The 71,083-nt window shown below is 45.5% G+C and overlaps 2 protein-coding genes across 2 annotated transcripts; one reads left to right on the plus strand and one right to left on the minus strand.

The window, feature by feature from the left end:
- The first annotated feature begins 5,801 nt into the window (after positions 1–5,801).
- COPB2 (COPI coat complex subunit beta 2) lies at positions 5,802–40,548 on the plus strand. The gene is made up of 22 exons (XM_062214030.1): positions 5,802–5,919; positions 15,081–15,218; positions 19,464–19,550; positions 19,751–19,877; positions 20,509–20,657; positions 23,032–23,178; positions 25,022–25,121; positions 26,075–26,217; positions 26,464–26,663; positions 27,660–27,770; positions 29,721–29,809; positions 29,896–30,002; positions 30,932–31,075; positions 33,117–33,247; positions 33,825–34,032; positions 37,366–37,476; positions 38,233–38,447; positions 39,304–39,396; positions 39,482–39,662; positions 39,787–39,855; positions 40,002–40,073; positions 40,246–40,548. The coding sequence occupies exons 1-22, from the start codon at positions 5,917–5,919 to the stop codon at positions 40,339–40,341; spliced, it is 2,721 nt and encodes a 906-aa protein (XP_062070014.1). The 5' UTR covers positions 5,802–5,916; the 3' UTR covers positions 40,342–40,548.
- Positions 40,549–40,655: 107 nt separating this feature from the next.
- On the minus strand, positions 40,656–53,051 carry MRPS22 (mitochondrial ribosomal protein S22). The gene is made up of 8 exons (XM_062214044.1): positions 52,867–53,051; positions 50,575–50,738; positions 49,709–49,873; positions 47,169–47,312; positions 46,782–46,865; positions 45,394–45,539; positions 41,854–41,962; positions 40,656–41,065 (listed from the first exon to the last, which is right to left on the minus strand). The coding sequence occupies exons 1-8, from the start codon at positions 53,036–53,038 to the stop codon at positions 40,970–40,972; spliced, it is 1,080 nt and encodes a 359-aa protein (XP_062070028.1). The 5' UTR covers positions 53,039–53,051; the 3' UTR covers positions 40,656–40,969.
- Between the last annotated feature and the right edge of the window lie 18,032 nt (positions 53,052–71,083).

Here is a 71,083-nt window from a genome sequence, read left to right on the forward strand (position 1 = left end):
ACAATTCCTTCCAATCCTATCTGGGAAATCATTGCCTTTGTTCCATTCAAAGCTCACTTTAAACCCCAACTCCCCTAAAAATAGTTATTGAAGAACCACAAAGTCAATGTAATTTCTTAAAGGGCGAGGTTACACCAAAGTCAGAAACATTACAACCACCTGGATTTTCTTTCTTCGTTTTTTTGTTTGTTTGTTTGTTTTGTTTTGTTTGTTTTTACTCTTTGGTAAACAGAAGGGGTATTCTCTCCATCTCAAATCCCACATCAAATTCACATAGAGTAAATTGATGGTAATACACTTTGAATTCGTAGGCAGTAATCATATGAAGCGCACAACACACTGGTTGATCAGTGCTTTTGCAACCAGTCAGACCTTTGCCTCTAAATGTCAGGCAACCACAGACTCCATTCTTGGAAGACAGCTCGGTGATTGTCCTGCTCCATCAGTCGGCTGATAGCTGGAATGTGACTGTGTGGTCAAAACTTTCACTTTCACTCATTTTCTCCGAAAGGCTGCTGATATTCTCAACATTTCCTTTAAGAGCGAAAGTAACTAACCTGCAATGAGGTCTCAGTAATGGAGCATGAAGACGACCCTACTTAACATTTTTCCATGATTGTCCAGAGTCTTCAGTGTAAGATTCCTTAAACTGGCAACCACGGAACTGCAGAATCTGAAGCCAGCCTCATTTGTCTTTCTCCTACCATCTCTTAATCCTCCCCTTCTCACTCTCTGCTCAGGCATGCTAAATTATTCTTGGTTCCCTAGGAAGTGCTATTGCTTTACGTCTTCTGTCTTGATGTTTTCCTGGCTACTTCCTGTTCATCCTGCACAGATCCAACATAGTTGCATAAATCCATTCGGAGTGCTATTAACCAGTTAAGGTCAACCATCCCCTAAGTGTCAGAGTAGTCAACCCACTTTCAGCGATGTACTTTTCACATCAGATTTGCCTTTTCTTTGCTAGCCTCTATTTATCATAGTTGATACTCACAACTTTGACTTCTTAATCCCTTAAATCTGATCACTTCTTAATCCCTTAAAAACTTGCTTCCTCCAGGATTACTCAACAGAAGTGCCTAGTGGAAGGGTTCCAGCTTCCTCATAATCGCTTACTTCATTGGCAATGGTTTTCACAAACACTCGTACTAAGCCTCCTTAAGTTTCTAAAGCCAGCAAGCGGCTAGTCGTCCTGTTACATTTTGCCTTCCTTTGCTCTCTGTGCCATGGTTTTCTTGGGTCTCTTGAAGTGACTGCTTCTTCAGTGGCTCCACCTCTTCCCAGGGCCTCTTTTTCTAAGTCTTTACTGGCTTCACATCTTTCTCTAACTAAAGACAGTCCTTTGGCTTCATTAGTTTCAAAATAGCTGTATTGAGATGGTTCCCATTCCCTCAGTTCAACAGACTCAAGTCATTGTTGATTCTAGTTTCTCAGGAAAAAAGGAAGCAATTACAGAACAGTAAAAAAGGGCATTTGTGTCATTAGATAAGACTTGGGATGCTGGTTCAAGTCCTGGCTGCTCCCTGGTCCAGCTTCTTGTTGATGTGCCTGGGAAAGCAGTGGGGGTTGGCCCAAGTGCTTAGGGCCCTGCACCTGCATGGGAGACCTGAAAGAAGCTCCAGGCTCCTGGCTTTGGATCAGCTCAGCTCTGGCCAATGTGGCCCTTAGGGGAGTGAACCAGCTGATGGAAGACCTCTCCCTCTGTCTGTCCCTCCCTTTTCTGTCATTCTGCCTTTCAAATAAATAAATATTTTTGAAAAAAGACTTAGGTTCATATCTCGAGTCTATGGCTCATTCTTGAGTAGTGTGTCATGTAGCTTATTACTGAACTTTTTTAGGTCTCAGTTCCTTGCCTGTAAGTGAAAAAAATAATGGCTACCTTGTGGTGCTACTATGCTAATTACAGTACACCAATTGCATATTCCAATAATGAGCATAACATGCACACTCACCAAAGTTATTGTTATTTCCACACTCACCCCAAACTTGTACAGTCTTGGTCCAAGTTCGTTTCTTCCAGTGTTATCAGAAACAATAGCAGGCACATCTTTAGGATAAGGACCCAGGTTTCTTTTCTGGCTCACTGGTTCCCAGTAGATTATAGAATCAAAACCTCATTCTTTCCTATTTAATAACCTCTGGGTTCTAGCCCCCACCGCCCACTTCCACCTTCTCCATTACTGCTCTTTTAAATGAATACCATTCTCCAAGCAAACTGGACATTCTTTGGTCCTCTAATGTATCATCTACTCTGACTTAAAGTCGTCTCAATTATGCTTCCTTTATGAAACTTATCTCCCTGGCTGTAGTTCATTCCCCGAGTGTTTTGTCCATACCTCTCTCACAGGGCACTCTTATCCTGACTGCTATTCAATTATTTGAGTATAAGTGTAATCCTTCCTGCTTGCAGGTTGTAACACCTTTGAAGGGAAAGCGAGGTTTACTTCCTACCACTCAGTGATGATGCACGATAAAAACAAAACTAGGGGCTGGGGCTTGCCACACCAGCCTGCCTTATGGGAATAGTAGGTTGAGTCCTAGTTGCTCTGCTTCTGATCCAGCTTCCTAAGGTGCCTGGGAAGGCAGTAGAAGATGGTTCCAGTACTTGGGTCCCTGCCACCCATGGGGGAGGCCAGGATGGAGTTCCTGGCTGGTCAAATCCTAGCTATTGCAGCCATTTGGGGAGGGAACCAGCAGATGGATGATTCTCTCTCTCTCCCTCGGCCTCTGCCTCTCTCTCTCTCTCTGCCTGCCATTCAAATAAATAAATAAATCTTGATAAAAACGAACACTAGACTTCCTCAGGGAATGATCTGCGTTTCCTCAACGTCTCATGAATAGGTTGGCAGAGGAAGGATGTGTACGGGATATAGCAGAGGTGCTGCGGCTCAGTTCCCAGCAGCAGCAGGAAGCCGGGATCGAAGCAGCCACCTTACAAACTGACAGGGTAAGACTTTGAGATCTGCTGATCAATTGCAATCAATCTCTTGGGAAACACTCTACCAATTTGCTGCTTTTCTTTCATATTTCTTTTCTTCCCTGGAGCTATTTTCCTAACCTTCTAGTCTCCTCTAAACCAAAGAGAAACACACAATTTTTATTTTAAGCCCACAGTTGAACACCACAGGGACACACACACACACACAATTTAATGTTAGTTTATGCATTGGCTTATATTTGAGAATTTTATTTAAAGTAAAATTTTTTTCATGATGTGGTGGAGCATCAGGTTAAGCCACTGCCCGTGATGTCAGCATCCTGTATGGGTACCAGTTTGAGTTCTGGCTGCTCCACTTCTGATCCAGCTCCACGCTAATGCACCTGGGAAAGCAGCAGAGGATGGCCCAGGTGCTTGGACCCCTGCACCCATGGGGGAGACTTGGATGGAGTTCTAGGCTCCTAGTTTCCACCTGGCCCAGCCCAAACCATTGTGGTTATTTGGAGAGTGAACTGGCAGACGGAAGATCCCTGCCTTCTCTCCTCCCCCTTTGTGTGTGTATGTGTGTGTGTGTGCATGTATCTCTAACTCTGCTTTTAAAATAATAATTCTTTAAAAAATAAATAAAATATAAAATCAAATTTCTTTCAACCAAAATCCAAGACCAATTTTTTATGGATATTAAGGCAGCACCCAGCGTAGTACTTTGAACACAGTAAAAATTCAGTATGCAATAATTGAAAGAACAAATTCATGGTCCACAATTTGCAAAACTTATTGTTGGGTTAATTGCAGTGGAAAATGAGAGAAGATATAGTGAAAGTAAGCAAGACACGGTGACACTTGGGGACTCGGCCTCTCACTGGCCCCTGCTGGGTAAATCTTTGGGTGTCCAGTGGTAGACAAGGATTTAAGCATCCTCAATTGAGCCCTTGAGATGAGAGATGATATATCATTTCATATTTTAGAAGCTCTGTGGTACTAAGCCTAACCCAAAGACACTTTCTCGAATGCAAGAGGTTCTGGGAATCAGAAATACTACATGCTCCATTATTCAAGAAGTTGTAAAATTTTCAGTGAACTCTTATGATCTTCAATCTCTCCACAGAGTTAGCAAAACATGCAATTATTAGTCTTAATTTACATATCAAAGATCACACCGCTGGCATTAAAAACCCACTCCAGACTCTCTTCTTTCCACTATGGTATGTCCGATGGCAGGCACCCCTTTTTCCATTATTGTCCATCAGTGTCACAGGCATTGCGGCACAGTGGGTTAAGTCCCAGAAAGTCCACTTTCCAGCCAGCTTCCTGCTAATGTGCCTGGGAGGCAGCAGATGATGGCCAAGTGACTGGGTTCCTGTCACTCTCATGGAAGGTCCAGATGGAGTTCTTGGTTCCTGGCTTTGCCCTGGCTCAGGGCAGGCTGTTGCAGGCATTTGGGGGAGTGAACAGGTGGCTGGAAGATCTCCCTTTCTTTGTCTCTGTCACTGTCTTTAAAATAAAAATTTTTTAAATGTCAGGAAAACAGGAGGTATAGCAGATTTATAAATTGTCCAGCTTGATTTAAAAAAAAAAAATGAGGAAGGAGCCAATGTTGTGGTACAGTGGGCAAAGCCACTGCCTATGATGCTGGCTTCCCATATGGGCACAGGGTCCAGTCCCCACAGCTCTCTGCTAGTGGCCTAGGAAAGCAGTAGAAGATGGTCTCAGTGCTTGGGCCCCTGCACCCATGTGGGAGACCCAGAGGAAGCTCCTGGCCCCTAGCTTTGGCCTGGCCTAGCCATTTGGAGAGTGGACCAGTAGATGGAAGATATCGCTCTGTCTCTCCCTCTCTGTGACTCTGCCTTTCAAATAAATACATAAATCTTTCTTTTAAAAAATGAGGAAAACCAAGGTAAAAAAAAATTAGTGCCACAGCTCCTACTAAAAGCCAAATAACTTAACGCAGTCCCCATGTGTCCCTCCGAATGGCGCCGTGCACACTAACACCCTCGCCTTTCCAAAAATACGAGGTGTTTAGAGACCCTGCGGCTCTCTCAGCTCAGAGGTTCAGGTTTGCATGCGGCCTGGGGACAAGTGTTTGGAGGGGATGTGAAGCGTGGCAGGCCCACGTGCTGGCACTTGATCTCGCGACGCCTATGGCACAAGCCCTTAATGAAGAGATGCTCTGATGTAGCACAGGAGGCTGAGGACTTCCGGGACATCCTGGACGGCGTTCGAATCCTGCCCCTACGACTTAACGGTGCGGCCTCCGCCGGGCCACTGAACTTTGAGCCCTGGTCCCCATCAGTGAAATGGAGATGCATGAGGGGGCGGTGTCTGGCACACACCCTAGGTCGGTAAGTGTCTGCTCAGCGGGGAAACCGCACGGCCGAGGCGCAGTGCAAGGCAGTCCCGCGTGGCTGCTGTTTCTCCGGACATCGCCTCGGCCTCCATCAGGGCCGTGTCCCGGGCTCGCAGGGCCTCCCTCGGCCTCGTTCTCAAAACACTCCGGTCTTAAAGCTTCGTTTCGCCTTCTCTCCCGACTCCGCCCCAGAGAGAGAGCTTAGGCCGGACAGCGCGTCTCAGCTCAGCGACACAAGTCCACCCCGGCGGGAACTTCGGCACAACGTCCCGTTTTTCCTCTATTCTTTTTTTTTTTTTTTTCCGCCGTTTCCACGTCCCAGCTAGCTCAGCCGCCCCGGGACACCTCCGGGCAGAGTCTAGGCCACACCTCCCTCAAGAGGAGGCACCGGGTTGGCTCTAGGCAGTGTGGCAGGCCCACGTTGCCTAGGAAACCGGGGCGGGACTTGGGAAATGACAGCAACTCCCCGCGCGGGATTTGCGCAGGCGCTTGGGCTGACCGCTGACTCTCGCGAGAATCGCCTCCCGGAAGTTCCACGTCAGTAAGACGGCTGGTCAGCGGGGTGGTGGGTTTCTCAGGTCCTGCGTTGCCGGCAGCAAGTGAGGACGCCCGGCCTCGGACCGACAGAGCCATGGTAGGTCCAGACCCCGCAGGGGGGAGCGGCGTACCATCGGCTGCGGCCAGTGCCTTAGGCTCCTGGACTGAGGGCCGCGGTAAGCAGCGGTCTAGGCCGCCGCTGTGGCCGCCGCCCTCGGCCTTGCGGGGACCGGGTCGAGTTTGGAGTCCAGAGAGGGGAGGGAGTGTGGGGCTTAGGAGACTGGAGTGGTTCCGGGAGGCAGTGCCTGCGAGAAAGGGGTTCCTGGCTCCTGTGGGACTTCACGTCTCTTGGCCGAGCCCCTGCAGTCGGTAGCGGGGTTCGTGGTGTAGGGAAACCATAAGGCGGCTTTAGTAAAACGGCTTACTTCTGCCTTAAAAGTGGTCACAGCTGATCTTGCAGTCCTGTTGGGCTTCTTCCTGTAGCGGTATGTGCTGATGGAAAACTAAAGCAGAGGAGCCAAGAAGAGAAAAAGTAAAAGTGTATATGGAGGAAGGAAATGGAATTTCAAATGCTTTGGGATCCCGGGTGTCGGATTTCTAGGGGGAACGTTCCTAAAACCGGCCTGTTTGCATTTGCCGGTGCAGTGCCTGGTAAGAATGGCGGTCATGGTAGCATCCTCCAGCAGGCCCCGGAGTACTTTCACACAGGAATGTTAATAAGGGAAAATACAGTAGTGCAAAGAGAGCCTTTCCGAAACAAAGCGACAAAATCAGCATCTTTATGCACCTTTTCACTTCTCTATTACGAAGCACAGGATCAAAGATTTGGGAGCTTGAGGAGTTCCAAGCCCCTCCTCTTGCAGTTTAAAAAACAAAAACTTAAATTTGTACAAGGCTAATTGCCGTTGAGTTGGAACTAAATTAGAAGCTGACTGGTGAACACTGTGGCTGTTCCCAGAATGCCGCTGTGCTTAAACCGTGGTGCCTTCACTCGCAGACAACCCCCCACGCCCTCCTCATCCCGAGCTTTCTTGGGGACCCAGGTTAAGGGCCCCCGGTCTGGAGACCCTGACTCTCTTAGTTACACTGCTCCCTGTTAGCCACAGTCTGCTGTGGTGTGGGCATGCTGCCCTTGCGGCGGTGGGCGTCTCTGAAGAGGACCCCTGGGTCTGCCTTATTCGGCTTGTGTTGCAGTCTTTGTATTTAAGGCTGCATTTTTATGATGAAGCATTGCCTTCATTCTTCGATATATTTTAAATCCTTTGTGCAAAACACAGAATGGGCATTTGTTTGTTTGCTCATTTCTGTATTCAGTACCAGCACTTTCCTAAACTTTTGCCACCCAATTCTCACAATACCTGAGAGAGAATTGCAAGAAATGTATATGGTGTGACTACTATAGGCCAGGCACCATTCTTACTGCTTAGCTCTGAATTTAATGTTCATTAGCATTGAGAGATATAGTGTTAGCCCTGTCTTACACAAGACAAACCTGAGAGACTAATTTACCGAGTGTTGCACATCTGAAATGAATGATGAAGCTGCAGTTTGAGTCTGGTCTGACTCCATGCAGCTGGGTCAGACAGGCTGTCCCTAAACTCTCCTGTATCCGATACGAGAGCCCTGTGGCGTTGGAGGTGTGTGTAAGCAGTGACCTTGCTTTTACAGAGCATCCCCTCTGGAAAGCAGGAAGGGAGGGGTACACAAATGCGCCATGAATGGTTAAAATGAAATCCTATAGGGTTCCCTGTGAAAGGGTATTTCAGGCTAGGGTAATCAGAAAGATCTTATTGGTGGCATTGGCATTTGAGCTGGGTTCTAAAAGCATCCAGCGTTTGGAAGAGGCTTTTAGAGGATCCGGTATGAGCATCTCGGTCATTTTAGTCTCAGAGTGTCTTGTACGGTGTCTTATTTGAAGTGGCCATCTGAATGTTGGGGGAGATCTCAGAGCCAGCATTTGTGCCTGTGCTTTTTAAACTGGGATTTGTGTTTTGGGGGTGTGTAAAAATGTATGGGGATCCTTCTGGGTTCCCTGGGCCACTTCCTGAAACATCTCTTCCACAGAATAATCAATAGTTTTAAACATTTTCCCACTAAAGCACATGTGGTTTGTTAAGTGTCCAATCTGTTTGTACAGGAAGAGTCTGAGACGTGCTGGCTTATGTCAAAGCCCCACCCTGGTCGTGGTGCTTCGTGTTTGTTGAATCTGGGAACAGAAGAAGTTAAACTTTGTGGTAGTAAATAGTGGGGCAAAATTCAGAAATGGACAAAGTAAAGTATAAGATCTCATTTCCTTCCTGGCTTAGCAAGGAATATGATGGTGGTTTGACAGTAGGAAGTTTGAGAAGGAGGAAGATACAAGAGTGGAAACATTTGAGGCATTGCAGAGGTAAAGGTTTTTTCTTAAAAGTGGAGCAGGCGTGAATGAAGGTACTTCAAAAAGGGTGTGGAAAATGGAATTAGCAGATGAGTTTATTTTGGTGAGAAAAAAGTTTAAGCCCTTGTATAAGGGAGTATTGAAAAATTTTGTGGAAATGTGTATTATGAAAAACATGGATGAATTTCAGTAGACTTTTCTCCACTAAAATAAACTCTAGGTACATTTGCCATGTACCTGAACTTTTTTAAAAAAAATATATATATTTTTTATATTTTTTTTATATTTTATATTTTTTATATTTTTTTTAAAAAAATATATTACTTGTTTGAAAGGCAGAGTTAAAGAGAGGCAGGAAGGGTGGGGAGAGAGATCTCTTCCATCTGCTGGTTCTCTCCCTAAATGACTGCAACAGCCAGCTGGGCCTGTCTGAAGCCAGGAGCCAAGAGCTTCTTCCAGGTCTTCCACGTGAGTACAGGGGCCCCAAGGACTTGGGCCATCTTCCGCTGCTTTCCCAGGTCACAGCAGAGAGCTGAATTGGAAGAGGAGCAGCTGGGACTTCAACTGATGTCCATATGGGATGTCGGCACTGTAGGCGGTGGCTTTACCCACTAAGCCACAGTGCTGGCCCCCATATATGAACTTTTTAAAGTGCTCAAAAGAGCACTTATAAAAATAAAAGTAAGAAAAAGGTTTGGAGTAGTAAATAATGCAAATTTGATAGAGATCCAGACAAATGAGTAAAAACCTTGTGAAGTATTTGCTTTGTGTCGGGAAATTACCTTTCTTAGATCTTCATTTGTGTTGAAAAGTAAGCCTAAGTTCCTGTCCCATTCATGATCGTGGGAGATTACAACAGTTAAATAGTAATTTAACTTGCCATATCAGCTTTTACTTATGTTTAAAACCTATTGAAAGAGAAATATATTTTAAATCAGTCTTTCTCAGCCTACCTCTAAGAAAGAATTAAACCTCCTGCCCTAAATCATCATTGTTTGGGAATGAATTAAGTCTTGGGAGAATTAAGAAAATACAGGTTGAGCAACCCTGATATGAGAGCCATATTTTAGAAAATCTGAAACTTTTTGGGACAGATATGAGACCACAAGAGGAATATTACACACCTGACCTCAGATATCATAAAATTGCCTTCAGGCTGCGTGTGAGTGGGTACTTGCAAAAGTTCATGGAAAGTGGAATTAAGAGGAAAGTTGGAATCCAGCAGGTTAGGTTACTGCTTGCCATTCTGGCATCCCATATCGGAGTGCCTGTTTGAGTACTGCGGGTTCTGCCTCAGCCAATTTCCTGCTAATGATCCTGGGAAGGTAGTAGAAGATGGCCTGGGTGCTTGAGCCCCTGCACTCATCTGGGAGACCAAGATGGGGTTCCTGGCTTCTTCCAGGCTGTTGGATCCATTTGGGGAGTGAACCAGCGGATGGAACATATGTCTCTCTCTCTGTCACTCTTTCAAATAAGGCTTTAAAAAAAAAAAATGAGATGGGCATTTGGCACTGTGGTTATGCTTCGGACACCTGGGTCCCATGTGAGAGCCCCTGGATTCTACTGACTCTGCTTCTGCTTCTAGCTTTCTGCTGGTATGCACCTTGATAGGCAGCAGGGGGATAGTTCAAGTACTTAGGTTCCTGCCTCCCATGTGGGAGACCCAGGTTGAATTCTAGTCTCCGTCCTGGCGTTGACTTGGCCCACCCCTGGCTGTTTGGAGCAAAAATTTTGAAATCCACACATGCAGCACTCTTGAAAAAGTTCATGGAAGTGTATATTATGAAAACTGCATGAATTTCAAGATTTTTTGCACCAAAATAAATTTTTTTAATTACATTTTTCCTTGATTTTTTTTTTTAAGTACTGTTACATAAGATGTACGTAGAACAAATGTGAATTTCGTGTTTAGACTTGGGTCCCGTCCTCAGGATACCTCGTCATATAAGTACAAGTATTACAAAATATGGAAAACTCCAAAGTAGTATTTCCCAAACATTTCAGATAAGGAATGCTCAATTTGTAGTTAAATTGTTTTCTGTTCTGTGATTAAGTGATGAGTCTAGTTTGAAAAAGACTGTTTTAGGTCGGCACTGTGGCTCACTAGGCTAATCCTCCGCTTGCGGCGCCAGCACACCAGGTTCTAGTCCCTGTTGGGGCGCCAGATTCTGTCCTGGTTGCTCCTCTTCCAGTCCAGCTCTCTGCTGTGGCCCAAGAGGGCAGTGGAGGATGGCGGGTCCTGCACCCCATGGGAGACCAGGAGAAGCACCTGGCTCCTGGCTTTGGATCCGCGCTGTGTGCCGGATGCGGCGGCCATTGGAGGGTTAACCAACGGCAAAGGAAGACCTTTCTCTCTCTCTCTCACTGTCCACTCTGTCAAAAAAAAGAGAAAAAGACTGTTTTAAACTACAAATTGAGACTTTATTATCTGAAATGTTTAGTATCAAAAGTGTTTGACATTTTGGAGTTTTTCAGATTTTGGCTTATTTGTATAAACTATTTAACTTGAGATTCCCTAATCTAAAAATTTATATTAGAAATACTCTGATGCGTCTGCTCAAAAGTTTCAGACTTCAAGCATTGTGAAGCATTGGAGACTTTTGGGTTTTCTGATTGGGGATAAATAATCTGTATTAGTATTAATCAGCAGAGTATTTTCATTTTTGATGAAAATGTTTCTAATTTTCTCTAGGTTCCTGTAACTTAAATGCATTAAACTATTGAATACATTCCCCTTGGCTCCAAAGGCTGTCATGATGTGGATAGAACTCTTATTGATCACCATTACATTTCCTATTATTTACTAATGTTTAAAAATTATTTTTTCTTTTCCCATACTGATTTCTGGCTTCTTAAAGCTGACTGTTCATGCAGGGGCCACTTGCTTCTCCTAGAGTACAGTAGTAAGGGCCTTCCTTACTAACTGCAGGGTCTATATATTACACCTCAGTGTACACACTTTGCTGCTACTGTTTGTACTGTCTACAGTAGAATGTCCTTATCTTGCTCCTGGTAGTGCATTACAGGCAAGCATGAAATGTAAAGTGTTTATTTAAATAAAAAAGAAAACTTCTAAATTGGTAATTGAATTACCTCCCTGTAGCTTTGTAGTTTGTGACATTTCTTGACCTTGCTAGTTCTTTCCTTAGATCTATGCAAGATCTAGTTATCTGGTTAAGGATTTTAAGCAGAAGCAACTATGAACCCAATAAACTGTATTACTATTACTGTTGGTCATACTAAAACTGTTTATTTCCTTAAGTAAATGACCCACAAGGATGTGAAATAACTACAAGAAACTGTTTTTGTACACTGTACATCCTTAGTATTTTTACACGTATATGATAGGGATGCACATTATTTTCCTTCGTACAGACAGCTTAAATAAAGCACTATGTCAATCTGCTAAAAAAAATTATTTTTTCTAAAGTAAATCTTTTCTCTGAAGAACTCCTTTAGTATTATGGTTACTAGTTATTTTAATTTCATGAATAATACTACTTTAAAATATTTCTGATATGACTCCAAAATCATAGACAGTACATAGTCACAAAATTGTGATTTTATAGATACTTTAAATTTTGTTTACTAAATATTCTTAAGCCAAGGAGCTCTTTTGACTACATATTTGTGGCATACAGTGTGATAATTTGATGCATGTGTACAGTATATAAATATCAAATCAGATTCGTTAGCATTTCCTTCTTAAACGTTATACTTTCTTTGATGAACACTTAATGTACATACCGGTGTGGCACAGTGAGTGAAGCTGCCCCCTGCGATGCCAGCATCCCACATCAGAGCACCAGTTGGAGTCCCATTGCCCTGCTTCCAGTCCAGCTCACTGATGATGCTCCTGGGAAAGCAGAGGAAGACAGTCTAAAGTACTTGGGCCCCTGCCACTCATGTGGGAGACTTGCATGGGCTTCCTGGCTCCAGTCTGGCCCAGCCCGAACCATTGTGGCTATTTGGGGAGTGAACCACAGATGGAAGATCTCTGTCTCTCCCTCTCTATCACTCTGCCTTCCAAATAAATCAAAGTAAATCATTTAAAAACACTTATATGTGCTTATGGGGTGCAGTGTGATATTTCAGTAGATATAAACCAGGGACTCCTAAAGTTTGGACTCAATCCTTAGGAGTCCCCAGTTCGTCTTACAAGAAGTACATAGATGAAAAGTTTTCCTAGTTGTAAAACACTGTTGGCCCTTTTCATTACGTTGATAATTGCACTGATGGTGTAAAAGTGATGGAAGGTAAAACTTGGCACACTGGTACCAAGTTGTACTGATGGTGTGGGTATTCTTCACTACCCCATAGTTTTTTAAAAGCAGATTTCACTTCAGAATGTTATTAATGAAACAGTAAAAAAAGTTTATTACATCTTGACACAAGTATATTTTAAATGTGTGTGGTGAAATGGAGAGTATGCATGAAGTGCTTTTTTAAAAAATTATTTATTAGAGCTACACAGAGAGAGATATCTTCTATCCATTGGTTGATTCCCCAGCTGGCTGTATCCACCAGGGCTGGACCAGGCCAAAGCCAGGAGCTACTTGTAGGTCTCCCATATGGGTGGCAGGGGTCCAAACACTTGGATCGTCTTCCACTGCTTTTCCCAGGCCATTAACAGGGAGCAAGAATGGAAGTGGAACAGCTGGGACATGAACCAGCGTCCATATGGGATGCTGGCGGTGCAGGTGGTGGCTTTACCTGCTATACCACAACACTGCCTTATAAAGTACTTCTCTGTAGTGAAGTTTGATGATTGTCTGAAGGTTATATGGTTTTAATTTTCAAATTTAACTTGAAACAATGAGAAGCTGTGGTGGTTATTCAGGCTGGTTATTGGCAGACATTTTCTGAAAACAAGTTAGCTGTTTGGACGGTATGTTTTGCTGATAATAAAATTATACCTTTTAAGTGAAAATTAGAATTTTAGAAATCTATCACTGAACTTGATGGATTTATAATACTTAAAAAGTCTTACCATGGGGCCGGCGCCGTGGCTCACTTGGTTAATCCTCCGCCTGTGGCACCGGATTCTCGTATGGCTGCCAGGTTCTAGTGCCAGTTGCTCCTCTTCCAGTCCAGCTCTCTGCTGTGGCCCGGGAAGGCAGTGGAGGGTGGCCCAAGTTCTTGGGCCCTGCACCCACATGGGAGACCAGGAGAAGCACCTGGCTCCTGGCTTTGGATCAGCGCAGCGGCCATTGGGGGTGGGGGGTGGGGGTAAACCTATCTCTCTGTCTCTCTCTTTCACTGTCTAACTCTGTCCAAAAAAAAGTCTTACCAGATGAGATTGATGAATGATCTCTGTTTAAAAAATAATTTTGTTAGACATTTATTAGTCTTTTTTTTTTTTTTTTTTTTTTTTGACAGGCAGAGTTAGAGACAGAGAGAAAGGTCTTCCTTCCATTTATTCACCCCGCCCAAATGGCCGCTATGGCCGGCGCGCTGTGCCAATCCAAAGCCAGGAGCTAGGTGCTTCCTCCTGGTCTCCCATGCGGGTGCAGGGCCCAGGGACTTGGGCCATCCTCCACTGCCTTCCTGGGCCACAGCAGAGAGCTGGACTGGAGGAGGAGCAACTGGGACAGAATCCGGCGCCCCAACCGGGACTAGAACCCCAGGTACCAGCGCTGCAAGCGTAGGGTTAACCTAGTGAGCCATGGCGCCGGCCCATTTATTAGTCATTTTTAAAAAGGTTTTATTTGTTTGAAAGGCAGAGTGACAGAGGGGTTTAGGGTTTGAAATATAATACTTCCATCAGCTGATTCACTCCCCAAGTGCCCCAACAGCCAGGGCTGGACCAGGCCAAAGCCAGGAACGCAGAACTCCATTCAGGTCTCCCAAATATGTGATGGGAACCCAGTACTTGGGAAATCATCTGTTACTTCCCAGGTACATTAGCATGAAGCTGGATTGGAGGCAGAGGAAAAACTCAATCCCTGATGTGGAATGTTAAGCAGCAATAGTGGCTTAACCTCCTGGGCCACCAAATGCGATCTTTCGGTGCAGTATAGGGAACACTTGGAAGATCTGTATAATTCAGCAGACTAGTGATTTCCTAAGTGCAGTGCGTGATGTTACAAAATCCTTGCATGAATGAAAAGATACTGGCAAGATACAGAGTAGACCAATGGATTTCAATATAACAATATAAATTGTTATGATTTTAGGTTATGATATGATTTTAGGTTCTACATTGCAAGTAACTATTAAGAAGCTACAACTTAACCAATTTTAGTATGATGGCAAAGAAAAATATTCTGTTATTTGAAAAACTGTTAAAATGCTACTGTCATTCCAGCTACATATCTGTGTGCAACTGGCTTTAGTTTTCTTTTTGTTATGTGTCAACCAGAACAACAGCTCACAACATACTGAAGGCAAGAGCAGATATGAGAAGCTAATTATCCTCTATTAAGTCAAAATTTCAGGTGTTTTGCAAAAATATAAAACATTGCTACTATTTTTTTGACTTTATAAAAATGTTAGCATGTTGTAATGGGTTTATTTTAAATTGAAAATATATAAATATTTTAGTGTCTTGGTTTTAATTCTTAACATAGTAAATATCAACAGATACTTATCCACAAAAACAAAAGTTATTTTTGTGTCCTCAAAAAATCTTATGAGTGGAAAGGGGTCCTGAGACCAAAATGTTTGAGAACCACTGCTGTAAACTTAAATATAGTTTAAAGTGTTGTAAGTTTTTATACACATGAATGAACAAGTAGGTGCTATAGATTTGAAACTGTCAGCAATTTAATAAGAAAGTAAACCAATTGTTTTGTAAGAATGTTCATACAGTGTTTGTAGTTGAAATCTCAAATAAGTTTTGTTTGGCTTAGCAGTTTAATTTTTTAAATATTGTTTCTCAGCCTCTGCGACTTGATATCAAGAGAAAGCTAACTGCTAGATCTGATCGCGTTAAGAGTGTGGATTTGCATCCTACAGAGCCATGGATGTTGGCAAGTCTTTACAATGGCAGTGTCTGCGTTTGGAATCATGAAACACAGGTAGGAATTTTTAAGGACTTTATTAGAAATAAAGTGCTGCATTAGTCTGTGTTTATAATTAAAGAGAAAAATACCATTACAGCGTCTAGCAGCCGTATGCATGCTGCTTTCTCAAGTAAACTGGTACAAAGTACTTTAAATAGAAAATACCATTATGAGGGTGTATCTTTTGGAAGAAACCACTCTGGGCATTTTATATATGATATTTAAATACAGTGACTGTGATTTAGGCAGTATTAGCTCTTTGAAATTTAGGGAACAGAGGCTTATCTGTAGGTCACTTGTTCTAGATTATGTATTTAATAGTTAATGTTATTTTCCATTATATGACTTTCCATTATATGACTAATTTGACAAGAATGAGACTTTTAAATTTTATTTATTTTTTTCCTCAAATGTTCCATGTTATGATGTGGAGATAATTTTCAACCAGCCATATATTTTATAGATTATAGCTATAGATTATGTCAGAGAAATAGTTTTAGTCAACTTTTAATTACACATATGGAAGGATGTATCTTACAAACTATCTGCCCTAATGCTTGACTCATTCTCTTTTACCTAAATAAATGTTCTTCAAATTAGTTTGTCCTGTTTTCTAGTCTTCCTATACAATCTAACATTTTTCTTTCAAAGTGCAAAAATAGTATTGTATCACACAGGTGTTATGCTTCCATCATAATTATACTCAGCAGCTGAGGTTAAGTTCTTAAAGTCCTGATGAAATTCACATGTGAATAATTGGAAGTGACAAAAATAGAGAACCAGGGTCAGAAGTGAACCTAGAAACACTCATTATAACAAAACAGTGATGACTGCCCACTAAACCAAGACCCCTTCAGTGACATGTCCTACTTACCAACGTTTTGTTCTTTGCTGTATCCCAATGCCTATAACATTACTTCACACTTAGTAAATATTCAGTAATTATTTGTTGAACTAATAACAATGCCGTTTATCACTAGTTCAGAATTTCTGTGTTGTGCAACTTCAGATCTTCATATTAAGAATTCATTTTGATTTTGGTACAGATAATACGCGTACTAACTGGTGCTTTCTTAGGGAGAGGGGACATCTGTTTCTCCATCCAGATGTTCAAAACTTATCTTACGCTTAACATATGTCGGAGTCCTTGTTTCAGCTCCATTTACCTCTCAGCTTTGTCCTTTCACGCTTGTGTGTTCTAAAACCCAGGTGTACTCTTCTCTTTCTTTGGACTTTACCGTAGTATACGTCTAATTTACCTGAGTTATCCGTCCATTTTGCTTTGTTTTTCTCATTTAGACCCTTCTGTGCCCCTGGATGAGTCCCCTTTGGTAATTAATCTCATTGGTAATGTTGTGTGTGATTTCCTTCCTTCCTCCAAGACTGAAGGTTCTGTGCGGACAGTGATGTATCCTAGTCTTATTTCCCACTGGTGCTCCAGTGCATAGGCACTGCCTGGCCTGGTGTCAGGCACATGGTGGATACTCAGCAAGTCTTTGTTGAATGATCAGTGTATCTGTGGTTATACCTGCTTCTCCTCCCACCCCCACCCCCATAGAAGTTATTTGCAACCCATGTATTATCAGAGCAAAAATCTTGAGAGTGGAAAAGCCTTCTGAAGTCAGGTCAAATATGCTTTGAATTTCAAATAAATAGCTACTATATACTCTGTGAAGTAGTGGATACAATGATTTAAAAAGAAACACATCATTTTAGGATTCAGTGCCAACCTGCAGATTAAATTACATTGGCGAGCCTTTTAGCCGTGCTGAGTCTCTGTTTATCTAAAATGAAGATGATATTTTTGCCATCCTTTCCATCACAGGATTATCAAGAAGATCAAATAAAAGTAGATAAAATTGTATATGAGATCTCTAAAGTAACACACAGATATTAGTCATTGTTTTCCTAACTTACGTTGGGTATTCGTTGCATTGAATGGGTAGCTCTTCCTCTTCTGTAGCTCTCAAAATGTGAAGACTATTTTTCATGTCATCCTTGCCAGCCACTGTACCTAGAGTGGTACTGAACCATGAGTGTTCCCTAGATTTGTTGGTTCCCTAGATTTGTTTTTCTGCCGTATCGTAGATTACCTGTTTTGTCTGCTCTCGGTGTTAGTCCCACATTCCGCTGGTTGTGGCTGTACAAGTTATGGCTGATGTCCTCTTTCATTCAGACTTTGTGGGGTCTTTGGAGTCTGACTTATAGTGATTGTGAATCAGTCCCTGTTCTTTTTTTTTTTTTTTTTTTGCACATGGTTAATCATTAAGTAATATTCTTATGTTCCTTAGATATATCATTGTTGCTGTCTGGTACAGAAAGAGGGATTGAGAAAGGGTAGTTTGATTTTGCAGAATTTTGAAGAGCAGGCATCAAAGTGCAAGAGAAAAAAGGCACATTGATCTCTGCTCTTTCCAGGAGATTCTTGTAGTTTTCTGCCTTCATCGTATGTACATAATTCCATTCTGAGCACCTTGAAAGGACATCTGGCTCACCTTGTAAATTAATCAGCTTTTCCTTTCTATAACTAAACTATCAGAGGAGTGGGCATTTGGCACAACAGTTAAGGCTTCCCTTGGTGTGTCCGTATCCCCCATGGAATGCCCAGATTTAACTCCTGGTTTTACTTACATTTTCAATTTCTGCTTATGTGGACCCCGTGAGGCAGTGGGGAAGGGTTCAAGTACTTGGCTCACTGCCACCCACATGGGAGACCCAGACTGAGTTCTGGGCTCCTGGCTTCAGCCTAGCCAACCCCAGCTATTTCAAGCAGTTGGGGAGCGAACCAGCAGATGAAAGATCTCTTGTTCTCCATCTCTGTCTCTTTGCTTTCAAACAAATAAAAATAAATAAATAAAATGTTAAAGGTATATAAATAATTCAATACCTGTGAGGTGCTACCGAGGAAGACTGTTCATTTTGGCTTGCGGTTTTGGAGGCTCACATTCCATCTGGGCAGCCCCCTTAGTCTGGTGTCTGATGAGGGTGGAAGTTGGCAGTGGCAAAGCATGCGAAGAGGAAGTCTACACGGCAAGTCAGAAGGCAGGGAGAGAACCACTGAGCCTCACTCAGCTTAGAAAACCAACTGGCCTGAGAGCAAGCTCCCAGTGACTGAAGACCTCCCAGGAAGCCCACACCTCCCAGACACTGTAATTGGCTCAAGTCTCTACCTTTAATCCATTAACCATTTACATAAAATGTTAAGGACCAAACCTTCAGTATGTGGCCCTTTGTGGGTTTTTTTTTTTTTTATTTTTTTAAAAAGATTTATTTATTTATTTGAAAGAGTTACACAGAGAGAGGAGAGGCAGAGAGAGTGAGAGGCAGAGAGAGAGAGGGAGGGAGGGAGGTCAGTCGGTCTTCTATCCGTTGGTTCACTCCCCAGTTGGCCGCAATGGCCGGAGCTGTGCCAATCCAAAGCCAGGAACTTCTTCTGGGTCTCCCATGTGGGTCAGGGGCCCAAGGACTTGGACCATCTTCCACTGCTTTCCCAGGCCATAGCAGAGAGCCGGATTGGAAGTGGAGCAGCCGGGTCTCGAACCAGTGCCCAAATGGGATACTGGCACTTCAGGCCAGGGTGTTAACCCACTGGACCACAGCGCTGGCCCTAGTATGTGGCCCTTTTAGGGATACCCAAACCATTACCTAACCATGATGTCATGTTTTATACTTACTAAGAAGAAAGAAATAGCACTTACATGAAAGCATATTGCTGAAATGTACAAAAGAATTACACCTATTTATGAGTCCCTTCTAAGGGTTTAAATTTAAAAGAAACTAAGAGCTAATTCATTCAGCAAATACACTAGAGTATGCCAGCCACTATGCTAGCTTCTGGGTACACAGTGCTGAATAAGATTTCTGTCCTTAGAGAACTTAATGGGGAAGATTGAAATTACACACATTATTATGAGGTGCTGTGTCGTGAAAGGGGTCTGTGTGTCCACGGGTAGATTTTCCAGGCAAGGGAACAAGAGCAGAGGTGAGCAGGGAAGTAAGCCAAGGCTGAGGTTGGAGAGGGAGGGAAGGCGTGGCACAGGGGGTCTGGAATACCATATTCTAGACGTTTACTTTCTCTTACCCTTTACAAGTATTAAAAGATGACTATTGGCCATTTTTATTAGAATGCCGAATTTTCATATTTTAGTCTGAGAATATTTTAAAATTAGAAGTGACCTAGTTTTTTTTTTTTTTTAAATAGAATAGGTTTTTCAGTTATTTTCATATGATTCAGTTATGTATTCTTGTTAAATTTTAAAGACACTGGTGAAGACATTTGAAGTGTGTGATCTTCCTGTTCGAGCTGCAAAGTTTGTTGCAAGGAAGAATTGGGTTGTGACAGGAGCGGTAAGTAATATGAATTTCTAATCCCATTTTCTGAATTGGTCAGTGATTGTGTAAATTAATTGCAGCACTGTGATTCGAATTCTTTTTGTTGATTAATGCAGTGTTTGGAAGCATGAGCTTTATTCCTTGAGCCTATAATATAGTTTTTTCATGCAGTTTAATTCGTAACAGGGATGACAGTTATAAATTTCCATTTCTAGGATGACATGCAGATTAGAGTGTTCAATTACAATACTCTGGAGAGAGTTCATATGTTTGAAGCACATTCAGACTACATTCGCTGTATTGCTGTCCATCCAACCCAGCCCTTCATTCTAACTAGCAGTGGTAAGAAATGATCTCTTGGTCATGTGCATCTCTTTGGAGAATTTGTTCTTTGTTTAAACATCTGTGGAAAAGAAAATTCATTTACCTGTTCATGAGTGAGTTTTAGGCAGATTGCCATAATCATAAGCTGTTTTGCTCCTTGGTATTGAGTATGAGAGAGTGAACCTTTTGGACAGCAATTAAAACAAGTAGCACTGACTTGGTAACAGCTCTTTGTAATGCTTTTACATTAAAAATTGAGTAATTCAAAACTTTTTAAAGCCAGTCTTGTATTATAAGAGCAAATGCTTGTTCTCTCAGCAATCTTTACTCTTATTATTCAGTCACACTTTGATTCCAGTCAAACTTGTATTGTTCTTTTGTCAGTCTTTAAAACCCATTGAGGTTTTCTTAAAATTTTTTCACAAAATGTTTGTATTTGTTATAGGCTGTTTTATCTGTATTATTCCATAGAAAGTTAAGTGTTTTTAAGATAAATAAGAATTTTGAAAAATCTGTTCAGTTTTGATTGTTTCTGTAAGTCATGCAAAGTATGATTTCCGTTTGCTCCCTTAAAAAACATAAAGCCTCTGTGTATTAGTTCTGACATGGAAAAAATATGTAATTAATGTGAGACTTTCTTTTGTCCTAGATGACATGCTTATCAAGCTCTGGGATTGGGATAAAAAATGGTCTTGCTCACAAGTGTTTGAAGGACACACTCATTATGTTATGCAGATTGTGATTAACCCCAAAGATAACAATCAGTTTGCCAGTGCGTCTTTGGACAGGACCATCAAGGTAAGGTGTCCTCTCTTTGGGTCAGTTATTATTTAGTGAAATAGTTCTACTACAGGCTGGCCAGAAAGTTTCTCCTGTCTTAGAAGTTTCTCTCAAAACTTCATTTTTAAGTCGAAATAGGACTCCTCATTTTGACCCAGAAGGACACTTTCTATTTAGAAAAGTACTGTGGCAACTCATGGACCTTAATGAAGAATTTCTGTGAAAGTGACAGGTGGTAAAAATTTTTTAGCCTGGGAAACTCAGAATATGGAAAATGCTGGTTTTTTTTTTTTCCCTAGGTTACTACTCTGCTTTCATTTTAGCGTATGGGTTTTTGACCTCTATATATATTTTGTATTTAAATTCTGTCTCAGTTCTCTTTCTTACTTCATTTCTGTGTAGAAACTGCCAGCTACCAGGTAACTGGTAGTTACCTAAACATAAGATTCCATTGGCAAGTTCCAAATCTAAGGACAAAGTCCAGATACCTTCCTGTGGGATATAAGGATTTTCAAGATTAGTCTGGGCTAATGTGCCTACTCACCATCCTCTAGAGCTGCCATTGTGTTCTCAGAACCTTACTTTATCCAGCTGTTCCCTCTGCCTGCGCTCTTTGTTCCCCTCTTGGTGTTTTCCTGAGGAGAACCACCAGCTTCTAAGTCTTAGCACACATAGCTTTCCTCAGACATCCACATCACCCATGCACAGAGCCAGTGTTGTTCCTCTCATTCCTGCCATTGCTTTTTGCACCTGTTATGGCCTTTTCACATTAAGTTATAATTAATTTGGTTTTGGAAGTGTTTATCCCCTGAAATTTTGGTGTTTGGGAAAGAAACCATGTGTTACCTTTCCCAACACAGATCTCCAGTAACAATACAATGCCTTGCTTGTACTGGGTACTTAATACATGTGACAGTGAATGAAGTTATATTTTTTTTCTGTTATAATAATTAAAGTATGTCTATATGGATAGATTTTAAATCACATTAACTTTTTTTTGTTTTAAAGATTTATTTATGTGTTATTTATTTGAAAGGCAGAGCTACAGAGAGGCAGAGGCAGGGAAAGAAAGAGAGAGTCTTCTCTCTGCTGGTTCTCCCCCCAAATGGCTGCCACGGCTGGGCAGATTTGAAGACAGAAGCCAGGAGCTTCTTCCAGGTCTCCACACAAGTGCAGGGGCCCAAGGATTTGAGCCATCCTCCACTGCTTTCCCAGGCCATAGCAGAGAGCTGGATTGGAAGTGGAGCAGCTGGGACTCAAACCAGTGCCCATGTGGGATACTGGCACTGCAGGTGGCGGCTTTAATCACTGTGCCACAGTTCTGGTCCCATTAACTTTCTTTGGTTAAAGATTTATTTGAAAGGCATAGTTAGAGAGAGATCTTCCTTCACTGATTCACTCCCCAAATGGCCACAATGGCTAGAGCTGGGCCAGACCAAAACCAGGAGCCTGGAACACCATTTGTCTCCAACATGGGTGGCAGGGGCCTAATCAATTGGGCCACTTGCTGATGCTGTCCCAGGTGCATTAGCTGTGAGCTGGATTGAAAGTGGAGCAGCTAGGACTCGAACCTATGCTCATGTGGGATGCTGATATTACTGGGGGTTTGGGAAGAGGATGTCTTAACCCCCTGTACCACAATGCCTGCCCTCACATTAATTTTTGCTTAATATCTGTGTAACGTTTTTATTTGTTTTTCTTTTATGTAAAATGTTAAGTATCTGAATATCTTGAGATTTTGATCCTTTTCCCCCCCTTTTGTTGCGTTGTCCTTGGTTTTGTCATAGATTGGAAACTTTGAAATTAGTTTTAAGGTTTCTTCACTAAATTGAGTTTATCTTGAGAATAAGAATTGTCATTGACTCTAGTAGAGTTTGTTGTATACAGTGAGTGGTAAACGTTTGTTTACACATCTTCATATTCCTCAGAGAGCCTGCCATGTGGTGGGTATGCAGTAGATATTTGTAAAGACAAAGCTCCATCCTGAGCTGTGATAATTTTTTGACTACTTAAATTTTTAAATTAAGCAATGAGCTTACCCCTTTGATACATCTTACTAACTCTATTTTCATTAGCTTTATATCAGAATCCTTTCCTGTCCTTAAAGTAGTGTTTCTCAAAGTCTAAAAGCATCCGGGTTCCTGGGCTTTACTGTGAACTGACTAGATCAGAATCTGTAGGGTTAGAGCCTGGAAACTGGCTTTTTCCTTCGTCATTCTGCCCTGGAAATGCAGATAAAGTGAGAAGCAACAGAGACAGGAGAGTGAACAGGGGGAGTCTTTGGCTTTTCTCTCTGGGTTCTGGCGTCTATCTAACGTGTTGGAAGTGTGCTGGAGCTGCCTTCGGGGAGCCAGGCCCCGTGCTGACCGGCAGATGCTGTTGCTCTCTGAAGGTGTGGCAGCTGGGCTCTTCATCACCAAACTTCACGCTGGAGGGACACGAGAAAGGCGTGAACTGCATTGATTACTACAGCGGTGGCGACAAACCGTACCTCATTTCAGGTGCCGACGACCGTCTTGTTAAAATATGGGATTATCAGGTACAGTGCTTTCATAACTTACTTGCCACATGTTAGATATGTTGCTTAAAGGATAGTTAAAACCTGGGTTGTTGAACTGTGTTCATACCTAATAACTAATGCCGCAGTATCTGTATCTAACACAAATATGTAACACTTGAGGTTTTTTTTTTTCCCCTTTGGATTTTTATTTATTTATTTGAAAGAGTTACAGAGACTGAGGGAGAGACAGAGAGATCTTCCATCCACTGATTCACTCCCCAGAGGGCTGTAACAGCCAAGGCTAGGCCAGGCTGAAGCCAGGAGCTTCTTCCAGGTCTCCCACATGGGTACAGGGCCCCAAGCACTTAGGCAATCTTCTGCTGCTTTCCCAGGCCATCAGCAGGGAGCCGTATTGGAAGTGGAGCAGCTGGGACTCAAACCAGCACCCATATGGGATGCTATTATAGACGGGGGGTCACCCACTTTGCCACAATGCCAGCCCCTTTCTCAAGATTTTAAAAACAAAAATGTCAGCATGTTTATTTTTTATTTAATAATAGGAATTAGACATTTTAACATTCTAATATTAACTTATACCTCACCCAGTATCCTCATAGGCAGGTTTCCATTTATATTTGAAAACTTGCAGATCAATCAACAATGTCATGACCACCATTTTACCACATGGATGCTTATAAACCTAGTTAGGAACTCTTCACTACCATGCTTTTTATCTCTGATATTTAAATTTCTATTTTTTTCTTATACTAAAAATTTCTATAACCTAACAAAATGAAGCCTAGAAAAAGCATTCTACTTTGAAACTTTCTCACATTTATACTTAAATCTGTAATACAAATATTAAAGGCTAAAAGTAGTATTGTCTGCTTAGTCCACAGATGCTGTGTGCTAGTATTTTTTTTTAAAGATTTATTTATTTGAAAGAGTTGCAGAGAGGGAAAGGCAAACAGAGAGAGAGAAAAAGGGGGGAGGGTGTGTCTTCCATCCACTGGTTCACTCCCCAAATGGCCACAATGGCCAGAACTAGGAAAGACTGAAGTTAGGAGCCAGGAGCTTCATCCAGGTCTCCCATGTGGGTAAAGGGGCCCAACGACTTGGTCATCTTCCACTGATTTCCCAAGTGTGTTAGCTGAGAGCTGGATAGGAAATGGAGCAGCCAGAACTTGAACAGCAACCATATGGGATGCTAGCGCTGCAGATGGCGACTTTACCAGCTACACCACAGCACTGGGCCCAAGTGTGAGTATTAAGGGGAAAATTTATTATTTGAACTGGAGGAGATAACATTCAGTGGAAAATCTAGATATTTTTGTGTTTTTTTTCATCTTTAAGTTTGAGATATTTTAAGTTTGAGATTTGTTCTGTGAGATATTTAGAGAAAATATTCATGTATACAAAAAAATTTCAAAAATTTCTGTATTAAATTTTTTTAATTAATTTATTTGGAAGTCAGAGTTAAGAGAGAGAGGTCTTCCATCCACTGGTTCACTCCCCAAATGGCTGCAGTGGCTGGAGATGGGCCGATCCGAAGCCGGGCTGATCTGAAGCCAAGAGCTAGGAGCTTCTTCCAGGTCTCCCACATGGGTGCAGGGGCCCAAGGACTTGGGCCATCTTCCACTGCTTTCCCAGGCCATAGCAGAGAGCTGGAATGGAAGTGGAGCAGCCGGGACTCGAACCGGTGTCCATATGGGATGGCAACACTACAGTCAGTGGCTTTATCCAGCACACCACAGTGCCAGCCCTTGTATGGATATTAGCTTGTCACAGCAATTATCATTTACAAGGCATCTATGCATCAAAAAATTAAGGCTAGGTTACTTGTTTTTCAGTAATAAAAATGATTTCTGTGTCTTGATTACAGAATAAAACATGTGTGCAGACATTGGAGGGTCACGCCCAAAATGTGTCTTGTGCCAGTTTTCATCCAGAGTTGCCAATCATCATTACAGGTTCAGAAGATGGTAAGTCAGAAGTATAACTGTATTCCTATCCTTGTAATATCTCTTGGATATTTAAACCAGGCAGGGTCTCTGCATTGTAATTGGAAATTTCCAAGGACTTAGATATTTTTATTAGAGTATTAGACTTAAGCTATAGAAGACTTAGAGGCATTATTAGCATTGGTGTCACCATTATTCTAATGGATTTTAATTCTTTTACTTAAAGAGGATACCAGATGGCCTAGAAACAGACTGAAAAAGCCCATGTTTCAGTTAGACAGACCTGGGTTTACGTTCAGGCTCACCCACTTTATGTATGTGTTGTCTAGGTAAAATATAAAATGAGAACACACATATATACTTCATAGGATTATGGTGAGAGAAGAAACCACCTGTGTATACAAAGCACCAGATACTGAATGAGCAACCTATCCTGGATATCCTGTTTAACACTTAAAGTAATATTTCTTAGTTTCTTAAACATTTTTAAAGATTTTTATTTACTTGAAAGGCAGACAGGCAGAGCTCTCTCATCTGCTGGTTCACTTCCCAAATGCCTGCAACAGCCAAGGCTCGGGGGTGGACTGTGAAGCCAGGAGACTGGAACTCAGACTGGGTCTCCCGTGTGGGTGACAGGACCCAGATACCTGAGCCGACACCTACCTGCTGCTTCCCAGGGCGCACTTGAGAAGGAAGCAGGAACCAGGAGCGGAGCCAGGGCTCAGCCCAGGCACTCCAGTGTGCGGTGTCTTAACCAGACACCCACCCAGAAAGTTTGTTGTTATGTTTACATTAATTTAGAAAATCATTCAAAGACTATAGACTCCCCGCCACCTTCCCCCCCACCCCCCACCATTGTCATTAAACCGCGAGGAAGTGTTCTGTGTTTGAATAAAAGATCTTCATGTGCTTATTCAGCTGACACACTTGTGGATGTTTGTATCAAAAGGGAACATTCACACTGTTCTTTATAGGGACAGTGCGCATTTGGCATTCAAGCACCTACCGGCTTGAGAGCACGCTGAATTACGGAATGGAGAGAGTGTGGTGTGTGGCCAGTCTGAGAGGCTCCAACAGTGTCGCGCTGGGCTATGACGAAGGGAGCATCATTGTTAAGGTATTCAGACTATTTTTCTAAATAGATGGACTTAGGCAAAGCTGTTTTTCTTGTATTTTAATACTGTCATGTTCTAAGTCACCAGTCTTATTAAACTGACCCGTCACCAAGCACTAGAGTTTAAACAGTGGACACTTAAGGTGGAAGAAGGGAAAGAGCTTGCTGTTCAGGGAAAAGAGTGTCTGATTTTGCTGTGGTTCCACTTGGTTTCCTTTTCATTGCTAAGAGCCACTTGTCATTCCTCAGCTTGGTCGAGAGGAACCTGCGATGTCCATGGATGCCAATGGAAAGATCATTTGGGCCAAGCATTCAGAAGTCCAGCAGGCAAACCTAAAGGCAATGGGAGATGCTGAAATTAAAGATGGAGAAAGGCTGCCACTGGCAGTGAAGGATATGGGCAGTTGTGAGATATACCCTCAGACTATTCAGCACAATCCCAATGGGCGGTAAGCCATTGCTCAGGTCTGTCGCTGAGCTTGTGTGTGTGAGGTCACAGTGTGCGGAGCCACAGCCTGTTCCATTTCTGCCCTGCGGTGGGCATCGCTGGTCATTCTGCACCGAGCCTGTGCCCTAGCCTCGTAATGCGCAGCACAGCTGCAGCAGGCCTGCCGCTTGATCAAGCTGCCGTGCAAAACGTGGGCCTTCTTGGCCCTGTTCTGCAGCACACAGACTGGAAGAGTAAAGTAGTATTGCTTGCTCTTACTTCTCGTGTGTTATGCTGTGTTCTTTTGAGGCCAGGGTCTTACCTTACCCTGAGACTTAGTGGGTGCTTTATCAAAATTTTCTGAGTCATTGCTTTTAAGAAGAATATTTCTCTTAATACCTGAAATATTCTTTGCCGTAAGCTTTTTATTTTGCCATTACAGTGTTCTAAATGCTGATTTTGAGTTGTTTTATGTGTATTGACAAAAAAAATTTGTTTATGCATTATCTACTCATTTAAATGTTAAAGTACTCTTGAGAAATTTAGCAAGTCATTAAAAACTGAGTTAATATATTTTCATTGCTTTGAAAGATCAACTTTAAAATGAAGAGGGTCTTAGAATAAGACAGTGCCTTCTTGCGGTGTGGTGTGAGCCAAGTCCTGGGCATCTTGGTGCTCGGCGGAGAGCAGCTGCAGAACTGAATCCCATTCCTCTGCATCTCCAGCCCTTTTCACCTTCCCATCCCCGGCCGCCTCTGTTGATAAGAGGAGACCGTTACAGTGACATCTTCAGTAGTAATCCTATATTTGTGATTTACTTTTGGATTTGTTGGCTGGAATATTTTTGTCTGGCTTTGCATTCAAAGAAATGTATAACTTTCAAAGATAAAATGGTAATTATTGGTTGAAATACTATTTGCTATTACAGTTATTTTACCATAAAGATGAACTGTTGTTTCCTAACTCCTACATGTCGTTATTCCTCTGTCCTTCCCTCCCTGGCTTCTGTAATTTCTAGGTTTGTTGTGGTGTGCGGTGATGGAGAGTACATCATCTACACGGCAATGGCCTTGAGAAATAAGAGCTTTGGGTCTGCCCAGGAGTTTGCATGGGCCCATGATTCCTCAGAGTAAGTTCTGACTGAGATGCAGCTTGTCCGGGTTGCAGGTGCATGCTGAGCACTGCTGTATAGAAGAGGTGCTGGAGGTTCAGGGCAGGCTGTGCTCCTCGTGGTTGACACAGTTCTTACTGAAGCAGTCTGTCGGAAGGTTAGCATCGGGGGCAGCTGCACTGTGAACTGAGCTTGCCCTCCCTAAATTCACTGTTGGGCCGACTCTCAGGCTGATCCAGTAATCCTACTGCACTGAGCACCCAGCACCCATTTCCTTGGTGGAACCCACACAGGACCTGCTGCTGATGCCCCTTAGCCCCTGGCAGGCCCTCCTGGTCACCTGGGTCCTAATACTGCTGCTGCTGCTGTTTGGACAGATGCTCTGTGGTTCGATGTCACTCTGATAGCTTTATTCAACTTTTAAAAAAGAGTTAATTATTTGAAAGAGTAAGAGGGAGAGACAAAGAGATCTTCCATCTCCTGGTTCATACCCCAGGTGACTGCAATGGCAAGAGCTGGGGCAGGCCAAAATCAGGAAAAAGGAGCTTCACCCAGGTCTCCCACGTGGGTGCAGGGGCCCAAGCAGTTGGGCCATCTTCCGCTGCTTTCCCAGGCACATTATTAGCAGGGAGGTGGATTGAAGTAGAGGAGCTGGGACATGAACTGGCACCCACAAGGGATGCCAGCATTGCAGGTGGCTACACTTATTACACCCCTATTGAATCTTTTTAAAAACTGATTTTCTGTGTTGTTAACAAAACAAATTTCTGTCTGAAAGCAGAATGTTGATTAAAAGAAAGAAATCATTTAAGTCTCAATGTGTTTTACTAGACAGTCACAAACTCCAGTTCCTTTTTGACTCCTGTTTGATGCATGTAATAAACATTAGGGCTTTGGTGTTTTCAGACCACATAGCTGGATTACGTCTTCTAGTTGTCTTAGTTTTCCCCATGTTTTGTGTTGCCTTCTGCCACCAAACGGTAGGGTGACTTGAGCCTCTTCATAATAAGATATATTTTAAAAGTTTTTATAGCATTATTTACTGAGAGATGGGGAATTGTTTTCGCCTTTCCATGAATTTCTTGAGTAGATGCATACACACACAGTTCTGTGTATCACAGAGCAGAGCTGCAGTTCATGACTACTCTCACTTCTCCAAACACACCTCCCCCTTGATTTGGATAGTTGCCTCTTTGCAGCTTTATGCAGCCAAGACCTTGCCCAGCGTCATCCTCAAACCAACAGCGCACTCACCCCAAGCACAGTTACCAAATATCCAGTGATAGCTCTGAGCCCCTTTCAAGGCAGAGGCCTGAATAACCACTTTCCCGAGTTGTTGCTGAACACGGCTGACTGTAAGCCGCTTGTCACAGTTTTTCTTTTGTTTTTGATTAGCTTCACGGGGGTATAATTTGTGCAGGACCGTGTACCACTTTCAGTGTACATTTCAGTAAATTTGGACAAATGCACACTCCCAGCCACAGGCAGATACTCAGTTGCTTTTTGCCACCATGTAGATCAGTCTTTTTTAGAGGTTACTATAAGTGCAGTCCTAGGCTGTGCCCTGATGTATCCAGCTGCTTTTGTTCAGCAGAATGTTTCCTAGACACAGCCTTGCGCTGCCTGGATAACTAATCAGTTTCTGCTGTTTGCAGAGTAATACTCCATTTTGTGAATATATCACAATTTGTTTAATCATTTGCCTACTGATTGACATTTGGGTTATATCCAGTTTCTAAATAGTTTATAAGCCCTGGTAATTTGTGTAATACACAGTATGAAATCCACTGATTGTCCTACTGTAAGAAATTCACTGGTCTCTTAAGAAAAAAAATACATCAGTCTCTAAATACTCATATTTTTGCATAATTATTCAAAAATATTTGAAGATACTGCTAACATTTGGTAAAACTGTGGATTAGTATATACTAAATATGCTATGTTTACCTTCTCTTTCCCCCTACCCAGATATGCAATAAGAGAGAGCAACAGTGTTGTAAAGATATTTAAGAACTTTAAGGAAAAAAAATCATTTAAGCCAGATTTTGGAGCTGAAAGTGAGTGATATTTATATATGATACATTTTTAGACACTTTGCAGAGCTCACAAACATCTAAACAAAACTGTGTTGTGTTCTGTTAAGGCATATATGGAGGCTTCTTACTGGGAGTCAGATCTGTGAATGGCTTAGCCTTCTATGACTGGGACAACACAGAACTCATACGCAGGATTGAAATTCAGCCCAAACACGTGAGTTTTGCCTCCATTGTCATTTTTGGAATGTTCGTCTTCGTGGCAGGTTGTGGGTCCCTGAGACCAAGAAGTAGCCCTGTACTGTGCCTGTTCCGTTGAGTTGGGCAGAGAACCATTTACCTCAGAACTGCTCAGAAAGTTAGGATTGTGGTATTTGAATGAGGCAGCTGACATCGAAGGTTTTTGAAAAGTACAGAAATTTATCCAAATCTCAAGAAGCCATCCGTGTTTAAATGTTTTTTGATGGAGTGAAAGAGCGTGCTCTTCAATCAAGAAGTCCGTTTGGACAGCAGCTAGTGACGGCTGAGTACTCTGGAGGCTCCGGCACTGAGTGTCTGCCTTTGCAGAGCCTGCTGCCTCGACAGCGTCCACCGTGGGGAAAACCACCTCTTGGGCCTCGCTTCCATCTTCCAGAACCTGCGTTCTCGGGAGGCAGAACTGGTTACTGGTGAACAGGAACCAAAAAAACCCTTTCTCTCTTTATGTATAAAGTGCAGTTAGGAATATACACACTCGTGTACCCCGTATGTATGCATTACCTAGGTATAAACAGTGTATCTGTGGTATTAAAATGTCAATGGGAGAGGCAGTTGGGGTAAATGTCTACAAAGGCTGTGGAGGGGTGGCAGATAATGGAAAGGATGAGGAACGTTTCTAGGGCAATACGCTGGAACGCGTCTGCCCGTCTAGGTTATAGTACACCCAGCATGCACTGACTGCTCTCCTTCCTGTCTTCACATTTCTAAGCTAAGTAGAACAGCCCTCCCCTGTCCACCTCCCAAATATAGGTATAAATGCACTTTATAAATTATCGCGTACTATCTTAATGTCGAGATAATTCTTGTAAGAAATAAAGTATATGTAGTTTGTCATATCTACTCAGAAATGCAAATCACTTGTCTCTATCTTTGCCTGTTGCATTGCAGATTTTCTGGTCAGACTCGGGAGAGCTCGTCTGCATTGCCACTGAGGAGTCATTTTTTATCCTTAAGTATCTGTCAGAAAAAGTCCTGTCTGCACAGGAAACCCACGAGGGAGTTACCGAAGATGGCATTGAAGACGCCTTTGAGGTAACTGCAGCGACACAACCACAGCTTTGTTGTTAAATGATTTGTATTCGTACAACACACACTACTGACTGCAGCACTTCATTATTAATCGGGACTGGAGAAACTCATCATTTAAAGGTTCTGGTGACATGTGAAAATTAAAATCTTGGCTTGAGAGTCAATCTGAAAGCAAATAGGTTTAAAAGAGGCTTGTGCTTTGATTTTAGGACATCTGTAGATTCCCACGGATATTTTTCTATGAGGAAATTTGTGATTGTTTTGGTTCTAAGACTGTTTAGCAAGAATGGTTTAGGTGAGCTCCCAAATATTAAAGATAAATCACCCATTGTGGAGATGTCCCATGAAATACTTAACATTCCAGTTTCCTGTGTCTTAGAGGGTTTAAAATAATAATCTCTCAGATCATAGTTTTGACCCAACAATGAGATTTCGCATTACAAATACTCACCTAGGAATTTGTGGTTTTTAATTGTACATTATGTGTTTATGTATTTCTTGCTTAGGTACTCCCAAGTGGTCTTTGTTTCACAAACTTATTTCCCTTAAACACGGGGTAGGTGTTTGGTAAGCAGTTAAAACCCCACTTGGGATTCCTGCATCCCTCATCAAAGGGCCTGATTTGAGTCCAGGCACTGTGACTGATTCTAGCTTCCTGATAACTCACACCTTGAGAGGAAGCAGATGATACCACAAATAGGTAGTTCCCTGCCACCCATGTGGGAGACCAGAATTGAGTTCCTAATGCTCCCAGCTTCAGCCTGCCCTAGTCCAGACCATTGCAGGCATTTGGAAAGTACAGCCAATGGGAGCCTCTCTCGCTCTCTGCCTCTCAAATATTTTTAAAAAGATTTATTTATTTATTTGAGAGATAGAGGCAGATAGAGATCCTCCATCTGCTGGTTCACTTCCCAGATGGCTGCAATGACAGAACTGGGCCAGGCCAAAGCCAGGAACCAAGAACTTCTTCTGGGTCTCCCACGTGGGTATGGGGACCCAGCTACTTGGGCCATCTTCCCCTGCCTTCCTGGGCAATTAACAGGGGAGCTGCCATGGCCTAGGAAGCAGTAGAATATGGCCTAAGTGCTCGGGCCTCTGCACCTGCATGGAAGACCCAGAGGAGGCTCCTGGCTTTGGATTGGCCCAGTTCTGGCTGTTGTGGCCATTTGGGGAGTGAACCAGCGGACAGAAGACCTTTCTCTCTGTCTCTCCCTCTCACTATCTATAACTCTACCTGTCAAATAAATAAAGTCTTAAAAAAAAAAAAAAGTGGAGCTGCCAGAACTTGAACCAGCACCCATATGGGATACTGGTACTGCAGGTGGTGGTTTTACCCACCATGCCACACTGCTGGCCCCTCAAATTTTTTTTTAAAGATTTATTTACCCACTATGGTACAGTGCCAGCCCCTCAAATTTTTTAAAAAATTATTTTACATACTACTTTTACTATATATTATTTAAATGAAAACCAATGCACTAATTACAAATTAGGCTCGATGTCATCTTCTGCTTTGAGGCTGTTCATGTTGGACAGCATTAGTTAGGAATTTATTTTTTTAAGATTTATTTATTTTACCTGAAAGGCAGAATTGCACAGAGAGAGAGAGAATCTTCCACCTGCTGGTTTACTCCTCAAATAGTTGCAATAACCTGGGTTGGGCTAGGCCAAAGTCAGGAACCCAGAAATCCATCCTGGTCTCTCACATAGGTGGGCAGTGACCCAAGCACTTCAGCCATCTGCTGCTTTCACAGGCCCATCAGCAAGGGGCTGAATGAAAAATAGAGCAGCAGGAACTTGAACTGGTGCTCATAGGGGATGCTGGAGTTGCAGGCGGTGGCCTAACCTGCTGTGCCATAACACCAGCCCCAGGAATTTATTCTCTTGAGTGAAGAAACAATGAAAATCCAAGGAAAAAAAAATTTTTCCCCTTGAAATAGGATTTTACTTTGTGTACCTTATTCTGCCATATCACTCTCAGGGTTTTGTTACAAGTTCCTCATGTCGGATAAGATAGTAATAGTTTTTTATTCTCTTGCTGCAGGTTCTTGGTGAGATTCAGGAAATTGTGAAAACAGGGCTTTGGGTAGGCGACTGTTTCATTTACACAAGTTCTGTGAACAGATTAAATTATTATGTCGGAGGAGAAATAGTCACCATTGCCCATTTGGACAGGTAATGTTATATTGTTTTGCTTTTGTCTTAAGCAACCTAAAAGTGTGCTGTTTTTTTTTTTTTTTTTGACAGGCAGAGTTAGACAGAAAGGTCTTCCTTTTTCCCTTGGTTCACCCCCAAAATGGCCACCATAGCTGGTGCGCTGCAGCCGGTACACTGTGCCGATCTGAAGCCAGGAGCCAGGTGCTTCCTCCTGGTCTCCCATGCGGGTGCAGGACCCAAGCACTTGGGCCATCCTCTACTGCCCTCCCGGGCCACAGCAGAGAGCTGGCCTGGAAGAGAAGCAACCAGGACAGAATCTGGCACCCCAACCGGGACTAGAATCCCGGGGTGCCAGCACCGCAGGCGGAGTATTAGCCAAGTGAATCGTGGCGCTGGCCAAAAGTGTGCTTTTTAAACAAAATCTGTAGCTGACGTGTAGTCATGGTAGGCTGATCTTTCAGTGTTAGTTTTAGTAGGTGCCTGTCATTCACTGAAATTGCCTCAAATGGAAAGGTTTTGAGCAAGAGGCTGTGTGTGTGCATGTGGAACTGCAGATTTGAGTTTGCTTCTGACTTGGTTTCTGATTCTGTTACAGGACAATGTATCTCCTGGGCTATATTCCTAAGGATAACCGGCTTTATCTGGGTGATAAAGAATTAAACATTGTAAGCTACTCCCTGCTGGTGTCAGTCCTGGAATACCAGACAGCTGTGATGCGGAGGGACTTCAGTATGGCTGATAAGGTCCTTCCCACCATTCCAAAGGAACAAAGGACCAGAGTTGCACACTTTTTGGAAAAGCAGGTAAGAGGTTTTTTTTTTAAATCAGCAATTTGAAAGACTGTTAGTGTGGATTTCTCAACTGCCAAGCCGTCCCTGTAGTTTTGGCATCAGTCCTGCAGTTGTGTGTACACACTGTGAGAGCACGTGGTACACTCTCCTCAATTTTCTCTTAGTGTCTTTTGTACCCCTTTGAAATGTTAGATGTAGCATCCTCCTGCATACTTCTTTTGTAGTCTTAATATTTTCATTTCTGTAATTCATTTTTCTCTATATCCCACCTGCCTTAGTGACATGCCTTTTTCTTAATATAGTGTCTGTCAGTTATATACGCACAAAGTTCTCTAAGACTTGAGATAAAGCGGCTCTCCCTTCTGTCCTTCCTGTTCCCTTGAGATAATTCCTTAACTCTTGTTGTATTTGTTCCCACATCTCTAAATAACATGATATAGAAGTCAGCTATTTCTTCATTTCCTGTGACTTCCCACAGATGAAGGCTGAGCTTTCTTCTGCTGTGCCTACCCCTGTCCCCACATCTACCATACACGTGTCCCTTTCCTATGCCTTGTCCTGTAGGTATGTTCAATTAATTTTGCATACATCAGTCGTTGACATTTATGTTGTTAGGGCTGGGTAAACTGTTCACAGCTGAGCCGTGCAGTTAGAGCTTTCTTTCGTGCAGCTGTCAGCTCTAAGAGTTCTCTAGAGTCTTTAGTTTTGTGTACCTAAGGTTACATCCCCCTAGATTCTCTTAACTCTCCAGATTTCTCAAGCTCTTTCAGTTTGTTTAGTTGGCTGCAGACTGAACTGGGTTTTCTGCTCTCATCATGGATATCTCCTCACCATCATAGCCAGGCTTCTCTCGGCCTCTGTAGAGTAGAATCCATTGTTTCCTATAATGCCGTCGTCTTTCCTGGTTGATGCCCTCATTTTGGGGGAGCAAGTCCTTCAGTTTCCTGAGAAAGGGTCGTCAGTAGGAGGTCAAGTTTTTGTGGCTTTGAATATATGAAAGTACCGTTGTCCTACCCTGTGACATACTGGCCCATTTACCCAGCTATACAACTCTAGGTTGGAGGTAATTTTAAGTTTTGAAGGCATTGTTATTGTTCCATTGCCTTTTAGCTTCTAGTTGTTGAAGTCTAAATCATTTTTATTCCCGATTCTTGGTATATGGCCTGTTTTGTTCCTCTGAGGAAGCATTGTGGATGTCACTCTGGTGGGCCTTGGTAGAGATTAGTTTTCATTCAGTCTGTTGGGTATTACATGAGTCCTTTGGGAAAGTCATGTCCTTCACTTCTGAGAGATTTTCAGGCATCATTTTATGGTGATTTGTTTTCTGTATTCCCTCTGAAACTGTCAAACATTGGACCTACCCCAGCTGATTTTCCTATTAGTCTATGACTTAATCTTACTTATAAAAATGAAAATTTATTTTATCTTTGAGGCTATGAATTTTGTTTTTTAAAGTACTTCCTTCAAGTTACTTTTATTCATTTTTGATCTCTTTCCTTTTGAGACTTTCCTCAGGAATCTGTTCATCTTTGGACTCTCATTTAAGAGCAGAGGTCCAAGAAACAGATCAAAAGGGCTGAGTTTCTAGGGTGTGGATCGCACTGTGTGATGTGTTTAGGCTATCTGATTAGGGAGCCTTACTGTCATTACCTTCAGCTAATGAACTTAATCACCATGTATTTATTCAGTTAATTTAATGAGCACCTAACAATGTACTGGGCGCTGCTTTGGCTGACATACTGCAGTATTAAAAGCAGCTCCCCAGTTACCATCTTTCTTGGGCTATAGAAGACAACTTGGAGACTTAGCATGTAGTATTTCATTTAGTCCACACATCCATTCCCACAGTCTCACTGAGACTAGGATTTTCCTTTTGATACTCAGTACTCCCTTTGGTGGGATAGGTATTCCCCCAACTGGAGATGGTCCACTTTACCCTGTCCAAGGAGCAAACCTGCCTTCTTTATGCATCAGGGAGAGGAGAGGGGCCCAGTCCTGGACTAACTGCTGTTAGGGAGATTGTTTCAGTGCTGACCCTTCATGTGACATGGTTCTGAGGTACGAATTGGGATGTTTCTTATGCTGTCCTTACTCCTTAGACAAAAAGCTCAGGGCTAGTTTACTCCTAACACACTATATCCTTAAAACTGAAATATGTGCCCATAGGGCAGACCCATCCATACTGTTTATCTTAGGAGAGAAGCTAATTCATGCATTACAGGTTAAAGGCCTATTCCTGATGGCTTAACAGAGCATGAGAAAATGGACTTCTGTCCTTTGGTAAACTTGCTGATTTAAATAAACTGGACATGAGACTAGTAAAGGCATAGGTGAGCCACTGTACTGGTTTATGGCCCTGAATACAAAATGTTTGCTAAATGACCTATAATCGGAAGAAACCTGGAAGATTTTTATTTGTCCATTTACCACTACTAGGCTTATCCATGAGATAAGGGACTAGACCAGAGGACCTCTAAGGCCCAGGTTGTTGATTAATTTCCAGCAGCTACAGTTGTGCCCTGTGCCTGTTCTCTGAAATTGCTCATTAGATCAGCTTTTCTAATTTTACAAGTTGTTTTACTAGAGTAGGATTGACCAGCTGCCATTTTTTTTTTTTTTTTTAAGATTTAGTTATTTATTTGAAAGAGTTACACAGGGAGAGCAGAGGGAGAGAGGTCTTCCATCTGATGGCTCACTCCCCAACTGGCCGCAACAGCCAGAGCTGCGCCAATCTAAAGCCAGCAGCCTCCTCCATGACTCCCAAGTTGGTGCAGGGGCCAGATGGGAAGTGGAAGAGCCAGGTCTTGAACCGGTACCCATATGGGATGCCAGCACTTCGGGCCAGGGTGTTAGCCCGCCATGCCACAGCACCGGCCCCTGCCATTGTCTTTTTAAAAATAGGCTTGGGACCCCTTGCCTGTCAAGAGTGCCTGGGTTTCGAGCCTCAGTGCCACTTCTGATTCTAGCTTCCTACTAATGTGCACCCTGGGAAGCAACATTTGATGGCTCAAATGGTTGGGTCCCTGCCATACACGAGAGAGCAGGATTGAGTTCCTGGCTCCTGGCTGCTGCAGGTACTTTGCTGAACCAGTAGATGGGTGATCTCTGTGCCCCTCAAGTCAGAGTAAGTAAAAAATCCTCTAGAGAAAAAACCCTTTGACATGATACAAATGAGTATCTGCTCTCACCTAATTTAATTACTCCTTTTTTCTGTCTTCTTATTAAAAGGTATTCTGTTCATCTAGTAGGGTTCGTCAGCAATATTTTCAGTATGAGATAGATGAACTGTGTATATACAAAGTGCTTGTGAACATAAATCTCACATTTGATATTTTTCCTCTTTAGGGCTTCAAGCAGCAAGCTCTCACAGTGTCTACAGATCCTGAACATTGTTTTGAGCTTGCTCTCCAGCTTGGAGAGTTAAAAATTGCGTATCAGTTAGCAGTTGAAGCGGAGGTATGTACTAACATGATTTTTCTTAACTGATGGAAAGACCAGTAGGTACTTCTAGGAATTGGTAATTTCAGATTACCCATTTTGATGAGGTTACCTCTGGTCTTTAAAATTTAATCTTTAGATTATACTGGAGATATTCTTAGCACTCTAATGTGGTTGAAAGTATTTTCATATTTTACATGAAATTGTTTCATAAAAGAAGATATAAAGATAGTAATTAAACTTGTCTGGAATTTTCAAAGAACACACATAATTTGCCAGTAACCCCAGGTAATGAGAAAGATGGCTTTAGAGAAAGGTTCTGATATTTTCAGAGACAATTTAATGACATTTTTGTGGAACTTTTGTATTAAGGACCCCCCTGTTTTAAAATCTAGCATTTACTGATGAATTTAGGTGTGCAAAATTCATTCTAGCCAGATCATCCAAATATGCAACATTCTGATTTCTGAGAAATTACAAGTGACAGTATCTTTGGAAAATGTAAAAGTAGCATTCTCCTTAAAATAATTGCAGTCTAATTAGATGGTTATAGGTTGATTTTTCATGCATTATTAAACTGATTTGTGTTTGAATTAGTTGTGTATATACAACTAACTTCCATTTTGTGCTATTCTTACTTGGGTAGAGTCACCTTAACTAGCACAACTCTCTATAGAATGGTCTTCCCTGGTCAATACAGCAATAACATAATGATGTTAGAAGTTTAAGTGTTTATTCCCGGAGCTGTTTTAACTTGGAAACACTGTCTTACAGTCAGAACAGAAGTGGAAACAACTTGCTGAGCTGGCCATTAGCAAGTGTCAGTTTGGCCTGGCCCAGGAGTGCCTGCACCATGCACAGGACTACGGGGGGCTGCTGCTTCTGGCCACTGCCTCTGGAAACGCTAGTATGGTGAACAAGCTGGCAGAGGGTGCGGAGAGAGATGGCAAAAATAACGTGGCCTTCATGAGCTACTTTTTACAGGGCAAGTAAGTGTTACTCGAAGGCCTAAAAGACATTGGTGAACATGGTAACTAAAGAGTTGTTTCGGCACTTACTGTGAGTGGCATTTGGAGAGAAATGTGGAGAATGAGCCCTGCAGAGGGAACTGATGGAAGGCTGAGGGGCGGCGAGTCGCAGGGGCCGCAGCGAGGAAGGTGCTGCCCCCGTGGTGGCTCTCACCTTCAGCAGAAGCTCTAGTACGCTGCTCCAGCTGGCACCAGAGTGGCAGAGGCCTTGACCCATGTTGATCTCTTCACGGAAAACAGTGGAGGATGAGGATGCCAGTTTGATTTAAGCTCAACTCTAGAGCATAAATATTAAAACTCGTCCTGGGGACAAGCTGCTGTGTTAGAAAACGAAACACAGCAGTATTCATTAAATCCTGTGATAAAACTTGGAAGTGTGCATCCCAATAACAGTGTATTTACTGATTAATATACCTCCAAAAATATTTGGTGACCTGAACTCTGACATCCATTTGTAGTTGTTTTGACACAATGTATAGGACATGTATTTTCCAATTACTTACAGTACAAGAAATTTTTTGGATTCTGAACCACATTATCCACCATAAAACTTAGGGGGGAAAAACAACCACAAAGGTAAAAACTGAAGGAAAATTGCCTCTTGGTATTCTGCTGGCCACCACTGGGTCATCTCAAATCCCTTGTATGACCGTAAGACAAGTAAAGGGCTCAGCGACAGACAGGAGATGCCTGTGTGTGTGTGTAGGGGAGGAGGGGGGAGTTAGGTGGGGATTTTGACTTTGCATCTAGGCTACATTTCTTAAGGTAAAGCAAGTGCCACTTCTTGGTAGTAGTGTCTCTCCTTTTTACTCTGTAGGCTTGACGCTTGCTTGGAGCTCTTGATTCGAACTGGACGACTGCCAGAAGCTGCCTTCCTGGCCCGAACTTACTTACCCAGTCAGGTTTCAAGGTATGGACTTGTAGTTTTAGAAGGATATGTTTCATATAAAAACAGAACATACTTACTCTCTCTGGTTCCATGGTGTTTATTTTAGGGTGGTCAAACTCTGGAGAGAGAATCTCTCCAAAGTTAATCAGAAAGCAGCAGAATCCCTTGCTGACCCGACCGAGTATGAAAATCTCTTCCCTGGATTGAAAGAAGCCTTTGTTGTTGAAGAATGGGTGAAGGAGACACATGCTGACCTGTGGCCAGCCAAACAGTACCCACTTGTCACAGTGAGTGTGACTCCCGGGGGAAGTACAGCCGCAGCTCAGATTGTGAGCTGCTGCTGGAGTAACAGCTACTATGTGGGACCCAGGCCAGGTTCGTAGATGAATTGTGATTTTTATTCTCTGACAGCCAAATGAAGAGAGAAATGTTATGGAAGAGGCAAAAGGCTTTCAGCCCTCAAGATCTGCAGCTCAGCAGGTCAGTGAGTACTAACTACATGGGACAGCACTGTTGATCTTCAGTGCCCTCTCCTACATCTTAATCCTGAGCACCCTTCCCTTAGGGAAAACTAAATTCCAGAGAAAATTCCTTTGTTTCACATGTGCTTCCACTTTGGCTTTCAGGAACTCGACGGGAAACCCTCTTCTCCTACTCCTGTTATTGTGGCCTCCCACACAGCCAACAAAGAAGAAAAGGTAGGTGGGACAGGACATCCCCCAACCTCCCTTCACCAGCCAGAAATGTCGGCAGAATGCGCGGTCTCTTGGAATCTTTTGAACTAAAAAAGAAAGCATCAGTGCTTGTTTTGGGATCGTGAACCACATATAATAGTACTATAAGTTTATCACTCTCTCCTTTTTGTTTCAGAGTTTACTTGAACTAGAAGTAGACCTGGATAATTTGGAATTAGAAGATATTGACACAACAGATATCAACCTGGATGAAGATATTTTGGATGACTGAATGTGCTACTACAGACCATTATGTATTGATCGTCAGCCAGACCACAGTGCTTGGGACTAAGAGAAAGCCCTGAGGTTTTTATACATAGACACTGTGGACCGCTGGAACACTGCCCTCTGTCTGAAGAGGAGCTTATGTGGAGCATTTAAATTGCTGGTTTCCTCATTAACTGTCATTGGACCATATCATAAAATCTTTGGAATTAAAGATTCTTCAGCTTCCTTTCTTTTGAGAAGGCTGAGGCAAAGCTACATCACTTAGCGATAAATAGCCATGTTGTTGTTCTTCAAAATAGCCATGTCCTATTTCTGTCCTCAGACTTCATCTCTGGAATCAAAGCCCTGCCCCTCTGACCTCACGAAGCTGGGCCGTGTCTGAGTTACCTGCTGGCCTATTTGGGAAAACTGAGCGCGTACTTAAAACTATCATCAGGCACTGAAGCGTCAGCCCTTTCTAGCCTAGAAGTAGAACAACAAGTTTTACTTGATATTTGTCAAAAATAAAAAGTAACTTTATAGAAAACTATAAATATACCTTATTTAATCTTGACATTTTTTAAACATTCAGCATAATATTAACAAAGAGAAAGGTAGTATTTAGTAAAATGGAATGTATTTTACAGTTACTCTCAGGAAGCTGCAGAATGGCTAACGAATGCTTCTTGGTAAGCCTGCAGTGTTAATTCTATATATGCCCCCTTCTGTGCTTCTGTTTTTGCAAAGACCTGTTAAAATTTAAAAAAAAAAGTTAGAGCAATAAGACATATGCTGTAATTTGTCACTACATAAATGTTGTCTTAAATTCAAGAGCTGTGCCAGGTTAAAGAAGTCTTTTTATAAAGGTATGGATAAAAAGTGTCTTACATAGTCCAGGCAATCCTAATTAAGATAACGCTGACATTGCCCCTCCTATTAGGAGAATTTTTCTTAAAATGTTTGCTTTATCCAGCTTATCACAGAAAATTAGGATTTAGTACGTATCTGCTCACTTTATCTTTAGTAGTCCTTGTAACTGCTTTGCAGCAGGCAAAAATTACTACTGCGATAGGAGTCGTCCACAAAATCACTTGTTCTGAGCATTAGAAGAGAGAAATGCTCAGTGTGTTCAGGAAGGATAGGTTTTAACAGGTAAAACCACGGGCTCATTACAGATTGGAGAGCGTGCAGTTCCAAAACCGGAATACAGCTAAGACAGGACACCTGCTCAGTCCCACTGAGAGGAACGTGAACACACAGGAGGACAGGAGGGAAGTGCACTGCTTCCTGCTCCGCCCTGTCCTGCCCTTTCAGCGTGAATGCAGGGGCTGCTGGGCCAGGCTGAGCCTCTCTGGCCTTCGGCTACCAGGCCCCCTACCTCACTTCTCCCCGGCACCACCCTGCTGCCTGTGCTGAAGTTTGGGAGCTCTAGTCACACTGAAACCACAGGTAGCCCACACTCCAATTGTTTAGTTATCATTTAGTGAGAATGTTCCCCAGTGCAACACAAAGCAGTGCAGAGAAGAGCCCCCCTCACCTTAATTAGGTTTACTCCCTCAGCTGCCTGCCCTCGGGCCTCCTGGGCTGACTGGCCTTCGGGATGCACCATGTGGTACAGCTGGACCAAGCTGGCAGCATCGTCAATCCTGAGAGAGAAAGGGCCTCGTGTTAGGCACAGCTTTTCAGCGCTTGCTTCAGAATCACATTTCATACTCTGCACACTGAGAAGGTGGGGGAGGCCTTTAGTTTATGGTTTCAGAAGCGTTTTCGGGAAAGTGGGTTAATTTAGGCCTCACACCAGCCCCATGAGGCAGGGGTCTGCAGGAAGTACCCAGTTTGTGAAATTGAACACATTCTAGATACGGCTGTATTCTTTCTGGCCACAGAGCACTTTGTGGGCAAACATCCCTAATGGCTGATGATTTCCAAGCCCATCCATTTCACAGTGTAATCTTTCTCAGAGCACAGTCCCACATAAGAGGCTACTTTGAGGTCTTAAGGATGCCAAGGTCATTTGCCTTCAGTAACAGCTGTTAAAGGATTTTCATCAAGGCTCGATTAGTGGATAAATGCCCCCAAGACCCCAAAGACAGATCTCAGACCACCTGACTGTTCGCAGGAACACATTCATTGAAGATTAACCTAATGGAGCAAATTTGTAATCATGACCGTCAGACAAAAGGAAAGTCAAGCTGTACACCCGCAGTCTCCACCTTTAGTGTCACACAGCCACCTAGGATAAAGCCGGAACAGGGATTGTTATGGTTGTATCATACACTTTCAGAAATGCCCAAGTACTAGCTGAGATTAAAACTTGTCTGGCCTTCTCTAATCACTGTCTTCTCAGCTGACACCCTCCTAGCATTCCTACTGCAGAGCAGAGTGTCTAAAAATAACCTCCTCCAAGACTTGGAGGCTCTGCCTTGTGTACTTACTTAGTGAGCTACTGGCTTCTGGGGTGGGGGTGAGGGGTAAAAACACCTTCTGTCAATCTCTTCCTGCTGTCACTCTCCAACCTCCCATGCTTCTCCCAGAGCTGGGGAGAACAGAACAACTCAAGGCCTCCAAGCAATGGCCTTGGAGCAATGCTCCGGGCTTATCCTAATGCCCACCTACTCCAAAGGCCAGCTCTTCGGAAAACAGGAACTGGAAGTGTTCATGTAGAAGCTGTTTTTATGGGGAATAAGAGGATCAAAAATGGTAATGACAGGGGCTGGCATTGCAACACAGCAGCTTAGGCTGCCAGCTCCCTGCGAATGTGCATGGAAAGCAGGAGATGCTCCATGTACTTGGTCTCTGCCACCCACATGGGAGACCCACAGGGACTCCCGGCTTCACCCTTGCCCAGGCCTGGCTGCTGTGGCCATCTGGAGGGTGAACCAGCAAACTCTCCTCTCTGCCTTTCAAATCTTTTCTTTTTACATGATCATTACTAATCTACTGTGTTTGCTATACTCTAACAAAATCCAGTAAACATGGCAACACAATATCTCCCCCAAAATAAAAGATAAAAAGAATTCTTTAGAAATTAGGCATGTGGCCCTATTAAAAAAAAAAAAAACTGGGTTTCTACATATTAGATTTATATTAGGGTTTCATTAAGTTCATGTTAAAATATAATGTCTCAAACAAGTTTTAACATCTGACACCTATTTGAAGTGAATCAATTTACACTTTCTATGAGATTCTGAAAGCATCTTACACAATACCACCAGTGGGACCAGAGTCAAGTAAATGTGTGCAGAATCCTAACTGTGGCTCCCTTCCGGGGGGAGGTGCACCCTCTACTGTCCAGCCCCGGCTTTGCAGTTCGTTTGCATCACAGAAGGGCTCCTGCCTCTGCACAGCAGGGAAGGTGTAGCCAGTACCTCTCGGAGTACAAACTGCTGCAGAGACCAAGCTGACATAAGAAAACGGGCAACACTGTAGGACCACACACTAGCACACCTCAGTACACTTCCACTTTATTAAAACTCAGCACAGAATGATTACATTTGAGACACTCAGGCAGTTCACCACTGCTAATGCACATGAAGGCCCCTCCGCCACCCACCCCTTGGGACGAAGGTCGATGTTGCTTCAGATTAAGACTGCACAGCATGAAATGGGGAGGTGGGCTAGCCCAGAGCCAACCCCAGGGACAGTGCCGTGTCTGAGGAGGATTTGCCGTTTCCCCACGTGGGCTGCACCTGTTTTGCAAAATGTGTGGAACCCTGACTTCCCAACGTGTCACCTCTATCGTATGGCCGGATTGCACATAGGATGCCGTCAGCTACAACTCTTAACCAGTCTGATGTTAGCAACGATCACGAAACCCTGTGCGCCCACAGCAAGGGCTTCGTGTGGGAAGCTGACTTTCTTACCAGAGCCATGCCATAGTTATTTTGGCCTTCACAACCCAACACAATGTTCTCATTTATCAAACAGAACATTCCAGGCCATACCTCAGACATACAGGTTCTATTCTAGACTGATCCCCATAATACAGCAAGCATCGTGATCAAGTCAATCACACCAACTGCTTGGTTTCTCAGTGCAAACAAAAGCTATGCTATCATCGATTAGGTGAACAACACAGTATGTCTAAACAGCATACATACCTTATATACTTTGCTCAAATATGCTAAGCATCTGAGAAACAGCACCAGCAGACTTGCCCAATGCATGGCTGCCACTGACCTTCATTGTGTGTGAAGCACAACAAAGCCAAGTGCAAGGGCACTCGGTAAGCTGCTGTCATTCCCAGCCAGAAACCTGGGAGCACGGCCGCTGGATGCCAGAATACAGCAGATACTACTTCAGGCCATTCACCCAACTATGTAGGCCGCAAAAGTCAAAGATAGCAAAAACAAAAGTACCTTCATAAGGTAGATGATAGCTTTTACTAGAAAGCCTTAGAAATAGTTCTTCCAGAAAACAAGCACCCACCAGCATTTACGTCTCCTTTACATTTCCTATCTAATCCCCCTCGGAGTATCTGGAAAGTTCACAGATAACCAGCAGCACCGGCAAGCCCAGGATAAGTCGATATTCAGAGTATATAATACAGACCAAAGTCACTTACTCTTTCAAAGGCTCTAGCCCTGTTTATGCCTCTGAAGCAAAGACTAGGGACAGGCATTGTATGCAGAGGGTAGAGCTGCCACCTCCAATACCAGCATCCCATATGAGCGCCAGCTCCTCCGCTTCCAATGCGGCTCCCTGCTACTGTACATGGGAAGCAGCAGGAGATGGCCCAAGTACATGGGCTCCTGCCACCCACGTGGGAGACACAGATGGAGTCCCAGGATCCCGATTTCAGCCTGGCCCAGCCTCGGCTGTGTGGCTATTTAGGGAAGTGAAACAGCTGATGGGATCTCTGTCTCTCCCTCTCTCTGACTCTGCCTTTCAAATCTTAACAAGAAAAAGCAAAGCCTGGGAAACCTGGTTATGCTAGAAGAATAAACCCAGACAGGTAAGTGAAGCTTCAATGATCACTGGATAGTACAGCTATTATAAAAATATCGTATCTTAAACACAGACTTTCCCATTAGGGCAATAAGAACGTTTCTTTTATAACTGCCAAGATCATACTTACAAATCTCTCTGAATCTGGTCGATCAGCAAACCATCAATCTTTTTCTTATTTACAAAATACCAAGCCATTCCACCAAAGTGCCTCGTTGAACGTAGAAGGTCATACTTGCCATGTCTGTCTATGTCTTCATAGGTCTGGTGATGAACCTATCCGCATAAAATGCAACTCTTTAGAAACAGGAAATCAACTGAGCAGCATGGCTTGATATACACTATCACGAGTGCTGCCAAAGACAGGTGGGGGAAAAAAACCAGGTCTACCTGCAGCTGTGTCCACTAGTTTTACCCTATAGGTCCGATTTAGAACACCCCTACAATTCGTTAAGATGAGTTGGTCTTTAGGATAGCAAATGGGTGCCACTGTCCACCGTGGAAGTCTGTGGCAGCCTGTAGCGAGTTCTGGCAAACACAGCCATATCAACTGGTTTTCCGCAGCCAAGGACTATTTATTAGACACCTATTTCATATCTGTAGACTATCAGAAAAAATGTACCGTTATTTTGTGGTCACTAGGGGAGAAAAGAAATCTCGAGTATCGTCCACTCCTTCCCGTTTCCCCTACTCCATCAACTACCCCATCTCAACAGCTAGCCCATCCCGTCCTATTAACTGATGTCCCCTCAGCGCTCTCTCGAGAGTCCTCAGCCCGGTATCTGAGGTCCCATGCTGTGGTTCCATCCACCTTCCCAGCTTCATCTCCCACCGCTCCCCTACACGCAGAGTGCATGTACGAGCCAGCCAGGTGACCAGTCATTTCTCCTGCTTGTTGCTCATTGAGCAATCTCTAGCCGAGACAGCTCTCCTCACCCACCTCCACCTGCTGCAACACTCCCTGCCCAATAGAACCTTAAGGCCTGATGAGGATTCTCCCATGAGCACTTTGTAAGCTGCTATTAACATCTAACATGTTAGATCTACGGCGGTAACTACCCGTCAGTTTAGCCAGCATCCTTCCCCACCATCTTTTCTGGACTGCAGGCCTCAACACACACCAGCCTCATTCATGGTAGCACCTATCCACCTTTGGTAATAGGTCAGGCACACAAGTGACTTGCTAGACACACATACTGCCCTCTGGCAGATGTGAGTAAGTGATCTTGTTCCTACATAGCACACTGATAAGAGAACAGGTTTTGTCGTCAAGTTTGCATCCTAATCCCTACCACTTCTAGGCACGCAGCTCTCAGCAGGCCACTTCCCTGTCCAGCTTCAGTTCCCCCAGCCCGAAGGGCGATGGCCAGGATACAACAGACACCTGCATACACTTGGACTCAGACTTGCAGATAGTTCCCTTCCCCTCTGTAGCAAATCTTAGAATCAAACTCACTGCCCAGACGAGCAATCTTAGTCACACAGAAGCCTGGTACAGAAAACGTAAAATGCGCTCACCTTGATGTACTCCGTGGAATCTGGCTCAAACTGGGCCACACAGAGATTGAGGACGTCCACATGCCGGTCCTGGCCGTACATGGTCTAAAACCGCACAGCAGAGTGGGAATCAGATGCGACCAATCCCGTCCCCTTGACGATCCCGCCCCTCCACATTCGGGCCACATCTGTGCCCATCAAGAGACGCAGAGAAACAGCTCAGGCTTGTCACACCTGTATTCAGATCCCAGCTAAGCCACTTCCGAGAGGGGGGCCTAACCAGGTTAGCACCAGCCGCGTTCACCTCCCTCTGCCAGCGCCAAATGCCAAGCAGTGCCAGAGCCAACAGCTTCTACAAAGACATTAGCACCACTGACCCCGGAGTATGTAAAACCCAAGTCACATTACCTGAAGATTTTCTTCCTTGAAAATTACTGGTGGCAAAACTCTTCGACCTTCTTTTGGGAAATACACTTGTATCATCCGATCCCGTTCCTCCCAAGAGGCTTTGCGTAGTCTGCCACTTGGTTCTCTGACGACAATGAAACGCTCCTGAAATACAAAGTTGGCCGAGTGTGAGTTTATGAAGACTTGATTTTAGTCCCTGGGTCCCACTAAGACCATTAAACAGTCTTCAGTCAACAGTACAAAATGCATCAGGGAAGCAAAACGTAATCATGCCTACGAGAGCCTGGTGGTCCCAAGCCTCCAACACCCGGCAAGGTTTGAGGCCTCTCACCCTCACTGCTGGATACCGAACAATCAGAGCTCTCACGTGATGTCATTTGGTAACAAGGAGCTAACATGAGTTCAATATGTAAAATGGTTCAACTAGGGGAAAGGAAAAAAGCTGACGCGGGATTCATTGAGTCCATTTTAAAGGAAAGATGTGTTGTAAGAGCTTTTCAAACTGTTGCCCTTCCTCATGCCAAAGTCTCAACAGGTTTTTCTACTTTAGGATGTATGTTTAAAATCCATGAGGAAAAAAGCACAAGCCCAACGATGTTGAATTCTGCACCTCCGATTTCTCTTATGGGCATTAGACATGGTCACGACAGAGACCCTGACCGGTCCACCTGCCTCTGCCTCTGACCACTTCTCTTCCAGCCACCGCATCCTGAGCCAGGCAGGGGACTGTGTATTCCTCGGAACTCCATCTTCTACTGTACCACTCAAACTGTGACCTATCGTGTGCCAGATTTTTGACAGCTCTCAGAGTACGTAACTGGACCAAGACAGGACATGGGAACTGTAGTCTCTGCAACACCGAGGGACAGACGCGGAGCTCTGCACATTGCTGACAAATGATAGACACCTGATTAATATACAAACCAGATGGTATCGCTTCTCAACTTTTCAAAGGTGTACAAGTCTGAATGTGTTCTGAGGATAAAATACAAGCAAATACAGGGGGAAAAATAGACCAAAAAAAAAAGTTTTTCCTCAGATTTGATACTTTGAATAACATGAATTCATGTTCCTGTCTCCCTTTCAAGTGATTAAGATGCTTCTACGATCAGCCTTCAAAGCTCAGAAAACGTTTATTCACAAAACAAAAATCCGAATTCAGATGGAAACTGTAAACGCTGTTCATTTCACCAGTTATGCAAGTGACTGGTGTATGGACATGGATGTCTTTTTTTTTAAAAAAAGAATATTTGAGGCAGAGTTACAGACAGAGAGGGAGAGACAGAAAGAGGTCTTCCATCTGCTGGTTCACTTCCCAGATGGCCGCAATGGCTGGAACTAGGCCAATCCAAAGCCAAGAACTTCTTCCAGGTCTCCCACATGGGAGGCAGGGCCCCAAGCACTTGGACCATCTTCTCCATCGGAAGAGGAGCAGCCAGGACTTTGGGATACCGGCACCCATGTGGGACGCCGGCACCCATGTGGGACGCCGGCACCACAGGTGGAGACTGAGCCCCCTGTGCGGCAGAGCTGGCCCCACGCACGTTTTGCGGCCCTTCTCTAAACTTAGCATTCTGTAGCATTCTAATACATTTTGTGAGCTGAACTGCAACTGCTCTTTGCTTGTAAAGGCTGAAATCCATTGTTAAGGTGCAGGGTGTTCTTTTAAACTGACAAAGAGGAAGAAGAGCCAGAGATTGGCAACAACCTAGAAGTAGTGACACCTGAAAGTTGTCTGAGAAACAACTGTCATTCTTCCTGAAAATTCTAGAAAGTGAAATCCAAGGGGGAAGTCTGAGTCTCTTGGCATCATCAAGGAATTTTCAGGATCAAGACACTCAATCTGGAGGGCCAGCACTATGGAGTGGTAGGCTAAGCCTCTGTCTGCAGCACCAGCATCCCATACAGGTGCTGGTTTGAGTCCTGGTGGCTCCTCTTCCAATCCAGCTCTCTGCTATGGCCTGGGAAAGCAGTGGAGGATGGCCCAAGTGCTTGGGCCCCTGCCTCCCATGTGGGAGACCTGGAAGAAGTTTCTGGCTTTGAATAGGCCCAACTCCAGCTGTTACAGCCATCTGGGGAGTGAACCAGCGATGAAGACCTCTCTATCTCTAACTCCACCTCTCAAATAAAACCTTAAAAAATAAAAAAATAAAGACTCTACCTTCTTAGAAAGTTTCAGGTAGAAAATCAGGCTTAGGTAAAATAAAATCCCTCTCCCATTGCCTTGTATATTTGTGCCCACCTGTGGCCGTGGTGGTGTGTGTATGTGGGTGGGTGGGTGGGGGTCCCCTGCCTGTCTGAATATCCCTGGGCCCGCCCCAGCACACTGTACGCCTCCCTGTGATCAGCTGGCTCGCCCTGTGGGTGCACTCTGCAGGGAGTGGCGACGATGGCGTAGGCCTACCTGCACTTCCCATCCTCTGACACTGTGCCTTCCAGAAGGGTCTCCCGGAGCTGCAGACACAGCCAGGTCCCTGCATCCCCAGGCCCATCTCCACGTGGCATTTCCAACAAAAGCCATCCTGCAGTTAGATACTCACACGGTGCGGTATGCTGTAGGATATGTCAGTAAACACGTATTTGGCCGTTTCTGTTCCTTCCAAAATCTTATCTTCAGCCAACACATCATTTATGGGCACTCGTTCTTCTAGAACCGGCGGCATTTTCAGTCGTATTTTAGCTGCCTCTACTGCCTTTCTTCTAGCCTAATGAGATAAAATGCAGCATCCTAAACAAAGTCCTAAGGTGACCGACCAAGATCATCCGACAAAAGGAGGTAGTAATTAAAAAATGCTGAAGACCGCAAAGAAAAAAAGTTATAGGCATGACAAAAGCTGCAGACATGAATCAGTGAATGAAAAGCCGAACTGGGAGCAGGGCCCTGTTCTTCAGCGCCCTGAGGCTGACGGCGCCACCTACAGGTTCAACCACTATCAAGACTGCAAAGGACTGCACGGAGACAGCCAGGCAGAAGCAGCTCGAAGCGCTCTAAACACTCAAAGTGCTCCCACAGGCCGGGTATCCATGGCCCCGGGGCCTGCAGGTGGAGGCTGTTCAACAGGAGCTCGCAGTCTCCACAAAGCTTCAGCCCCAAGACACGCACAGCACACGTTTCCCTAGAAGGAAGCCGGGCAGGCAGAGGAAGGGTGCTCGGGCTGCTCGAGGGCAGAGGCGGGATTCCACTTGGCCGCCCAGGCCTAAGCCTTGTGCCTCGCTCTATTCTACTCCAGCCAGGTCCCTGCTCCCTCCCGCCGATCCTCACCCGATCGATCCACACATCTCTGCGCCTGCTGCTCCCCTCACTAGTGCCCATGGAAAAGGAGCTCTAAGCATCTGCAGAGGCCTCTGGAAATCATGTTTAGCTCCGGAAACAAGGTATTCTCCCGGTATTCCCACATCCGCATACCTCTTCCAACTGCGCCTGGGTCATTAACTTATAGGTTGGCGGCTTCAGTTCTTGTACAGCTGGCTTAAAAGTCTTCTCCAAGTTCAAGCCTGTCATCTTGATGAGTATGCTTTGGACTTCCTCATCCATAAATGTAGGTTTCTTCAGCGCTGAGCTGCCAGGTTCTGTGAAAGTGGGTTTTAGCACATAAGAAGTCAAGCAAAAAGTGACAAGCAAGCGAGACCTCTAAGTGGAAACGTCGACAAGAAAACCATCAGCACAATGTCTACCCCGGCGCTGCATAATGGTAACAATTCCACTGGGCCAGCTTCCCCTACAATTTGCCGAGCGCTCACTATAAGGATAGAGACACAGACTCTGCCGGAAAGCTCGCTAGAGGAAGCAACGGGAAGAAAAGTGACTCACATGACGACCACACAGCTCTCTCCTGCACGCCAGGCCCAACACGCACCTTTAGGAACGCTCTCAGCAACCCCAAAATGCGTGTTGCTGTCCGAGTCTACACATGCTGCCGAGCCTACTCAGAACTGCTGGTCAGTGACGGAGCCAGGATTCGAACCTAGCTTTCTCTGGTTCTAGACTCGAGATGGTTTCCAGTAGTGCTCCTCAGCGGAATGCGCCACACAAGGAGGCCTGGGGGCTGCATGACTGCAGATGAGGTACTGACACAGCCTGGGAGTGGGAAGGGCACGCCAGGGCCCCAGGTGCCTTCCCTGCCACCTGGGCTTCAACAGGGCAGAGAAAGGGGGGACGGAATTCTAGGCTGCAGGGCTGCACCGGACACAAGCTGAAGGCCCATGTGGGGTCACAGGAAAGCCGTGAGCAGGAGAGGGGACTGAAAATCTCAGCGCCGCTTCAGTCTGCCCAACTCCCACCTCCACCTCCACTGCCGTTAGGAACAAAGAAAAGGCCATCTGCTCCCACTCCCCACTTCCTCCGCTAGCCCCGTGGGCGCTGGGGTCCCACAGGATTCTGAACCACGTCCTTTCTCTTCAACCCTCTCACTCTTGCTGGGTGGTCTCGCGGCCTCCCAGGACTTTAATTACCGTTCTATGCGGGAGATCTGAGAATCTCAATCTCTAGCCAAGCTCCTCTCCCATCCCATGAGTCAGCAGCCACCCCACTGGCCCTCCACCACTGCCACATCAGAACCCAGCACCCTCCTCGTCTCACTCCTGCTTCTCCTATGGTCCCCAGCTCAGCGCCGGCTGGGCCCCGAGGACCCAGTCGTGCTTAACCTCGCCCTCATCCCCTATACCCAGCACCCCCGAGGCAGCAGTGACAGCAGCTCATTTACAGGGTATCTACCACGTGCCAGTACCGACAAACGACCTTACGTACTCAGCACAACACCCCACGAGGTAAACAGGATTACCCCTCTTTCTATACAGGAGGCACTGACACTGAACACAGTGACACCTCATCAGTCTCTCTAAGCCTCCATTTCTCCTGCGATTACCCTCGTCAAGACCAGTCAGCTCACGTCACTACAGAGACCAGCACTAGGCCACCTGCTCTGAGGGCCACACCTGTCACCCGCCCCCGGCACCCAGGTCCCGCAGAGGCTCCAGCTCGGAGCAGGCGCTCGGCAACTCTCTCGGCCTCCACCTCACCCACGCAGCCAACGTCGGGGGCCGTTTTCCCCCCCATGTCCCCCGGTTTCTAGCTCACTGCTAACTGAACGCTTGAATTTCAAAAGCGCCACAAACTTACTATGTCCCAACCCAAGATTTACTTCTACCTCCTCGCTTCATCCACCCCCTACCACAAACCGCTCTTAATTAATCTCCTCCATCTCAGTATTAACGGGGCTAACCTCCACTCAACTGTTTTCCTTTGAAAACTAGACCCCAAGCCATGACCACGGCTTCACAGTCCTACCTCCAAAATCAATTTCCAAAAATACTACGTGGGGTGCGTTATCACCTCTGGACTTTTCGTTTCCGCCATCACCGTGGCCGTGACAACCACGTCTCGGCTGTGGTCGTATTTTCCAACCATCCTTCCCCGCCCACCCAGCCCAGCCTGGCGCGGGTCACACGCACTGCCAGTTCCCCCGGGCCCACCCCTGCCCTCCAGGAAAAGCCCAGGCCAGTCTTCGTCGCCGTGCCCCCCAGTCGAGCCTAGGGCTTGGCAAGGAGCGGAGCGCAGGCACCGTGGCTGAGTGAGCTAACGAACGAACGCAGGCGATGACCCACCCGGCGGGTCTGAGGACGCGCTGAGCAAAGAGCCAGAAGCACGTTCCACGTCTCCCAGGGAAACGTCCCAGCGAACGTCCAGCAGGTCACTTACCGGCCTCGGACGTGAGCAGGCGGCGCGGCAGCCCCACCTCGAAGGGCCGGGGCAGTGGCTGGAGCAGGGCACCAGGCCGGGGCTGGGTTCGGGCCCTGAAATAAGCCCGCTTCGGGCCGCGCGGACCTATCACAAGGGGCCATAGCGACACAGGAATTCTAAGGTTCGCCATGATTAGGAGGTTCCAAGCGACCGGAAGCGGATGGGAGCAACTTCCGGGTCACGCTCCCTTTCTGCATTCTGGGAAATGTAGTTTGGTTGGGAGCGAGGACCGGAAGTGGGTGTTCCTGTCCCGCCCTATTCTTAGAGCTAATGTTAAGGCTTATAACCTTTCCGCATAGATGCCTTTTTCCCATCGTTCTTAATAATCAACATCCACTTCCTGCCCAAGCCTTTTCTCCTATCCCCAGGTTTAAATCCATGTAAACTTCCCCCAAACCAATTCCTGATTGTGAGCTTTGACGACCACCCACCAATTTTATACACCTATCCTCTCATAACTTAATTCCTCCCTTCATGTGCCTTTTCACAATTTTCGATTATTTTGCTCACTTATCTGCTTACGTTTCTCACCCAATGGAGAAAATGACTCTACACACTTTACTATAATATTGTAATAGCCTGGTACCTCTGAGTGCACAGCAAACATTTGTTGGACAATTAAGTGCTTCTGTTACGTTCTTTCCAATGGCCAGGTTCTTCGTCTTCCCCAAACTGTAGGTTGGTTCCTGTGAAGCACTTACCCCAAGGTGTGGCAGAAGAAGGTCTTTAACAATTGAATTAGCTAGCAGATTTACCTGCTAACCTCACCCGCCCCCATGCGCCAATTCCCTATGTGGGTAGGGAAGGGGGAAGCCTTAGGCTCAGCACTGAGCCAGGCCTGAAGAGAGCCCTGTGCTCCCCAATTCTTCGCACACCTACGTGTCAGGAGTGGGATGCATGCAGCTGTCTCCCAGCCCATGCCTTTTCTCAGATCTGATGATCTGCTCCCTTTCCATAGCCCCTGCAGAGAGTGAGGTGTCCATGGCTGTGTTTTTCCAATAAACACCCCCACCCCCGACACAGCTGATTGGGTAGACAATACAACCGGCATGGACCCACTATAGTAGTTTCCTGTGGCTGTTATAACAGATCACCACAAATTGCATGGCGTCACAGAAACAGAGCAGGCACTTAGCTCAGCAGTGTCGACTCCCCATCCCATCTCCGAGCACCTCAGTTCACTTCCCAGCTCCCTGTCGATGCAGACCCCGGAGCAGCATCATGGCTCAAGTAACTGTGTTTCTGCCACCCACATGGGAGACCTGGAGAGCATTCTCGGCTCTCCACTTTGGCCCTTGTCCAGATCTAGTCATTGCAGGCATTTGGGAAATGACCCAGCTGATAGGGGAGCGCTCGCTCTCCCTCTCTCCCTCTCAAATAAATTAAGAAAAAAAAGAGAGGCTGGCACTGTGACATATGAGTAAAGCCACTGCCTGCAGTGCCAGCATCCCATATGGGCACCGGTTCGAGTCCTGGCTGCTCCTCTTCTGATCCAGCTCCCTGCTACGGCCTGAGAAAGCAGTGGAAGATGTACCCCTGTACCCACGTGGGACACCCGGAAGAACTCCTGGCTCCCAGCTTCAGATCTGTCCAGCTCTGGCTGTTGTGGCTATTTGGGGAGTGAGCCAGCAGATGGAAGAGCTTTCTCTCTGTCTCTCTCTAACTCTACCTCTCAAATCTTAAGGAAAAAAAAATAAGAAAGTAACAAACTTCTTCTCTGAGGATTTTCCATGTCAGAGATCTGAAATCAGTTTATCTGCCGAAATCAAAGGATCATCAAAGCTTTGCTCCCTTTAGAGGTTCTCAGGGGACGGCCTGTCTCCTGTCACTTCCCACCTCTGTGACCACAAGCGCTTCTTGGCCCATAGCCTCACCCTCCAGCCCACGTTCCTTGGCTTCTCTTTGTGCCCAATCTCCCTTCCCTGCCTCTTTAAGGTCACAAGTGATTGCATTCAATGACCAACTCCTGAGGCCTTTAATTTAATTACACCTGCAAAGTCTCTGTTTCTTGATAAGGTAGATAAGGTAACAGTTCACAGCTCCCAGGGATTAGAAGGTAATTACCTGGGCTCACTTGGTTAATCCTCCGCCTGCGGTGCATCCCATATGGGTGCTGGGTTCTAGTCCTGGCTGCTCCTCTTCCAGTCCAGCTCTCTGCTGTGGCCCGGGAGTGCAGTGGAGGAAGGCCCAAGTGCTTGGGCCCTGCACCGCATGGGAGACCAGGAGGAAGCACCTGGCTCCTGGCTCCTGGCTTCAGATCAGTGCAGCACCGGCCATAGAGGCTATTTGGGGAGTGAACCAACAGAAGGAAGACCTTTCTCTCTGTTTCTCTCTCACTGTCTATAACTCTACCTGTCCAATTAAAAAAAAAATTAAAAAAAGAGAAGGTAATTACCTTTTGGGAAGCAGGGAGAGAGATGGGCATTTTTCAGCCTACTCTAGCTGAGCAGGCACCAAACATTTTCTCTCTCAGCAATTCAAACTATATATATATATATGAATTTCCACAAAATTTGCACCAAAATAAACTTATCTTCAGTTCCATTTATCATTTATGAAGGACCCTCTTGGATGAAGGTGGAAGCTTTAAGTTAACAAGAGTTTAGTGAGAGTTTGGGCTAAAGCAGCCCTTTTTTATTTTTATTTTTATTTTTATTTTTAGGCAATGTGCTCACTGATGGGAGAGCAGGAAAAGCCAGTTCATAAGAAAAGCAGGAAAGGGACCAGCGCTGTGGCGTGATGGGCTGAGCCTCTACCTGTGGCACTAGAATCCCTTATGGCTGCTGTTTTGAGTCCCGGCTGCTCCTCTTCCCATCCGGCTCTTTGCTAATGCACTTGGGAAAGCAGTGGAAGATAGCCCAAGTGCACTCAAGTGGGAGACCTGGAAGAAGCTCCTGGCACCTGGGGTTGGATCAGCCCAGCTTGGGCAGTTGGGGCCATTTGGGGAGTGAACCAGTGGATGGAAGATTTCCCTGTCTATAACTCTACCTCTAAACAAATAAATAAATCTTAAAAAAAAAAAAAGCAGGAAAATGGAGCAGATCTTCAAAAGCTGAGATGGGCAGCTCAGTAGGGAGTGAAGTGGAGGAAGACGACATCGTGGCCAGAGAACCTCCCGTTTGCCTTGCACTAACCTGCACTCAGCTGCAGTGAGTTCTGCCGACAGGCAGTAACTACCCCCTCTGGGTTCAGCTGTAGCCTGGAGCAGATGCCCCCACCTCCCAGAGCCTTGGTCCTCACTGCAAAATTGGTAAAAAGACAGTGAGTACCTTGCAGACCTTGAAGGAAAAGCAGTTTGCAGTGGAAAGCAGTGGGAGATGGCCCAAGTGTTTGGGTTCCTGAACCCACATAGGAGACCTGGCTGAAGCTCCTGATTCCTGGCTCTTGGCTCCTCGCTCCGGCTTGGCCCATCCGTGGCCATGCAGCCATCTGGGGAGTGAACCAGCTGGTGAAAGATCTCTCTCTGTAACACTTTCAAAATAAATGCATATTTTAAAAACTATCATACATGATTTCTCAATTACCCAACTGACAGTGGCTTAACAGGGTTCGGATCTTGCCCTGAGCTTGTAAAATTCAAGATGGTGTTATAGAAGGAGGAGGATGTCAGTTCTTGTCCCACAATGAAGGATTTCCACGTGGACAATAATAGGGAACAAAGCAGTCCTATTGCAAGCAGGGTGTCTCCGGATGTCGCAGTGAGGAGGGAGCGAGTTGCCCAAGGAGCTTGCAAGTGAGGCTCTTTTATCACACAAAGTGGGGCCAAAAAGAGTGTCTTGCTCTCTGATTGGCTAGTTTAAAGGACTGAAATTGTGTCCGATTGGCAGGGCAGAAAGGGTCATAGAAGCTTACACTTGGATTGGTCTGTGAAGGAAGGGATAACAACCAACCAAGAAGCAGGAATAGAAATTATTGTCCCATCAGCAAGCGACATCCCTGGCGTCAGAGGCACAGTTCTGGGCTTATCTCTGATAGAGACCGGTTCTTCACACACCCGTCATGATGAAGCCAAGTGCTGCCAGAGGCAGCCCCAGGAATAAGGGGGCGTTTTCTTCCCCAAACTTGCAGGGACCTTCCGGAACCGCCTATTAGCCCATCTGACTCCGCCCAGTGGGGGGTGTGGCCTAGAAGTCTGGGAGAGGGTTAAAGAGAGAAAGGCCCTGGAGGGAGAATGTGAGGGTCCAGACAACCCAAGAACCCCTGCCATCTCCAGCAACACCCTTGACCCTGGCGTGTAGCCTTTAGTACAGGGCCTGCAGCCTTCCCCCAGGGCCCCGTTGGCCCATTTTTTGTCTTCACCAGAGGTTTTTCCTCCTGTCTCTGTTCTGAATCCCCACACACACACACGTGTTCTGACAGACACACATTCCATTGTCAAGGCCTCTTTATGTATGGAAAAGGGGCCTATAGCAAGGGAAAGAATAAAGACTCCAGGACAGCACTGTGGCATAGAAGGTAAAGCCACCGTCCGCAACGCCGGCATCCCATATGGGCACTACTCCATGTCCTGGCTGCTCCACTTCTGATGCACCTCCCTGCCAATGGCCTGGGAAAGCAGCAGAGATGGTCCAAGTGTGGGAGACCCAGGTAAAACTCCTGGCGCCTGGCCACTGCAGCCATCTGGGGAGTGGGGAGCATGCCAGTGGATGGAAAGTCTCTCTCTCTTTGTCTCTCTTTCTCTCTCTCTGACTCTACCTTTCAAATAAATAAATAAATCTTTACAAAAAGAAAGAGTAAAGACTCCAGGAGAAATACTGTTTGTTGTATTGTTTACTTAGTGTAGAGTTAATCTTATGAGTAAACTGAAAATAGATCTTTGTAAAAATTAAGAGTGGGACTAGGAGAGGGAGGAGGAAGAAGGGCGGGAGTGTGGGCGGGAGGGAGGGTGGGAAGGGAAGTATCGCTATGTTCATAAATCTGTATATATGAAACACATGGAACTTGTATACCTGAAGTAAAATTACAAAACAAAAAAGAGAAGGGACAAGTGGTGATGGAGATCCCAGGGGAGCTCCAGGGGATGAAATCCTGAGCAGAGACATTGGCAGTCGATGAGAAAGGGCTTTGGTACAGGAGGCAAGCAGCTGAAGATGGCGTGAGTGTGGATGAGTTTAGGGATACGGGCATAATCGGGGGTCCTTCCTGCCTCGCTGCCTCTCTTTTCCTAAGGAACAGAAAGCAATGTCATTGGTTGAGGAGCTGCCAGGATGCCCTGGGCACTACTGGCACGAGTACGTGCTGGGACAGACTTGCAGCCCGTCCGTGTGGCATGGTGGCTAGTGCTGCCGGAGAGGAGCTGGCAGCTGGTAGCCAGCAGGCTCTTCTGGTCATTCCAGAGGAAGAGAGTAAACATAGGAAGGCAGGCCTTGGAGCCTGTGCAAGGCCGTGTGTGAGCAGGAAAACCTTGAACTCTGATGAGGATGCTGGAGGAGGTGACCTAGCGCAGCCCCTTCCCTCTTACTCGGAATACTGCCTGCCCATTAGCCCCGGTGGCAAATGGCAGGGCAGATGCCCGATATGGGGAAGCAGGCAGGGAGTTAGGTAAGAGTAGGTGACTTGGAATTTCTACCAGCTCTGCATTGTAATTCTACTCCCTTACCTGCCAATCTTGTACACCTGCTCTCCCGTGATACACGTGTATCTCATTCGGGACCAGGAAGGTGGATACGCCATGATGGCCATGTGGAAGCAAAACCCCACAAGCAGGTGCCATGAGCCCCTCAGAAAGTCTCACGCACTCTAAACTCCAGCCGGTCCATATATTCAGTTAGGGCACCCTGCCCTGTCTCAGGAAAGAGACTGATGACAAGGGAGGGACCCTTGGTTCATTCTGGGCTTCGGAACTCTGCTCACGTGCCCTCCTTCGGCTTCCTCCTCTCTCTTCACAGGCATCTCTCTGGCCCACTCATGACTGGTATCTCCCCCCGTGGGGTGCCCCCCTCCTTTAAATAAACCCTGCGCTCATTTGTAGACTGTGTGGATGCTTCTACTTTGAATTCTGATCTCTAAGGGGCCAAGGACCTGGGATACAGATTAAGATGCAGAGGTCCGTCTCAGCGCCACATTCCCATCTCTCTGCGCACAAGCCAAAGCGTCAGAGTTAAGGGTTTTGTCCAGGACCAGTCAACTTATTCCATGCAGGGACAGGACCAAACTCTGGGGCCCCTGGCAAGAGGTATGGTGGGAGAGCTCGGGTTTGTACGTGTCCCACAGGGTGAAGGAAAACCTTGAGAATCGCAGGAATCCGCTGGTCAGTCTTGCGTGCCAGGATGTGACCCAAAGGAGAGCAGGAGGGAGTGGGCGCTCCACCAGGAGACGGTGGGGGTGGATGAGTCAGTTCCTCCAGGCCTGGAGTTATCAGCTGATCTCCAGCCTCCACACGGCACTGTTTCCTTTCTTCTGACAGCATCCACTAAAGCTCAAGTGTACCTCAAACTGAACGCTCCAACCACAAAGCAATCACCAGAGACCAAGGCTGTGCTGGCTGAGATGACTGACCGACCCCTCTTAGCACAGGGACGTCGACATCAAAGGCACGGGGGCTGGTTCCTTCCTGCCACCCCCGCCTGCTCCCACAGCGACTCAGCCCCGGGGCCAGTGCCCCATGTCCCGGCCGTCAGGGACGTCGTCTGTAATGGATGACACTTGGCTCCCTGCTCCACAGCGCTGGCCGCCGTCAGGCTTGGTATGTGGGACGTTTTGTCTGAGGGACATGCTGGCCGGCGTTGAAAGTGATTCCCATCGGCTCAGAACCGGGTGGTCTGTCAGGAGGTTATTTTTCAGTCCGATCTGGACTCGGACAGTCCTTGGGACTGAGCTCGTGTCTCCAAAGGTTAATAAGCCTGCCAGAGATTGCTTTCATGGGAAAACAGGGGGCATCTGATCGGCCTGACTTGTGTGCCGTCCCCAGGTCAGGGCCCCAAGCATCATTTCCCTTTAGACTTAGGAGTGCGGTGTCCTGAAGGTCCCTGGGGCCTGGGCTGGTAGGGGCGGGGCGGGGGACGCTGGCAGTGAGAGGCAAGGGTCAGTGCTTGTGAGAAGCCAGAAGCAGAGGGGCAGCAGGTACATTCCTGGGGTGCCCTAAGTGTGTGCCTTTGTTTATATGCAGGCGCAGCTCTGTGTGTTTGGCTGTATATTTCAGTGTGTGTGTGTGTGTGTGTTCAGGGGAGATTCGCACCCATGCATTTCTATATGTATATATATATGGCCATTTTGTATGAATGCATTCAAATGTGTGCCTGCAAACTTGTGTTCACAGTGGTTGAGTGCATGCATTGGTTTGTGTGGTCCTTTCCTGCCTATTCAGGTGGAGACATGCCTGTGCCCACACACGTATGTTGGGCCAGGACTGGGGACAGTGTAGTGGGAGCAAAGGCTCTGGAATCAGAGAGACATGGGTTCAAGGTGTAGCCCCACGAAGTATTAGCTGCATGGGCCTGTTACTCAGCATGTCTTGGTTCTCCTGCCCCGAGTTGGGATTGGTGTGGATGAGGCACGGAGTCCAAGGAGCCAAGGACTGCCAACACCCACACTACGTGCGCCACCCAAACCCCAACAGCTTCCACGCTGATGCAATGTGGCTGAGGCTCGGCACACTCATCTTCATCACGCCATTAAACCTCACCTTCCATCATGCTCCTGCTGCCCTGACTCCTTCCTGGAGACCACCATGTGTGCTGAAGCCCCTCCCCCAAATCCTGCCTCCTTTGCACCTGCAGCACCCCTGCCCTATAAAAGGCTGACCCCAGGGCAATTCTCTCTTGCTTGCACTCATGTCCGAGTGTGTACTATCCCTTTGCCTTTCAATAAATTCTGCCTTTCTTCTCACCTCTATCTACATCTCCTGGTTGTATCTTACATGCAGGAAGACAAGAACCTGGACAAAGTCTAGCCTAGGTTCTCTCTGAGCCCAGGCAGGGCTCTCAACCCCCAGAGCAGGATGATAATAGCTTCCACGTAGGGCTGGGGTGGGGAGTCACAGGCATGAAGCACAGAACGCTTGCTCGGGCACATAGTGTCCACCCAGCAGTAAATAGTGTATTGTTAGCATCATTATCATTGCTATTGTCTTCATCATCATGGCCGTGATCATCTCACCTTTTGCCGGCTAGGTAGCATTTATTCTGCCTCCTACGGAAATGGTGCAGGGCTGCAGCTCTTTCAGGTGGAAATGAACTGACTTGACCCAGCAGGCCAGAGGAGTGAGTGAGCACACCAAGTGCCCTCGCTGCCTGTGACATGGGCTGCATCAGTAAGGCACGATTTCCCCATCTGAGAAGTGGTTCCTGTAAATATCCCAGTCCAGCGACATTCTTCCTGTGGCCGATTGTCCTGTAGAGGTGACAGTAATCAGATCCTTTTTGGCCACTTTCTCCACACCCAGGCCTGGGATACACCCTGTGGAAAAATAGGAGAAGAAACTACACATATCCTGACCTCAATGATTTCCCAATGAATTTGACTTCTTAAAAAAAAAATAAACACAGTTAAACAGATTCAAGCATAATTGGCATACCATACACCGTCCATATTTAACGCATGTAATGTATTGAGTTCTGACATACGTTCTGACATATAACCATAGCCACTGTCCAGGTGATAAATAAAGCCAGCCCTCCAAAAGTTCCTTGTGTTCCCCCCATAAGCCCTTCCTCCTTCTCCTCCCACGTTAACTCTTCCCTGCCCAACCACTGCTTGCTTTCACTGTAGATAAGTTTGTGTTCTCTGAAGTTTTATGGGAGGGCATCACAAGTTTCTTTTTTTGTCTTGCATCTCTCACCCAGCATAATTACTTGAAGATTCAGCCATGTTGTCCCGTGCATCAAGAGTTTACTCCTTCTTGTTGCTGGATTCCACTGCGGGGCACTGCCACACCTTGTCAGTCTTTCATCTGATGGTGGACTTTTGGGTTATCTCCAGTCTGTGGCTATTACAAATGAAGCTCCTCTGAACATTCGTGTGCAAATCTTTGGGTTTATGGCTTCATTTTTCATGGATAAATATCTAGGAGTTGAATCCATGGTAGGTAAATGTTTAACTTTTTAAGAAACTTTAAAACTTGTGAAGTGGTTGCACCATTTTATATCTCCACCAACACACACCAACAGTGTGTGGAAATTTTTGTTTTCTCAGCCTCTGTGCTTGATATAATTGTTCTGTTTAGTTTTAGCCATTTTATTCGGGGTGTTGTGGTATGTAATTGTGGTTTTCAATTTATATTGCCCTAATGACTAACGATGATGCATATATTTTATGTGCTAATTTGTCATTCATCTATATTTTCAGTAATTTTTCTATTCAAATCTTTTGCCTATTTAAAAAATTCAGTTGTTTCTTATTTACTGGATTTCTGGAATTCTTATACATGCTGTATACAAGTTTTATTTTGAAAATACATTTTCAAATATTTTCTTTCAGTTTGGTGCCTGCCTTTGCATTCTCTTAACAATATATTTTAAAGAAAAGAGTTTAATTTTGTTGAAGTCCAATTAATCAAAGTGTCTTTTTATGGCTTTTGCTTTAGTTAACCGAGAGTCACAAAAGTTTTTTTCCCCATGTTTTCTTCTAGAAGGTTCATAGTTTTGCACTTTATATTAAAGCCTACTGTGCATTTTAGTTTTTTCTATGGTGTGAGCTGGGAATTGAAGGATATATGTATTTGCATATGTATACACCAATTGTTCCAGAATCGTTTGTTGGAAAGGCTAGTCTTCCTGGGATCAATCATTTTTTGCCAAAAATCAGTTGTCCATGTATGCGTGGGTGTGTTTCTGGAGTCCCTGTTTTTCCCACCAGTCTTTCTATTTTTTTATGACAATATTATACTGTTTTGATTACTATGGTTTTAGAATATGTTTTGGAATCAGGTAGTGTTACTCTTTCAATTCTGGTTTCTCTTTTTCTTTTTTCTTTTGGCTATGTTAAATCCTTTTTACTTCATTTAAATTTTAGAACCAAGTTTTCAATTTCTACAAAAAATCCTCCTAGAGTTTTTATTGAGAGTATATAAAACCTATGAATAAATGTGGAAAAATTGATATCCTAATAATATCAAGACTTCCAACCCATGAACAAGGCTTATCTCTCCATTCATCTCAGACTTCTTTTTGTTCTTCTTGGCCATGATTTTTAAGCTTCAAAGTACAGATCGCTTGTCAGATTTATCCCTAAGCATGGTGTATTTTCAATGCTATTGTACACGTTATTCTTATTTTAAATTTACAAGTGTTGACAGTGTGTAGAGATACAATGGTCTTTTGGAGGCTGATCTTGTATCCTGCAAACGTGTTCACCTCGTTCTTCAGTTCTAGCTCTTGTTTGATGTGGACAATCACACTGTCTGTGGATAGAGACACCTTCAGCCATTCTTTTCAGTCTAGAGGTGTTCACTTTTTCTCATTTTGTGGTGAGTGTGGGGCTGGTTACGTTGGCTAGAACCCTCCGTGCAATGTTGAATCACAATGGTCAGAGCAGATATCTGTGTCTACCTCCTGATCTCGGAGGAAAGGCATTCCCTCTCTCACATTAAGTATGTTGGTAGATTTTTTCACAGTTTTTTGTCAGGTTGCATAAATTCCCCTTTTTCCTAATAAAATAAAATTTTTTTAAAATCAGTAATGGATGCTGACTTTTATTTTATTTTATTTAATTTTTCTTGATCATTTGTTTCAGGCAAGTCTGGCACCTGTTGCTCTCTCTTCTTCAATGGGGGCAGGAGGACAAGCACACCTAGATGGCACCACGAGGGCATAGCTCAGGATTACAAGACTCGCGCTTTTGGGACCCAGGCTGTTTTTCTTCTGATTGAAAAACCATAGCTTTCCCCAAAGGCTCAAAAATGGAAGTTTTTTTTTTTTTTTAAATCAGCAATGGATGCTGAATTTTATCAAATGCTTTTATAACATTTAGTGAAACAATAATAGGGTTTTACTTTTATCAGTTGTTAACATGGCAAATTGAATCAATTGGTCTTTCTGTGCAAATCAACCATAGATTTCTAGGATAAACATCACTTGCTAAGATCGTGTCAAACTTTTCCAATATATTATTGGATTGATTGGAGCAATACGTTTTAGAATCTTTCCTCTCTGTTCACGACACACAGGGACTGGTAGCTACCGCTCGTTGTCAGCCAGGTGTTGGCATACCTCAGAATGATTTGGGAAGCCTTCAACCTCTTCCACATCCTGACAGGCTGTGTGAAGAATTTGGAATTATTTCTCCCTTCAATATTTCCTTCAGTTCACCAATGAAGCCTTCTTGGTGTCAAGGGTTTTTTTTGTGTGTAGGAAGGTTTTTAACTATCATCTTGCCATTTTGTTTTCATTTGTCAAGTCTGTCCTTGTTTTGTTTTTCCTCTTTTTCTGCTTTCCTCAAATTAGTGGAGTATTTTTCATTTTCTATTTTATGTCATTTGTTGGCTGGTTATCTTTTTATGTCAGTGGTTACTTTAGGATTTACAGTACATGAAAGGTCTTTAAAAGTTCATGGAAATGCATATTATGGAAAAAAACTATACAATTATGTTAAAAAGTTTCTGCACAAGAAATGTATTTTTAAATTTCATTTTCCACAAACTTTTTGAAATACCTTCACATAAGAATCTTACCATAGCAGGCTTATGCTTCCCCCCACCGCCTTTATGCTATTTTATCACATATTTTAATTTTGCATATCAAGCTTTATAACGCCTAGAGTACATGTTACTACTTCAGCTTAAGTAACTTTCTTTTTGATTTTGTGTTTGTAACAAGTCAATTGTCTTTTTAAATTAATTACATTCTCAGAGCAGGCTGGCAAGCCTTTGGAGATCTCGCTCTACCTCTTGCTATTCGGTTTGGACAATTCTAGGCATCTTGGTCTTCCCTGACTTCCAGAACCATGTCCTGGACTCCCGGAGTTGTCAGGGCTACAGCCTGGAAAGTCCCTCACGGTGGTAAGTTGTGAAAACCGTAGGCATCATCTTGTTTGTGCCCTGCCTCTCAGAGTTGTCTGCCCTTCAAGACACCATCCAGTGTTTTGAAGACCATGTGTCATACGCTCTGTCTGCTTCTTGATCGTTTGTTTCAGGCATGTCTGGCACCTGTTGCTCTCTCTTCTCCTTCAATGGGGGCAGGAGGACAAGCACACCTAGACGGGACCACGAGAATAACTCAGGATTACAAGACACGTGCTTTTGGAACCCAGGCTGTCAACGGATGTTTTTCTTCTGATTGAAAAACCATAGCTTTCCCCAAAGGCTTAAAAAGCAACACAAACGATGAAGCGACTCCAAGACAGCACGGCATTGCAGGCAGTGGATGGAGGTGCATGTGGGTTGGCTGACCAGAGGGAGCACACAGCCTCAGGCTGTTCCACTGCCACAGCATCCCAGCCCTTCCTCCCAGCGCTGGTGAAGACTCAGGTCAATAGTTAGGAGTCTTCGCATTATTATCTATTTCCCCTTCCTGGCTACAGGCTCCACAAGGGCAGGGCCTGGCACTATTTCTTTAGCACTCAGCCCAGTGCCTCACCTATAGTTGGAGCTCAATGGATACTCATGGAAGAAATGAGTAATGAGGAGCAGAATTAGGAGGGAAGGGTCCAGGCTACCAGGAGAGTCAGCAGCTCTCCCAGGAGCTGGAGAGCAGCAGGGACGATAACCCAGGGCAAACAGTGCCAATGGAAGGGGCATGTGGAATATGCAACATGGGTGGTGATGGCCATTCCGATTCAAGCTGAAGGGAGAAGAAATCTGAACACTGCCAGAAAGTGTAAGGTCACTGTTGCAGTATTGTTACTTTCCCTATAAAGCAGGTTGGCTTCTGTACACGTGGTAACTCCAACAAATATTTGCAGGAGAATTGGATTTTTAAGACTATTTTGTGGATAAGGTCTCTTTCACTGTCATAGTACCTGCCCAGGGTCCATCAGATACTTGCCTGAGCCTGTCACATCCCCAAGAAAGTGAAAAAGGGATTATGGATGAAACCAGGTAATGGGATCTAAGGACATAGAAGTTCCAACCTCTGCCACCTGTCTACAGGCCATCTGGAAAGTGGTGATCTTGTCCGTGTGATAGGGCTCCCTAAGGTTTGAGATGATGCAAAGAAAGTGCATGGGAGGTACTCAGTAAATGGCAGGAGTTTTTAGAAATTATTCGATGGTAAGTGACCACTTTGTTTTTTTTTTTTTTTTCGTTTTTAAATATTGGTCTATAATGAAATTTATTCAAGGTCTAGTCAATTTTTGCATTTAATGACGTTTAGTCTTTTAAAGTCACGTTCTTTTTTTTTATTAAACTTTTATTTAATGAATATAAATTTCCAAAGTATAGCTTATGGGTTACAATGGCTTCCCCCTCCCAAAACTTCCCTCCCACCCACAACCCTCCCCTTTCCTGCTCCCTCTCCCATTCCAATCACATCATGATTCATTTTCAATTCTCTTTATATACAAAAGATCAGTTTAGTATATATTAGGTAACGATTTCAACAGTTTGCCCCCATATAGCAACACAAAGTGAAAAAAAAATACTGTTGGAATACTAGTTATAGCATTAAATAAGAGTGTACAGCACATTAAAGGCAGAGATCCTACATAATATTTTTTAAAAATTAATTAATTTTCTATGCCGTTTCCAATTTAACACCAGGTTTTTTTTTCATTTCCAATTATCTTTATATACAGAAGATCGATTCAGTATATAATTAGTAAAGATCTCATCAGTTTGTACCCACGCAGAAACACAAAGTGTAAAAATACTGTTTCAGTACTAGTTATAGCATCACTGCACATTAGACAACACATTAAGGACAGATCCCACATGGAATGTAAGTACACAGTGACTCCTGTTGCTGACTTAACAATTTGACACTCCTGTTCATGGCGTCAGTAATCTCCCTAGGCTCTAGTCATGAGTTGCCAGGGCTATGGAAGCCTTTAGGGTTCGCTGACTTTGATCTTATTCTGATAGGGTCACAGTCAAAGTGGAAGTTCTCTCCTCCCTTCAGAGAAAGGTACCTCCTTCTTTGATGGCCCCGTTCTTTCCACTGGGATATCACTAACAGAGATCTTTCATTTAGGTCTTCTTCTTTTTTTGTTTTCCATGGTATCTTGGCTTTCCATGCCTACAATACTCTCATGGGCTCTTCAGCCAGGTCCGAATGCCTTAAGGGCTGATTCTGAGGCCAGAGTGTTGTTTAGGACATCTGCCATTCTATGAGTCTGCTGTGTATCCCACTTCCCATGCTGGATCTTTCTCTCCCTTTTTGATTCTATCAGTTAGTATTAGCAGACACTTGTCTTGTTTGTGTGATCCCTTTGTTTCTTAGACCTATCCAGGCCATCGAATGTGAACTGAAATTGATCACTTGGACTAGTGAGATGGCATTGGTACATGCCACCTTGATGGGATTGTATTGGAATCCCCTGGCACATTTCTAACTCCATCATTTGGGGCAAGACTGATTGTGCATGTCCCAAATTGTGCATCTCCTCCCTCTCTTTTTCCACTCTGAAATTTAACAGGGATCACTTTTCAGTTAAAATTTAAACACCTAAGAATAATTATGTGTTAATTACAGAGTTCAACCGCTAGTACTAGAACAACAACAACAACAACAAATACTAAAAAGGATAAAGTATTACATTGTACATCTAGAGTCAGGACAAAAGCTGATCAGGTCATTGTTTCTTATAGTGTCCATTTCACAGTAAGTGACCACTTTGAGTGAGCTGGTGCCATGACATGGCTGGGGTTCTGCATACGGAGGGGACCTGGGCGCTGACTTCGGATCTCGTAGGGGCAGCTAGGTCCGGGGACCACCAGGTGCTGCCCGCTCTGTAATATTCTCCCTCGGAGATGCTGACATGCGGATGCCATCTTCACCACGCCTGCACGCACACGTGAGGGAGCTGCACGAAGTTCACGGCCACGGAATGAAAAGTCGAAGCTGTGCTGGTGTAGAGACTTGAACACCATGCATAGGAGGGAGCTTCAAGGAGCCCTTGGAGGAGAGACAAAGGGTCCCTGGTATGCTTGTGCACAGCCTTGCACGCCGCGAGGAACCTCCGGCCAGGCGGAGGGGGGCGGGAAGTGCAGTCGCAGCGTCCGGTGGGGATGGGACAGGACGATGTCATTCAGCCTGCGTCAGATGGTTTGGGGGCTCTTGGCCGAGCTGCAGGAGATCAGGGAGTTGAGTGATCAGCCAGGAGGCCTCCCTGGCGGAAGAGACAGGAGCTATGGCAGGAGGGGAGGGCACTTCTGGGAAGGAGGTGCAAGAGCAGGCTGTGCAGTGGTTGTCCTGGGCCAAAGAGGTGCTGAGTGGCCGGGTGGCTATGAACCCACTTCTGCGTGGCAGGAGGCCCCATGCGCTTCTCCCAAAGCAGCGGCAGGGGGAAGAAGACAAGGATGGTAGCAGCGCCGGTTTCTGGGGACATTGGGACTGGTGTGAGCCTCGGGCCCGCGTTGTTCCCCTTCTCTGAAACTCGACTCTCCGTGGTGAAACAGGCTGGGGGAAGCCCCCTCCGCGCTGCTGGGGGAAGCCCACTCCGCGCTGGGGGCTCCACGTCCGGAGCGCATTAGCACCCTGCAGCCGAGACGCACTCGGTGCGGCCCCCGGAAGGCCCCCCATGACACTGCTGCCCATTCCTTCGCCCCCAGGACGACTGGGGAGGGAATGGCCGGGCTGACAACCCCGGGCAGCCCGCGTCCCCGGGGGCCGCTCCGTGTTCCGGGACAGTGCCCTCCTCCGCCAGGCGCGCGGTGCGTGTTCTCCCGGCGCGGCGCGAGGTGGCGCTGTGGGACCGCGGTGGAGCCGGGGACCCCGGGGGCGCCGAGCGTCTGGTCCGCGGCTCAGCCCCGGGGCAGGCAGGCCAGTGCGGACTCACACAGAGCCCTTCGTAGCTTTGCGGGCAGCTTCGTGCTACCTTCTCTAAACGCCCTCCTTCCCGTCCCGGGCTGGGGGTGGGGGGCGCTGGGAGCAGACGGAAGCCCCAGGTTATGGGAGAGAGGGTAGCCTGGCGGTAGAGACCTCCCCACCCCGCCACCACCCCATGCCCAAAGCCCACACTGGGGCACGCACAGATAAAGCTAGCAGCTTGGGAATACATCTCTGCAAGCTGGGCTCAGGGGAGTGGCCGAGCGTCTGTTTAGGATCTGAATGCCGTTTCTCTCCCACCCGGCGCTTGGCCACCCTACCTGTGCGCACGGCTTGGCCCAGGACCTCTCAGGGCGAACTGTGGAGGGCGAACTCAGCCGGCCCGAACCTGCGATTAACTTCAGCGCTGCGGAGGGAGTTTATGCGAGGCTCCTAGGCGATGTGGGGAGCGCGGTCCCTACAGGAGGCACACCTGTGTGAGCCTCGGGGCCGCGCTGCCTGTAGGCAGGCTCCGGGCACCTGTAGAGCGTGCTGAGACGCCTTCCAAGGGGCATCGCGGAAGGCAGGCGTGGGCCGGGAGCCCGGTGGCCAGGAGGGAGGGGCTGGGAGGGAGTGGGGCACCCATGGGTGCAGTGGTTGCAAGGTGCAGGCTGCGGGCCGGCTGTGGGGCTGGGCGGAGGGGTGTTCAGCGCCTGGATGCTGAATCTGAGGCTGGCACTGTGGCCCTGGGGTCTCCAAGAAGGGGCAGCCCCTGGAGGGACTCCGAGGGTGAGATGGGTGAGGTGGGGAGGCGGCCGGAGGCTCCTGTGTCACTGTGCATGTCACCCTGTCACTGTAGAGCGCTGTTCCCCCTCGGACTTCCGGCCACTGCGAGGAGTGTGAAGGCGGCGGCTGTTCACCCTGTCTCAGTCTCCAGAGGCCGGGCGCTGGGGAGCACCAGGCCGGTGATGCGTTGCCGTTCGTGCACCCGTTGACACCAGGAGAGCGTTCCTGAACTTCACCTGTGCTCCCCAGCGAGGCAGGCAGCCCAGCCCGGGGTGCATCTGAGCTGTGTCAGGAAGGAAGCTGAGCCGGGGGACCACGGCAGGTGCACAGACCCAGCCACCGGGATGAGACGTGTGATGGACACAGGCGTGGCTCCTCCGGCACCCAGGAGATGGATGTGCGGGCCAGCCCAGCCTCCCGCCCTCAGTGCGGGGCCACCTTGTCTCCGCACCTGGGAACTGAGGAGCGCTTGGTTGTTGGCCAGAGACCTCGGGCAACAGGCTCTTCCGCCTGGGAGGTGACAACCTTTCAGGGACGCCAGCATTACAGGGGCTGTCGTTGATGGCAGTGGTTGATGAACATTCCCTGAGCCCTAGCGGCGGAAGAAGGGGGAGGAGCTGGCGGGGGCTGCGCGCCGCTGTGGGGCTCCCTCTTTGCTTTATTTCCATGCATTTTGAGCCTTCCTCCTGCAGGGGGACCGCAGAGGAAGAAGGCAGGGCCGGAGACAGGGACAGTGTTGGTTTGCTGGGTTCTGGCCCAGCAAGGGTTCTGTCCTGAGACCCAGGAGCAGCCTCACATGCCACGTGATTTTTTTTCTCTCTCCAGGTGACAACCTGGTCCTTGAGACAGAAAAGAGACCGAGAAGCCAGCTCCCTTCTGTGCTGCCTGGACGGTTGAACCCCCAGTGCTTTTCATGTCAGTGTTCCCATCTGCAGTATGGGGACAGCAGTAGACAGGGTGGCCGTGAGGATCACCGGGCAGATGTGAAAGAGTGGGGAAAGGGCCATGTGCTATTTCCTGAGGGTGGCATCGTCCCCACCTGCAGTGGGAAAAAGAAGCAACACAGTCTCACCGCTTAGCTGGCGAACCTCAGTCCCCAGCGTCAAGGGAGTCCACGACACAAAGCTAAGAGCCGACCTGGAGGCTGTGGCTGGAGCCCTTGAGGAGGAGGGCTTGGATGTGGGGCTGGGGCAGCTCCCCGCAGGCTCTGCTGTGGTCACACACACGCCCCCACATGTCAGCTTGCAGCACTGCCCGGCTATTCATTCCCAGGGCTGGCAGCTGTGCAGAGTGGCAAGGGTCAGGGCTTGGAACCAGGGTGCCTGGACCCCGGTGCCAGCCATGCCCCAGGCTGACCCAGCACCCATGAGGGAGCCACTCACAACTTTTCCAGGACAATGTGGATGGGAACAGCACAGAGCTCCTGTTTAGGGTTGTCTGGCTTAGCAAGTGAAAACACAGGGGGCCTGGAAGAATGTGAATTTCAGACAGCCTCAGACTGTTCAGTGTAGGCATAGCCCATGCAGTATCTGGCGCATACCAAAAACTGT

Source organism: Lepus europaeus, chromosome 2 (genome assembly GCF_033115175.1).
Source record: "Lepus europaeus isolate LE1 chromosome 2, mLepTim1.pri, whole genome shotgun sequence".
NCBI lineage: Eukaryota > Metazoa > Chordata > Mammalia > Lagomorpha > Leporidae > Lepus > Lepus europaeus.

Coding starts and splice junctions, on each gene's coding strand:
- COPB2 (XM_062214030.1), top strand. Junction 15,219..19,463: donor TTTGGAATCATGAAACACAG/GTAGGAATTTTT, acceptor TAAATTTTAAAG/ACACTGGTGAAGACATTTGA. Junction 20,658..23,031: donor CTTTGGACAGGACCATCAAG/GTAAGGTGTCCT, acceptor TGCTCTCTGAAG/GTGTGGCAGCTGGGCTCTTC.
- MRPS22 (XM_062214044.1), bottom strand. CDS start 53,038: ATGGCGAACCTTAGAATTCCTGTGTCGCTATGGCCCCTTGTGATAGGT. Junction 41,963..45,393: donor GACCAGATTCAGAGAGATTT/GTAAGTATGATC, acceptor TTTCTCTCTCAG/GATTGACGATGCTGCCAGCT. Junction 41,066..41,853: donor AGGGAGTAAACCTAATTAAG/GTGAGGGGGGCT, acceptor AAATTTTAACAG/GTCTTTGCAAAAACAGAAGC.